The sequence below is a fragment of the Notothenia rossii genome (genome assembly GCF_949606895.1).
Source record: "Notothenia rossii genome assembly, chromosome: 6".
NCBI classification, from domain to species: Eukaryota; Metazoa; Chordata; class Actinopteri; order Perciformes; family Nototheniidae; genus Notothenia; species Notothenia rossii.
Genome location: NC_136909.1, coordinates 60,975,498 through 61,047,586, shown reverse-complemented (window position 1 = coordinate 61,047,586; position 72,089 = coordinate 60,975,498). Strand labels below are relative to the sequence as shown.

The 72,089-nt window shown below is 43.8% G+C and overlaps 3 protein-coding genes across 4 annotated transcripts; 1 reads left to right on the top strand and 2 right to left on the bottom strand.

Annotated features, from left to right (window-relative positions):
* Positions 1–3,619: 3,619 nt before the first annotated feature.
* LOC307045383 (uncharacterized protein) lies at positions 3,620–6,216 on the bottom strand. 2 transcript variants are annotated; one of them, XM_079691024.1, is made up of 4 exons: positions 6,158–6,216; positions 4,979–5,116; positions 4,739–4,831; positions 3,620–4,453 (listed from the first exon to the last, which is right to left on the bottom strand). In XM_079691024.1, the coding sequence occupies exons 1-4, from the start codon at positions 6,176–6,178 to the stop codon at positions 4,238–4,240; spliced, it is 468 nt and encodes a 155-aa protein (XP_079547150.1). In that variant the 5' UTR covers positions 6,179–6,216; the 3' UTR covers positions 3,620–4,237. The 2 variants fall into 2 exon arrangements, with proteins under 2 accessions (XP_079547150.1, XP_079547149.1); XM_079691023.1 differs by lacking the exon at positions 6,158–6,216 and adding an exon at positions 5,442–5,836.
* Positions 6,217–24,676: 18,460 nt separating this feature from the next.
* On the bottom strand, positions 24,677–65,095 carry LOC307045368 (uncharacterized protein). The gene is made up of 2 exons (XM_079690990.1): positions 60,878–65,095; positions 24,677–24,686 (listed from the first exon to the last, which is right to left on the bottom strand). Exon 1 carries the CDS (start codon positions 64,013–64,015, stop codon positions 61,085–61,087), a length of 2,931 nt encoding a protein of 976 aa, XP_079547116.1. The 5' UTR covers positions 64,016–65,095; the 3' UTR covers positions 24,677–24,686; positions 60,878–61,084.
* cdc42ep3 (CDC42 effector protein (Rho GTPase binding) 3) lies at positions 48,771–55,070 on the top strand. The gene is made up of 2 exons (XM_079686559.1): positions 48,771–49,085; positions 53,064–55,070. The coding sequence occupies exon 2, from the start codon at positions 53,290–53,292 to the stop codon at positions 54,352–54,354; it is 1,065 nt and encodes a 354-aa protein (XP_079542685.1). The 5' UTR covers positions 48,771–49,085; positions 53,064–53,289; the 3' UTR covers positions 54,355–55,070.
* Positions 65,096–72,089: the final 6,994 nt, after the last annotated feature.

Genomic DNA, 72,089 nt, shown 5'->3' with positions numbered 1-72,089 from the left:
ACGCTTTCTGCCTTTTCTCAGGGGACATCATGTCCTCGTGAGGACAGACAACACGACCACGATATCGTATATAAACCGCCAAGGGGGTTTGCGTTCTCTACAGTTACACATGCTGGCACGCAAACTGATCTTATGGAGCTGCGGACGTCTCCTCTCTCTGAGAGCGACACACGTACCGGGAGTGATGAACCTCGGGGCAGATCTGCTGTCCAGAGGTGCACCACTATACGCAGACTGGACTCTACATCCAACGATTGTGAGTCAGCTGTGGGTGCGTTACGGCCGGGCCGCGGTAGATCTGTTCGCATCAAAAGAAAATGCTCAATGTCAGCTGTTCTTTTCAATGCGCGATCTAAATGCACCGTTAGGCGTGGACGCGCTCGCGCACGTTTGGCCCCCGGCCCTTCTGTACGCGTTCCCACCCCTGGCTCTAATACCTCCAACTCTGGCCAGAGTGAGAGAACAACGCCACACACTGATCCTGATAGCTCCACACTGGCCTGCAATGTACTGGCTGGCGGAGATATATCAGCTGCTGTGCGGACAGCCGTGGCAGCTCCCGCTACACAGGGACATACTATCTCAGGCGGGGGGGATGATTTTTCACCCACACCCAGAGCACCTGGCGCTATGGGCCTGGCCCGTGAGTGGTATAACCTGAGTACAGTGGGGCTCCCTCAGGAAGTGATAAACACTATTCAGAGTGCAAGGGCTTCCTCCACCAGGTCTCTCTATGACTGTAAGTGGAGGGTGTTTGAGGAGTGGTGTCTTCAAAAGAAACACATCTCTTTTCAATGCCCTGTCGGTGTGATTCTATCATTTCTACAGGATCTGATTGATAAACACAGAGCTTTCTCCACGATCAAAGTGTACCTGGCTGCTATTGCCGCATGCCATGTGGGCTTTGGGGGAAAGACGGCTAGCCAACATCCCTTGGTCTGCCGTTTTATGAAAGGGGCTCGTCGGCTCCTCCCCGTTTCCAGGTCATTGGTGCCCCTGTGGGACTTGACAGTGGTTTTAGATGGGCTCGCTCGAGCTCCATTTGAACCCCTGGAAGACGCTGACATGAAGCACCTGTCACTGAAGACAGTGTTGTTACTGGCTCTGGCATCTGCCAAACGAGTCAGTGATATTCACGCGCTCTCTGTGCATCCTTCGTGTACTCAGTTTGCCCCGGGGCAAACGAGAGTATTGCTGAAGCCCAACCCGGCCTTTGTGCCTAAGGTGGTTGGCTCATGCACTCCCATTGACCTTGAGGCATTTCCTTCACCGCTAGGTTCCTCTGGGGAACAGCGGCCGAATTTGCTTTGCCCGGTTCGTGCTTTGCGCACTTATATGGACAGGTGGAAAGAGTTTCGGTGCAATGACCAACTCTTTGTATCTTGGGCTAACCCTCATAAGGGCAAGCCCGTTACCAGGCAACGGCTCTCCCACTGGATTGTGGAGACGATTGCTCTGGCTTATACGAGTCAGGGTTTGCAGGCACCAACGGGCCTGCGCGCTCATTCTACTCGTGGATTGGCTACATCCTGGGCTTTGTTCAAGGGTGTTTCCATTCAAGACATTTGTGCAGCAGCGAGCTGGTCCTCGCCGCTCACTTTTGTCCGCTTTTACAGGCTAGATGTTTCTGCTCCAAGTGTGGCCCGCGCAGTGCTGGGCCCCGTATTGGGACAGGGTTCTACCTGTTAAGTTCTGTTTTTGTGTTGGTGATTTTCGAGATAAGCATGTCTGGCAATGCGGGAGTCTCAATATCCCATAGTGAGACATCGAACGGAGTGTTATGAATGAGAACTATAGGTTACTTACGTAACCCCAGTTCTCAGAGTAACATGAAGTGAGATGTCTCACCTGACGGCCCTTCTTGCTGAGGCGAAGCGAGAAGAGGTGCTTATTTTGAATGACGCCTGCGTCGTGGCGCAAGCTACTTATAGGGTTGGTGGATTCCCTGACGTTGGCGTCAAGATCACCAGCCAATCAGGATTGGCGTAATGAGATTGATGCTTCTGGTGCATATGCGTTGAGGCGCATCCCATAGTGAGACATCTCACTTCATGTTACTCTGAGAACTGGGGTTACGTAAGTAACCTATAGTTTTTATTTCGTATTGCACTACAAGCGCACTACTTAGAACTTGATTGTTGAGGCTACAATAAAGATGCCTGTCAAAATGTCTAAACATATCTTTTGTGTTTTATTGTTCCACCACATTTCATAATGATAATTGCTACAATGATGGGGAGTTGTCTTTTCTCTTACTGTGCCACAGAACAACAACAAAATTGTATTTTTAAAGTAAAGTAAAGTAACTTGTTACTAGTTACTTTTAATAATAAAGTAACCAGTTACTTTTTTGAGAGCAGTAACTATATAACTTGCCCAACACTGGTGAGCAGGCTCGGATTGGCCATCGGGAGATTCTGGACTTTTCTTGGTGGGCTCCTGCCTTCGGTGGGCGTTTTTTCGCACCAATTTACGGCCCCTAAGTTGGTGCGAAACTACGGACGAACATACGGGGAGGCCCGTAAATTGGTGCGAAAAAACGGGCAAACATACGGGAGTATTTTCGCGCGGTTTTTCATATGATAATGAGCCCCACCTTCTGTTTTGCATAGCCAGTACATTTAAAGTGTGTGCAACCAATCAGTGAAGAGTTAAGCCAGACTAAAGCAATCTGTTGATGAAAAGTTCCTGTAACATAACTGTTCATTGTGAGATTTATATAGATAGATAGATAGATAGAAAGAATAAAGAATAATCACAATAATTAAATCTAAATTAAACATTTACTGTAAATAATATAAAGTATAAACATATCTACAGTAACAACTTCATTATTGTTAATCATACTTTCTGTTATGTAGTTTGTTAATGTTCCCGTGCTTTCAGTTTCCATCCAGTAATATAATCACAATGCTATTTTGAAGGTGTGTTCAAAACAATCTATGTAATGCAACTTGCTGTACGTACTGCTATTGGGGAATCTGATGTATGTTGTAATGTAATGGAGCCACTTCATCCAAAACAGTACTCCGGTTAGAGAGATGACACCTGATGGGAAATAGTCTCAATTGGTACACACTGTGAATATGAGTGGGAAAAATGTGTAATAAATGCTTTTTAGACAAGAAATATAAAGTTAACTCAACTAAAGTTGCTGAGTATTATTGTATTGTCAATACTATTACTGCATAACTAATATCTCACATCTGAAGGTTTAAAGAAAAGGCACCTTAAAATAAAGATTCGTCTTTCAATACATTAGCTGATTGATTTTGTCTTTTCAATTGTTTATCTAAAATCAAGTAGCTATAACTGGTACTTATCGTTTGAAGATACAGTCTGGTTATAATGCTGTTTGAAGGAGGCACAGAGATAAGAGCACTAACTAGCTAACGTATAATGAAGTGACTACAAATAAATGTATCACAAACTTTATAAAAACTTTTATTTCAGTGCACAAATACACAGAATATATTCAGGTCAATGTAGAAAAATAAGAAATACTTTAGTCCCCTCGGTCTTCCTCTCTTTGACGTTTCCTCATATCAGTAGAGGAAAAGTGTGTGTGTACAAGATAGATATTAATTTTACTCCACAATTTCTTACCGTATTCTTAAATAAGTCTGCAATGTAACGGAAAGGTACACTAATAAAAGTAAAACGTTATATCAACAAAAAAAAATTAGAGTAGAGAAATATTTTACATTGACTCAATGAAAGTCAATTTCTTCAGATCAATCTGTATATTTTAACTCAATTTATTTGAATGAAAAACAAGTTGTTCACACAACCAGCTTTGGCCTCTGAGGCAGCCATTACCTGATCTTAGACATGTTAATAAGTACCACAGTTAAAATGCAGTAATATGTGCTGCTTCCAAACATCAAACTCTTAGAAAAAAGACTTGTCCTTATTATCCACAGCACACTTTTTTAAAGCAACACTGAAAACTTACGCCTGTGAGACATGTAATCTCTGAAAATGATTAGACATGCTTCGACAGTGAAAATCGGTCATACTGTAAGTGCAACTTCTGAACACAACACTTTTTTGCAAATGTTTTATAATGCATAATTATTATAAAACCTTGGTTTTATAAACCTTATCATGTAACAATGGTAACTGTGAGTGAGTGCAACAAAGTGTCTACTCTGGGATGAACAGCTGGGTTCTCAGTTTATTCACTTTTGGGCTCATCTTTTTCCCCTCAAGCTCCATCAGGACTTTTTGCACAACTTCAAAAGTGGATTGCAGTTATTTCGGATATCTTAAGTTCAGTGCGTATATGAGCCCGAAGAGCATGGCAAAAGCTGTCGCAAACCGAGGGCAAGCCGCTGAGGACCTCTGTTCCTTCGATGAGAACCTTGACGTCTTTGGGTCGATGAAACTGATCCTCTTTCTCAATGACAAAGATTGCCATTGTTGCCTGCTCCAGTTCTCCAGCCTCAGCTTCCTGCAGATCATGCAAACAAAAGGGAAATGGATGAGGACCACAGAGTGTAGTTCAACAGGCCTGAGGCGCAAAAGTTTCCCCAAGTTTGCAGCTACCTTTTAAAAATACAAGATTATAGTGGATAGATGAAAGAAGGAAAGTTTTCAGTTTAGTCGGCCCAAGAGGAAAGCTCAGGAGGTCATCAAAAATGACTAGCTTTCTAACCAAGCAGTTATTTGCATGTAGTACAAATATGTTATTTTTCTTTTATGAACAAACATCTTGTGAGTGAGTGGGAGGTCTTACCTGGAATTCTTTGATGAGATGGTCAACAGGTTCACCCAGGTAGATCATTAGAGATTTGAGGATGCATTCTCTTCTGATGGTGATGTCCACAGTCTGAGTAAGAACAGTTATATATATATATATATATATATATATATATATATATATATATATATATTATAAATCAAATGCAAAAAAAAGGACGATTCAGCCACTGATCCCACAGATAAAAAAACTCATTCATGGATATCTCATCCAAACCTGCAGGATCCCGGTGGTCTTCTGTTTCACAACTCCTTCCATGCTCCTGATGACCTGCAGCAGTTTGGTGGAGTGTTTGTCCAACTGCGCCAAGAACTTTGTCTCCAATGGAATTGTTGTTATGAACTCAGCATTTACCTTGAAAATATAAGCAGCATAGAAAACAAAAAACACTGATAATTTATAATACAAATATTAGTTATAAAGAGCCAATGGTTTGATTAAAAGTACTCCAAGTCAGCTTGTATGAATGTAACATTTAAATGAATTAATCCACATATTTATTGAAAACCACCACCAAATAAAGACACTAAGAGTAATAGATGTAAAACTTATATTGTGATATATATTAAAAATAAAACATCAACATATTTGCCTTGGCTGTCTATAGTTGTTAGTTAGTTGGGCCCTCATTTCTTCTCCACTACAGGCTTACAATCAAGGGTTTCATCAAAATAATGACCTCTTCCATGTGAAAAAGTGCAGGCCACCGCTCCAAGAGGCCTTCAATGCTTGGCCTCTGATGCACTATTTCTTGTCTTCGGTATCCAAACGCCTTCGCCATCTTTTCTTTTATTGATTGCCGGTTGTTTCTTTTCTGTTGTTCTGCCAAAAGGGAAATTGTCTCTTGCTCCATGCTTTCTGGAGTCTCACCAATCGGCAAGGACGGAAAATGGTCGGCCTCAGCTCGCCCGGCCCTCTTTAAATTCTTCGCAGGGTAGGACTCTTCCTGAGACTTGGTCTTCAACGAGTTCACAGCAAGCTCTGCAGATGATTTGAGCTTGGTGTCAGTCTAGATTGGTTCTTTGTGTACTCTGCATTTCCTCTCTGTAATTGACATTCTGTGTCATATGAGAAGACCGGGATTGGAAACACTTTAGGCCACTGCTGTTTTCTTAATGATTCCGAGGAAGAGCCGCTAAGTTGTACTGTGTTATCTGTATTCACAGATCCAGAGGAGGAGTCTTTACTGTACAGTCCACTTGTAGGGGTACTATTTAATGGTATCTCAACTGGGTACAAGATCACAGTTGTAGAATCGGGGTCTAATTCGACAACTTTGATCACTGTTAAATCTTTAATCGCATGTGTAGATGTAAGATTAACAAATGTGTTCCCAAAATCAGTGTCTTTGTACTGTAGCCTTATGTAACCTTCTAATCCACATGAATTCTTGACCTCCTCAATGAGCTCTTCCATTGAGTTGGGAATCCCATTTTGAAGCTCTAGTCTGACGCTGTTGTAAGTTGGTCGAACGAATGCCTCCTCATCCGGAAGCTGACCGAGCAGACCCGAGCAGCAGTCGAGAGGAGCCGAGCGCATCCGCGAAGCACACAAAATGGCGACGTCAGAGTTCCCGTTAGCCGCAAATCTAAATCTCTCCGGTCAAAATAATTTCCCTTTAGCGCAATACCGCTTCAGTTGCGCCACTTATGTGACAGACAAGAAGAGTATGTGACAGACAAGAATAGTCAATTCTAATGTCTAACACTTAATGTGGAGAAAGAGATGTCCTGTATGGGTTGATTGTGCGTTGATCTGTTGGTAATGCCTCGGGGTTCCGGTGGGCATGTACACAAATGCATAATGCTGCGTTATATTTTGTGGCCTCACCCAGTTGCATAGCGACATATTATTGTTTTGGGCATGTACACAAATGCATAATGCTGCGTTATATTTTGTGGCCTCACCCAGTTGCATAGCGACATATTATTGTTTAGGTGTCTTTTAATAAGCAGGTGGTCATATCATTAGCTAGAACTAGCTGGATCTGATCAATATGGACATAAACGCGAGTGAAGTCTAATCTGACGGGAGAGAGAGATCAGCTGCTGCTGACGAGACGACACGCAGCTCTGCATGATCACGTGCAGTGGTTAGCGGAACAAAACACACACTTCAGGTTAGAATATCACACATAGCTATTTTAATTACCTCTCAAACTACCTAAACTAGTTATAGATATGTTTGTTTTACTGTCGGGTCACTCATTACTGGATCCACGAGCTGCATGATACTGGCATAATAGATTGCCCGATCGGGCAACCAGCAGGTGAGGCTTCATTGCCCGAGCTAAATACTAGATGGCCCCGGGCCATCGGGCAGTCCTTAATGTCGAGCCTTGATATACACTGAACAAAAATATAAACGCAACACTTTTGTTTTTGCTCCAATTTTTCATGAGATGAACTCAAAGATCTAAAAAAAATTCTATATACACAAAATAACAATTTCTCTCAAACATAGTTCACAAATCTGAAAAAATCTGTGATAGTGAGCACTTCTCCTTTGCCGAGATAATCCATCCCACCTCACAGGTGTGGCATATCAAGATGCTGATTAGACAGCATGATTATTGCACAGGTGTGCCTTAGGCTGGCCACAATAAAAGGCCACTCTGAAACGTGCAGTTTTTCTTTATTGGGGGGGTCTGGGGGGGTCCGAAAACCAGTCAGTATCTGGTGTGAGGGGTAGGGTTAGGGTTAGGGGTAGGGGTAGGGTTCCCCCATACTTCCCTTCTGTGAGCCGTCCCTGCTATTGTTTGTCAAGTGTCAATGTGAAGATTTTTACACGGGTTATAGAAATTGACAAGCTTTATGCTTCCTTCTTTCATTGGGCTGCACTTTTCTACTATGACACATGCCTTGTCTTCAGGGGATGGAACTGGGGGCTGAAAAGAAGAACCGGTTCCGAACCAAAAAAGCACCAGCACGGAGCTAGAACAGGAACCGCGTTGGTGTGAAAGGGGCACTGTGTTCTTTGTTCCGTTTTAGAAAGGAAGTGTGAATACACAGATTCTGATTGTGAAGAAAACGGATATAATTTCTAAGTGAATCAGAGCTGGTCAGATAATAAGCCTGTTGAACAGGAGAAAAGAATGAAGCAGAGGGAAAGTTGCTGCCGTTTGTGTGGTTGTCCTAGCCAGAATTTATTAAAAACATTAATAAATTAATAAGTGTGATTGTCATTCATGGGGGTGTTGATGGGTATAGCTGCCTGGTCGTCTTCCTCCGGGCCTCAGACAACAACAGGAGCACTACCGTGATGGTGAGCTTCATGGACGCGGTGGCCAAGTATGGTGTGCCCTCGAGGGTCAGAACCGACCATGGGGGCGAAAACAACGCTGTCTGCCTAATGATGAACATTTTCAGAGGCTCTCACAGAGGCAGTGCTCTCCGTGGAAGAAGCACTCACAACCAGAGAATAGAACGGCTCTGGGGTGACCTGTGGCGAGGTGTGAGCAATGTCTATTATGACCTCTTCAACAAGTGAAGGCATAATAGACGTAGACAATGAAATGCACATGTGGGCCCTGCATTATGTCTATCTCCCACGCATAAACCATGACCTACAGTGTTTTTTGGACCAGTGGAACAATCATGGGTTGAGGACCGAAAGGCACCAGAGTCACATACAACTTTTTGTCCAAGGTTGCCTGGAACGGCAGGGCCAGACCACTTCTGCCATGCAGAGCCTCTTTGGTGGAGGACAAGGAGATGCTCAGGAGGAGCCAGAAAGAGAGGGTGGAGCTGATGCAGGGGATATTGCATTGGACTGGCCAGAGAGGGTCACCGTACCTCGAAACCAGCACCTGCTAAGCGATGAGGACATGGAGCAACTCACCGCACAGTTTGATCCTCTTGCTGGTCGTAGAGGAGATCTTGGACTGGACGTCATCCAAAATATACTGTCATTCATGGCAACATTGAATGTTGTCTGATTTTGTCACGGACATGACACATATTTCACAGCGGCTCCCCTGCAGGCTGTTCTTTGCCCTTTGAACTCACACTAATTGCCTTTTTTTAAAACTACTAATTTGCACATTTTTCTAGTGTGCAGTGTATATATGTGTGTACCTATGTTTTTATGTTGTAGTATTCGAGTGAATTTTCCTTAAATAAATTACTTAGTTTAAACAATGGTCTCTCTCATTGATGTTGTGACAGTTACTAGCCCGCTTGTGGCCTGCACTTTGCTACGGTGACTGGGCTTTATATAGTCATCCATTGGGATGTGTTTTCGACAAATAACAGTCCAGAACTCATGGGGAAATTCAATAATAGCCACTAAATGTTTTTTTAAAGAAAACATAATGTGTTGACATTGATATTACAAAACATATCCCTGAGTTTAACATTGTTCATTCGTGCCACGGTACATAAGCACATACTGTAGGAAAGCTACAAAAAAAAGCTATAGATAAATGCACTATGCATTGCTGCCTGAGAACATGCACAGCTTGAAATGCTGTTAATATCTGCATGAAGTTTCAAAAATGCTCTTGTTTCTTTTACTAATTACAATGCTTTTCAACATGTATCTATCCATTTTCATTCAGTCTTCATACGCGATGCTGTTTCTTGGTGAGCTTGACAGTAATTCTTGATTCCAATGAGGTGAAGAGGCTAAAATTAAGTTTATATTGTAATCTCTAGATGTTCTCAGACATCTAGGATATGTTCTTGTGAGTAACTGGGCATAATGTAATAAAATATTCCGACTGACTAACTGTGATACCACTTTTACCTACTGATAATCTAAAACCTATCAACAGATAATGTAAAATTCTCGTGAAAATGAATAATTGGGAATTGATCACGTTTTCAGGTTTGTTTATTTATTTTTAAACTGATAAAGTTATACATTTGGTGTTCTAAGACCTGGGATGTATGTCATACATGTGTGCCATGACATTCAGCTAAACTGAAAATATCTCCATCACAGCAACACACTGTGTTGTGTGTCCACTTGCACTTCATCTCCTCGTCACCCTGTTAGTATATAAGTCCTGGTTTTCTGTCCTGTTCTTGTCGGTTCCTTGTTTGTCTATGTCATGAAGTTCTGTTTTTTCCCGTGTTGATTGTTGTTACTTGAGTTCCTGTTCTGCCTGTTAAATATACATTTTTGTTAAGTTTTCTGCTGTCTCCGCATTTGGGTCCAACCACTCCTTGCTTCACATGACAATGATTGATTTGTACTATATATCGAATTGTTATTTTTGCCATTATTGTATTGTAATTAGTGCTTTTGCAGGGGGCATGTTGCGCAGGTGAAAGCCCGGTGATGCTGACGAACATAGAACTTAACCTCGCTGTGTGGGAGATGCAGTAATAATTTGTTGTGCCGGTCGCCTCGATGGCGGGACTCCCTTCTTGTTTATGCTGGAAGTGATTGATGCGGCGTTGATAAAGCCTCAGATTTATAGTAGCTCGGTGGTTAAAGCGTTATCCAGCTCTGTGTTGCTGTGCTAATGTGCTAATAAGAAGCCTTGTAGTGTAATTTGCTGTTGCTGATAAGACCATTACTACGTTCGGGGTGATAATACGTGACTGTGAAAGCTTAACAACGAATAGAAATGTCCCCCCTAATACAGTATATAAATGTATTTATTTTTCTTCTCATGATTTCTCATGCCTGACCGGTGGTGTTTTCTTCAGGCTTTGACACATCGTATTGGACTACTACCTAAGGTACGTGAAGCTACACTACTGTGAGTGATATAGAGAGTACTTTAATGTTGCTGTGTGTTCTGAAAGTAATTTCAACGTAAACGCAAAGTGCAGGAGGTGATTATAGGACAAAATCCACTGTTTTGTTTTCTGTGGAGTTATTCAATTTAGAGTTCAGCCAAAGCTAATATACAAATTATTTTTTACCTACAAAGATAGGCTACTCCCAGTAAAGTGTGGGATGATCTTGATCTATGGGGACTCCCAGAGTTTTGTGAAATCCTCCAAATGGTGATACTGCAGGACAAGTTGATCTTCATTGTGAAAAAGCTCAGTGGATGGTACATTGAACATTATAGAGTTTATGATCTCAAAACGTCACCAGGCAAGGAAGTGGAACTTCTTGAGCCACAAGATGATTACCCAATGGCAGACTTCAAAATCCGAGGGATGCGTCTTGTCACATTGAAAAGATATGTCCATGTTTAAAGGGTGAGGAAGTGAAAAGTGATATTTCATTTGGTGGAAAAAGAAATAATTCATAACTATTGTGTTCTCAAAACAGATTTATTTCATACCAGTGTTTGTTTGTTTTTTCAAAGGTTTTATTTATCATTTCACCAACAAATAATTACACTAGGTAAATATCAGAAAATAATTTGTGAGAACACTCAAACAGTGTGTGGGCTTTTTTTTGAGTGGTCAGAGTTTTAATGCTTCACCTGCAGAACAACAATATATTTGTTTTTTTATGACTTCCTATACATATTTGTTATTGGTGCAAGACTAACTATCAACCCTTTGGAGATTTCAAATGATAACATTCAACTTTTTTGCACATACAAGTTGTCAACTGCAGATTTCATTTATTTAAAAGGAACCTAACATTGAGGGTAAGGGTGGGCATTATGTAGTTTTTTAAATATGTGCTGATGGAGTCCAGTCAGCAAATGCCGCCAGTGGAAAAGGGATTAACACGAAGTTGTAGTCCTTTTACTGAAAACTGATAACACATCTATAAGATGATACATTAACAGTGTGAATAATAAGGAATTATGTTTAATATGCCTTTCTTAAAACGTATTGTGCTTGTGTTGTCTTCTCAGACTGCCATGGCTGATTCGACGCCTGCAAGACTGAAAGTGATTTTTGGGGAGAACAACATTGAAAAACTGTCACTTCCAAATGGCATACCGGAATCATTGGATGACCTTCTCAGCAAGTTAAATACTTTCTTTGGGTTAAAGGGCGACGTCAGACTGCAGTACATGGACCAAGACTTTGGCAACGACTTCTTCAATCTGAATTCCACCACTCAACTTCAGGATTTGGGAACAATCAGTGATCCACCAGCAAACAAATACACCTTTGAACATTGCCACTGATACCACATCCTCGTCTTCACTTGAGTGTGATGGCAATGTTTTGTTGGCATCAGATGACACAATAATCCTCTCATTCCCCGAATCTGTGTCCTCTCGAGCCAAACAGTGGCCAGCGGACTTTCCGATTCCTCAATTTTCATATGACACGGAGCTGCTGCTAGTAAAAGGAAATGCTCTGTGTGGTGGGGTGTGGGGGGGGGGACGACGACGACGACGACGACGACGACGACGACTAAACGACTACGGTAACGGGTCCCAAGGTGGGTAGACCGGCATACGCAACGCTCTGGGGGTCTAACGGCTCCGTGTGTGCCCTATATGATCATTTTCTGATAACGATGAAATAGCCCGCCTCCCTCTCCCCACGTCTCCTGCTGCTGCTGGGCTGTCAGAAGAGGGGGAGGAAAAGAGAGGCAGTCACCGTTTATTAAATATTCTTATATTATTTTACAGAGAACAGAGTCGTTATCAATTTGTTTTAAAGCTCAATAAATAACAAAGAAGACCTCTGACCGGCACTTTTCTAATTTTGTACGGAAGATTTAAACTTTAACGGACATGTTGACCGGCGGAACTTTTTTTTTACGGAAACTGCCGCACGGTCCCCTCGTTCCTTGGAAGAGGCGGAGAGGTGGGTGTTTTTCATCTGCTGTTGGCTGAGAGATACAGCAGGAGAACACGCCGTCCACCGCGGAGAATAAACAGAAGGGCAACCATGGCAACAATGCTCCGGGGTCTTCTTTGCTGCTTTTGGTGTATTTCGGGCGGCAGCAGCGCCACTTACAGGCCTGACATATGTACTACATCGTTTCCAGCATTTCCAGCGGTCTAGTGTGAACGGACACGTTAATGAATCGAATGCGTGTGAATGGAAGCCTTTTTTGCGCTTGCGTATGCGTTTTACCGTATGCATCCTTGTGGGGTCGGGGTCTAAGCCAAACTATATCCGGTCACAGAGATCTGCTATTTTAAAGTAAAATCAACACATATAGACCCTAAATATAGTCTATATTAAGAACGAGAAAAGTCTTAACATATATATCCTTTTTTGGAAACATATGACAAATGTGTGAGGGTGATGACGTCAGAGCATCGTCCTATGTGCCAGGGCTTAGCCCCGGACAGCCCCAGCCCAATTTAACCCCTGGGTATTTGTGAGGGAGCTCCTATATGGCATTACCCCGCTGTAGCTCACCAAAGTTTAACATATTTCATAGTTCAAAGTTTTGTCAATTGTTTTGTTATTGGTCAAATACTGGTTTCTAATGGTTTCTGAGGAGTTTTACTGGAATGAACGAGCACAGAGTCTACAGAAGCAACAAAGCAGCATACTGCATTAAACCTGACCTTCACAGAGAGGTTGAAGTTCATGTGGAAAGGAGGCTTCAGTAGTCTGTCTGCACTCTGTTTAGTTTTGCTATCTTACAATCAATATAGTAAAGTGTGTTGCCAATGTAACTGGTTAGAACTCAAAGTTGCGATGAGGTCTTAAAATGTATGGAAAGGGTCTTTAAAAAAGTTCTTAAAAGGTATTCAATTTGACTTCAGGATTCCTGCATATACCCTGGTGAAAGTAGAGGGATGGAAATATTTTACTCTAAATTATAATTTACACATTTTCATTTTAGACATGAACAACACATTTATATAGGCCTATAGTGTAATTCATATATTTCACTACTTTGGTGAACCAAATCTGAAAAACCCAAAAAAATGGATGACATGAGTACATCTGTGTTTGACAACAGTTTTGAAGTTTTCCAAAAATCGGATTTCTTAGCTTAGTATCTCATAAGGTGAGTGACTTTGCATTTCTAGCAAGACCAGAGACTGGACTGAACATTTTGACATGTAACACCATGCCATGTTATAAGAAGTACATTTAAAAGTTGATTTAAGGAGACATTTAAAAATTGAGAAAATACCCTTCGCTTCACACTCCAGAGGGTTAAGGAAAAGGGTAAGGCAATTGTATTTTTTATATATATATATATTTTATATTGTTTGATTTATTGATTATATTCAAAGGAAAATTAATACTTGGTCCCTTTGGAACTTTTCATCTACATCATAGTACATCTGTGTTTTCACAAGAGTTTTTAAGTTTTCCAAAAATCTGATTTCTAAGCTAAGTATCTTATAAGACAGTGCTCTAAGGTGAGGAGTGACTTTGCATTTCTAGCAAGACCAGAGACTGAACATTTTGATATGCAACACCATGTTATAAGAAGTACATTTAAAAGGTGATTTAAGGAGACATAAATACCCTTCACTTCAGTAAGATAAGGTAAGGTAAGGCGATTTTATTTTAAAAGACAATGAAGGCAGGATATATTGATTGATATATTTATTATATTGAAAGGCAAATTAATACATAGTCCCATGCATCTGGAATAACGTACAATTTACAGCCTCACAATTTCAGGAACTTTTCATCTACAGATTGCTTTGGTCTGGCTTTACTCTTCACTGATTGGTTACAGAAACTTTGAACTCATTGGCTATGGAAATCAGAAGGAGGGGCTCATTATCATATGAAAAACCGCGCGAAAATACGCCCGTATGTTCGCACCAACTTACGGGCCTCCCCGTATGTTTGTCCGTAGTTTCGCACCAACTTACGGGCCTCCCCGTAAGTTGGTGAAACTACGGACGAACATACGGGCGTATTATGGTACCTTTGGCTTTCGATAGGCCGCTGGCTCTGGCATAGGTGGGCCGTGGACTTTCACTTTGCTGTGAAAGTCCATCGCCGTTGCGAGGACCCAGGTTCGATTCCGGCCTGAGGTCCAAAAAATGTATTTAAAAAAAATAAAATAATAATCTCCCGTTCATCGCGTCCATTCGCGACCCACCTATCACATCTCTGTGCCCCACACTTTGAGAAACGCTGGGCTAAACTATCAACTTCATTATGTCTGATTGTCTGACTGCTCATGTTGCATGCCGCGTTGGACTTTGCTGAATCAATGTCACCCTCTCTAACACTTACTTTAGTGGTTATAATGTTATCATAGCTGATAGCAGAAGCAGCACGAATATTTATCTAGATTTATCCTTTAAACATGGCTGTTGTGGTGCAATGGCCAGCGTATTGTAAACAGCAGCTCAATGTCTTTGTTTTCGCCGATGCCACAATCCAATAAATCAGCTCGGAAACCATATGATGGCAAGAGATAATGAAAATAAAGAAAAACCGTAAACAACGCGCCTCCTCCCCTCTACGCCTGAAGCTTCAATTTCTCATGTTTTTCTCTCTCAGGCTTTATTTGTGTGGTAGCTGAGTGAAAGCCGCCACAGTGGTAGAAGGGCCCAGAATAGCCGAGGGTGGGGAAGGCCAGCGGCCTTGCATGTGGGCTGCTGAGCTGTGTGCTCTGTAGTGTGTCTCAACCATCCGCTGGCCTATGGAATGAAGGCTGCTTCCTCATGCATGCCAGTGGTCAAAGCCCGGCCTACACAACCTCAACTATTTCTGTCCCGTTCCCTTACACTTCTTTCATTTTCTTTCCCTCCTCTCTCGTTTTCCCATACAGCTGGCTTTCAGTGTTCAACATTATTTGGAAATGCAGATGGTCAACACAGAACATTGAGTTGGAGATGGAACATATCTGCCATAATTTCTACTGTATCAGTCTGCACCATTAATGTAAATGTATATCTTATGCTACTTCTCGAGTAAGCACTGCCCTTGTTCCCTTTACAAAAATCCAATGGAATATTCACATTGGATTTGCATTAAAGGTTAGAAGGTATAATGCATAATTTACATTGGAAATACTAATGTATTTCTAGTATGTATTTCACATTATGTCTGTTTTGAACCACCTATCTTATTTTATAATATGTAACAGGAACATATGTATCTGTTTCTTCCCTTGTCGTAAACTGTTCTGTTGGAAGGAAAAATATAAAATGACACATGCAGTGAGTTAAATGCATCATGCTATTTCTAGATATAGAAGAAATCTAAGCAGTGTGTGTGAAAAAGGATAAACACACCCAGTGGGGTTGTTAATCGCAGCACCAGTCTTCAGAGTGAAATGCAACGATAACAGGGACATTCCTGGGGTGTTACTGTTACTGATCGCACAATTATGTCGAGCTGATTGAGTCTATTTGAATGACTAATGAATGATTAGCTACCAGTGTAATCTGAGAGAAATGTGACTCATTCCTTTTGTTTGGTTTCTGAATGTGTCGGGAAACTGCACCGCTGGGAAATATAAATTCGAAACAATGTAATGACGGGCTGTCGGGGAATTCTTCAGCCAGGCAGAGTGGTATTGTTTACTGAGGTTAACATTTTCTCCTCCTTTCTTTTCTGACTTAAATGTGGAGTACTCAGCAGCACAAAGGACCAAAAGAGTGAAATATTGCCTGTTTGTCCAGATGAATTCCAGGCACCTGGTGAAGCACAAACACACACACGCTCACTGTACAAGAATGCGTCCACTGAACACAAGCGCTGTTATATCTCCCACTCGAATACTCTCGCTCCCTCTTTCTTTCCCTAACTCACACTTACTGTACTTTAGTGGCCTGGAAGCATGCCAGCCAAGCCCACTGTATTTCTCTACTGTGCACATATTACATGTGGAGGCCCACTCTTTGTGGTTTACGGTACTGTGCTAAATTGCCCTCACTGTCAAAACCAACACATTTATATTCCCTTTTTTAAGGTTTTTTGCACACATACATGTTTAGCAAGTAAGACGTTAGGAATAGTTGAACATTGTGCATGAGTTAAAAGCAAAAAAACAACAAAGGTCAAATTAAAAGCAGAAAATGATTCCCAAAACCTTCCACTTGCTTTTCCAAGCAGTATTATCAAACTGTCAAAAAGAAAACAAGATCCCTTTCCATTTTCTGACTAGCTTGAAACAAATAAAATGTGCAATGGAGTTAATAAGAAACTTGATTGTCATAATTTTTTTAGGAACTAAAAGATCAATCTACTTGTTCATATATCATTAGCAGCATTGCAACGCTAGCACTGCTGTCCAAAGAAGGAAATTGCAAGTATATTGGTGCTACTGTATGATAAAGGTAGTTTTAATAAGTAGTATTTATGTTTCACTGAGCTAGCTTAGCCAAGCTTTTGCCTGCTTGTCAACAGAGCTCTTTTGACGGGTACATATTCCACAATTATTGTTCTGATGGCTGAATGTAGCTTATGTATCTGTTGTGTTAGGTTACAAAGCAATTTTGTTGGGTTTCCTGCTCTCTCTGGTAAGCAGTGTATATATCAAAAGAGTTTATTGTGTAATGGAGATTGTTGCCCAGTTGCAGACCAAAATTGCATAGTTAAATAATTGAGTGGTGCAAGGATGACATATTTTTGTAGCCCGACCTGGAAGTTAACAGCAAGAGTTCCCTCTACAAATACTGTATATTGCAGAAAAATAAACAATATGTTTATGGTACTTTGATACTCAACAACCACTGTTTTTAATTCACATAACTTCTTCAGATATTCACCAGTGGGGTATGAATAAGGATAGATTCCACTTATCAACACCACTTGTTTCATTGTTGCCCCGAACCTGTTTTTCAGGTCTCAGGCTCGAAAATGACATTCCCAGAACAAATGACCATATCTTCCCTTCTAAAAAGGGTTAAATTAATAATATTTTTTCTCAAAGCAAGGTAATACCTGTGAGTTGGATGTAGAAGAGTCAGAATCAATATAGATGTTTTTATTTTAAAGTAAATTCAGATTGAACACAGTAAAAAAATGTAAATTATTGTGTCCGTCCAAAAAGAAAATATTACTTATAGTGAAAACCCAGTGGCGAACCATCAGGGCCTTCAAGGTATTCAGAGAATACCCTGGAACACTCAGATAAAACAAACAAAAAATTGATTTAATTATATAAATAAAATGTAATAAAATGTATATAAAATGAATAAATGAGAATCGTATCTGTGTTGTTGATCTGTAATATTACAGTGTTACGTTGATTTGTTTGTCCCTCTCGGACCATGCACTACGCATTTCAGTGGTTTTGTGTTAGAAAAGAAAGCAACCAATCAGATCTTTTTCTGGGTCTCTGGGTAGAATATCCTTCAACCAAGGTATTCTACATCCTTGATAGAATGCCCTGGCCGTTGCACTGAATGAGAGCATACGTTTGGACTGACAGTTTGATCAACTAATCATATATTGATTTGTAGCCAATCGGCATATTCTTTCAGAGTTTCCCTCGGTTCCAGGGTACTCTAGATAGGCTCGGTAGTTAACTGGCTCGAGACAGAGGATCTAGATCAGGGGTGTCCAAACTTTTTTCACTGAGGGCCACATACAGAAAAATATGCGAAAGGTTGGGCCACTCACTAAAGTTAAGGTATATCGCCTCACCTCTAGTGTATTAACAGTAATAAAAATCAATCAATCAAATGTAGGTAAATCATTCTTGATAATTTATTATACTTAAAGAAAAAACTTTATACATCACATCTTTCTATGTATGGGTATTCATTTATCTATTTTCAAATAAAATCAATCAAATGTAGGTAAATTATTCTTGATAATTTATTATACTTAAAGAAAAAACTTTATACATCACATCTTTCTATGTATGGGTTTTAATTTTTTTTACAAAAAGGGTTGGCAGCTCATTCTCAAAACTGCAGCCTCAGATTGCTTCTTTGTCAGGATGGGGACCCCCTTCACAGCCCTGTATAAAGAGGGAAAAATAAAAGGACAAGGGAAAGGGTGGGCTTTATTTAACCTAGTTATGCAAATAATTTATTGCGGTTGTTAACAAATCAGCTAACGTTTTTTAGAAAAAGGTTATCAACTTTAATTGACTGAATTTATTAAGTAATTGGGCTTTTGAACACATGAATACTGTGCAATATATTTTAACTCACCTACAATGGGAACAGCGTTGCACTTAATGGGAGCAGTGATGCTGCGCTCTGGACTGAAGGATGGCTGGCAGGTCAGGAGTAAGTTTGGTGGTTGAGATGCGAAGGACATCACCGAGATGGCTGTCGGTCATTTTGGTTCTCAATCTGCTTTTGTTCAGAGTTAACAGAGAAAATGTTTGCTCGCATATGTATGTTGTGCCAAACAGACTCGTCATTCTTTTTGCGTGGCGTCGCATCAGAGGAAACTTGGCCTTTTCCAAGCTCTGGTAGAAGTCGGGTAGGGAGAGGAGCTGATGTTGATTCTTCAGAGAATCATCACACTGCATTTCGATGAGTTCTAATTGCAGACTCTCTTCCACTTCTTCTGCATCCATCAGGAAGGGAGTTGAGAACAGCTTGATTTCTTTCTCAATGACAGAAAAATCTTGGAAGCGCTGATTGAATTCTGTCATAAGAGTTGTGATCACAGACACATATTTCCCTTTTTTAGCAGAGAGGTCGGCCTTTGGATGAGCATATTTGATTTCGGACAGCGTAGGGAAGTGCGCAAGGTTGAAGTTGCGTAGTTGTGTCTCAAAAAGACGAAGCTTCGCACAGAATGCTTTCATGTGTGCATAAAGTTGTGGTACAAGCTGGTCTTTGCCTTGTAGGCTCTTGTTCAGTGAGTTAAGATGACCAGTAAGATCAACTAGAAAGGCCAGGTCTGCCAACCATAGAGGATCACTCAGTTCATGAAGAGGTCGGTCCTTCTCTTTCAAAAACTGGTCAATTTCTGATCTCAGGGAATAAAACCGCTTAAGCACGGAGCCGCGACTAAGCCAGCGCACATCACAATGATAGAGTACGTCCCCGTATTCAGCATCGACATCAGATAGGAAAGCTTGAAATTCTCTGTGGTAGAGCCCTCGTGCTCGAATTATGTTGACAGTTTTCACAACTGTGGTCATCACATCGCCAAGCTGGACTGTCTTGGCACAGAGAGCTTCTTGGTGGATGATAGGCCTACAGTGCAATTTTACAGCCTCGCCTCCACTCTCTCGCACCTTGGCGCACACCATAGATGCCATTCCTTTGCGCTCGCCTGTCATAGCGGGAGCCCCGTCCGTTGCAACTCCACACAGCTTGTCCCATTTAAGTTGCATCTTGTTAATTGCACCTGACACGGCTTCAAAAATGTCCTTACCCGTTGTTGTGCCCTTTAGACTCCGAAGATCAAGCAGCTCCTCCGTAATGCAAAAGTTATCGTCAACTCCCCGCAAAAAAATTAACAGTTGTGCGGTGTCTGTGGCATCTGTGCTTTCATCACATGCAATCGAGTAAAAATCAAAAGCACAAGCTTTATGTGACACTTGATTTTGTATGTTAGCTGACAAGTCTTCGATTCGCCGCACAATTGTGTTTCTGGACATGCTCACGTTGTTGAATTCCTGCATCTTTTCCGGGCACATTATTCCAGCGACTTTAATGAGGCACTGTTTAACGAAGTCACCGTCTGAGAAAGCTTTCCCGTGGCGCGCTATGAGTTGAGCTACCTCATAGCTAGCTATTGTAGCATTTTCTTGTGTTTTGTTAGCACGGTAAAAGTACTGTTGTTGAGCCTGCAGGTTAGCTATCATTTGCTTGACTTTCTCCTCTCGCTCAGCAGCAGTGTAGGACGTGAAGGTCGGATGCTTGGTTTCGTAGTGTCGTCGTACATTGTACTCTTTCATCACTGCAACCGTTTCATTGCAAATCAAACAGACACATTTCCCCCTGACTTCTTTGAAGAAATATTCATTTTCCCACTGTGTTTGACATTTTCTGCATTCACTTGCTATCTTGCGTTTCTTTGGTTCTGCCATTTTGTCGTCACGGATTTTTTTATTTGAAACTTTTTTTTGTGGAGAAGCTGCATTAGGACTGCAGCTAGTGAGTAGCTCCACCTACTGGTCAAACTAAGAACTACAATAAAGTCAAGTGCAAGTTTCATGTGTGGGCCACATTCTATTCTATTTTTATAATTTGCTGCGGGCCAATAACAAATGGATCCCGGGCCGCAGTTGGCCCGCGGGCCGTACTTTGGACACCCCTGATCTAGATGAATGCAACAAAGCAATTCATGCCGTTTTATTGTTTTTAACAAGGGGGGGGGGGGTCCAGTTGTGATAGACACGGTTCGCCACTGAACCACCCTTGAATGATGGGATAGTAGACTAAAAGCTTTAGGAATCCAAACTACAACATATAATAAGTACCCTGTATCAATATTGATGCAAAACAAGTGAAATTTGACCTTTTTAGAGAGATTTAGCAAAAGAAAACCACTTCTGGGGTCATTTGGGTGGATTTGACCTATCTCTGGCCCCCCTTGCTCGATTTTGCTGATTGACATCTCTTTCTAACCGTCAGAGCCAATGGAATCAAGGGGAACTCCCACATACTCCTTATTTGGTAATGTGTGTGTGGGAGACTGACGCATAGCCAAAACCGGAAGCGGCGATAACTCTTAGCCATTAGCGGCTAACTTTTACTCTTGGATTTTTACATAAAAATTGAATTATGGATTATAAATAAATTGTTCCAAATCCACAGAAACATTAACAACCTATGGATTAACCGATTCAGCCGCGTTTTTTCTCGTTTTAATGCCATTGAACAAGTCTTTTGATCAGATTGACAGCTACGGTGAGACGATCTCCCGTAAAAGCTCCGTAAACGTGTTGTGATGTCTGTGTTTGCTTCCCCTGTCAAGAGTTCGGATCACTCAGTGATATACCTAATTCATCTGTGGAACCTCACCTTTAATCGGATGTATGTGCAGCTACGATAAGCAATACGGGTATCTTTTATCTTGAGTTCTGTGCCAAAGTGCGTTAGCATTTTTCGCTCAGGGGTCATTTAGATGCTTCTTATGAGACTTGTGTTTTGTTTTGGTAAAAATGGTTGGTATCGTCAGTTAGCTGAGATTATTCCCGTTAATCTGGTATAACACATTCATAGGTTATTAACACTAGAACCGCCAACGGGGTCAATTTGACCCAGAGCTGTTTTTTATTGTATGTAACTTTTTTTCAATAACATATTAAAGTCTCCCAGTCCTTGACTTTTCCTGACAGTGTGTTATGTAGCACCCTATGTTGTTAAAAATTGTCAATATGAAGTCAGATTGAAGAAATCGCCCAAAAAATGGCCATTTATACCTATTTTTGCCAAACGGGTCATATTGACTCCACCCCTTTTCGCGCTATTGATTTTGCGTGTAAACAAATATGACGTGTTGGTATAGCAACGCCTTTTGTCTACTGCAGTTCCTTATAGATTGAGAGATAGATTGATAGCGACAGTCTGTTGTGAAGGAGTGCGCTCCCGCTCACGGGAGACTGCTCGCGCTGCGCTCCTCAGCAAACAGCTGTTTGCTTTTCACCCAACAACGACAACTGCCTCACGAAACCCTATGTTGTACCGTTAATAAACGAAACAATTTAACAAAATTGCTTGTCAAAATACAAATACCACAGGACAATTTTTCTTTTTAAAGCAATACTTTTACTTTGAAAATCAATGCATTCTAATGCTGGGGCAATTTGACCCCGGTGGCAGTTTTTAGGTATACAAAATCTCTGGCGGTTCTAGTGTTAAGATGCCCTGAGACACAGTGTCGTGAAAAAAAAGCCCCCGCCGAGGGGGGCTTTGGGGCTTAACAGGTTAAGGCGGACTTGTGTTTGTGTAATGACATTTAGTTGTCTGTCTCATTTAGTGGCCTATTAGCATCAGCTGTTTATAACACAGGAGTTTAGGAAATTCTCCATTGGGGTTATTTACTGACATATTTTATGTCGAATAACTAATCAGGAAAATATCTCTAGACTTTGTTAATCACAGACCTTATTCCGGGAAATCTAACACTTCTGTCTGTATCAGTGTCTGAAGGCTCTGATTGACGGCCAGCCTTGGCTCCGGAAAGGACAAGATAAGCAGGCCCAGATGGGGCCGGTATGATGTGTCTGCCCGCATGATTTAGACCTGAGCCCGGGACAGTGCAGGGGGACCAGCGCAGAGCTTCTGACCCCACCCCATGTCAAATACATACCACATGGGAGAGGTGTATCAGCATTTGATCTGCCCCGTTGGGGAATAAGAACATCCAGACGCTGAGTTGTGTTTGCCTGTCCTCAGCCTCTGTGGGACCCAGTGTGAGGTTGGGATTTTTACTGTGATGGACAAAATATATGGCAGCTCATTATGCGGCAGAGGAAACCCAATGTGTTGATCTTGGACTTCAGTCTTATCATTTTACAATTCTTTCTATGTATGACCCTGCTGACTGGTCGCACTAAGGAGGTTGCGTTACATTGTGCTGCAGAAAAATAGAGCAAGTGGAAAAATGGAGCAGCACAGAAGATGAATGATGGGCCAGTATAGTAGCAGATGTTATCATGTAAGAATAAGCATTTCTGTCTGACCCGGATGAATGGAAGGTTAGTCTAATAATAACCATTCACTATTATGCAATCAATTATAATGGATAATAAGTCAGTGACAATATTGATCGTGAGATAGAAGATTTGATCCATTACAGCTCCCATTGAAACATATTGGAGGGTATTAGCACAAAACAAAAGCTTTAAATAAAAACATAATAAAATAAGAGCGCATTTCACAAACTGCATCTCTCAAACTTTACTCCAGACTTATTAATGCACTCAGTAAACTACAGAGATACGCCACATTTCATATAAGTCGTTGCATAAAATAAATGCAAAAATGTAGCATGCTAAAATAGTCACAATTACAATGCAAAAACGCTGATGATGATTAGCAGGTATTTGCAGTAGTGTAAAGTAACTAAGTGCATTTACTGTGTGCAGTGATGATAAATTATTGTAGGCCGATCAGGAAGTAAGCGTAATCTCCATATATTAACACCACTTTGTGATTTTTGCAGCTTATATTGAATATGTTTACTTCATGAGATAATAACACCAGGTAATTTGTGGGTTAAGTAATCAGCGTCCTCTCTCTGATCTTCTCCACAAGCGCTTTGTGTCCGAGCTATCAAATGTCCTTCCTTCCAGATGATCAGCTCTTTTGTTGCCACTCAGCGCCTCTGCCTTTTGCACATGCTCAGTTTCACCGCGCACGCTCGGTGTCTCAGTGCTTCTGTACACGCTGGCTGGCTCTGAATACAATAAAGCCTGAGGTATTCGTCTAGCCCCCGCTCTGACACATAGAGTTTCTGAGGCCCTCATTACAGGCCCACGACACAATCCTTTCTGTGATCATTTCTATGTTTGAGCTGAGAAATGTGTCGTGTGTGCCGTGTATTGATGTTGCAAAAAGTGAAGGGTCATTTAGTGAAGCTGAGCAGAGGCTCAGAGGAATGCCAGGGTCAGTGGACGTCACTTAGACAGAGTAGCTGAGGGGGTGTCAAGTTAAATACCTGCAGAGTTCTCCCCTTCAGTGGACAGGTTTGGACAGGCCGCACTGTGTAACCACTGGCAGCTTTTAAACCACAGGGTCAGCTTACTAACGGCATATTAGAGTACTTGAGAAATTGCTTCAGGCAGCTTTTTTCCATTATACCTTCTAATCTTTAAGGGGATGTCAATTACTTGTTCTTTGTTTGTGTCTGTATATTTCTCCTGAATTCTCCAAAAGTTATTGTTTAATAATGACTCATTTAAACATAGAATTTCAGAAAGCACAAAGGATCATTTTAATGTAAATAATCAACTGGGAACATTTCATGGTCATTTCTATTATATGTATTCCCTATTCAAATGAAGTGTTTCGCAAAGTGTATGGAATTCTACAAAACATATCCTTAAAAGCCTATTGACCTTTTTTTTCTTTACAAACTCTTCGCCGGAAATCGCACCGTCAGTAGCACTTAGACATTCCACAAGTCTAATCAGCATTCTAAAAGGAGAAAGAATAGAGGATGTGTAAATAAATCAAAACAATCAAACAGTTTTAGTATATACTTTTATGTTCTAAAAAACCACGATTATTGATGCTCTATTTTATTTTAAAAATATTCTACTCTTTCTTCTTGTACTATTTTTATTTTATTTTTGTATTTGTTTTATTGTTTCATGTCGTATATAACTGTGTTGCAATGTTGGAGGAGCTTGGGACTCAATGAATTGCCATTTCTACACTGGAGCTACTGTGCATATGACAATAAAGCCTTTGAATCGTGAATGAATTCTGAATGTTGAAGCTAATGCGTATTAACGGCAAAACAGCATAAGAGAAAATACAGATTTAGTGTGAAACTGTTTAACGCAACTGGTCTAGTTTGCTCAAGGTGAATACCTCGTGAAGATTACTGGTGGAAAAGACAACAACTCCCATAATCCGATGCTATCCACGAGTCTCTCTGACTTAGAAGTTTCCCAAAAATCAAAATGTCCAATAAGGAATAGATATGTATGTAAAGAGTTGTTGGCACTTAACATGTCATTTTGTTACAGTTCCAGTATGTGGCATTGGTCAGCTGACAGAAGGCTTTAGCAAAACAAAAAAAGGGTAAAAAAAAGAAACGCCAAAGACAGATTAATGGGATCCATTTAGGAGTTCCTGCTGAGTTACTTTCACTGTTTAAGATAATTACATTCTCAAATTAAATCAGTTTGGATCAAAAGCGCAGCAGATGGTGTCACGGTTTGTGAAACAAGCAGGACCCAAGTGCAGATACAAACTGAAACTTCCTTTATTTCAAGGCTATGATATATATATATATATATAGACAAACAAAACAGAACACTCACCGCAGAACTAGTCAGGGAACAAGACAAACCGACCAAGACAGACAGACAACCCAGAACTTAAATACACACAAGACTCAATCACACAACAAGACACAGGTGAGGAGGGAGGAGAAAACACAGGGGCCCAGGTGAACATAATCAGACAATTAGACACACCAGGGAAACTAATGACAAGAGGAAAACACAGGGGAAAAGGACCCGACAATAACCCAATGGAAAACATGACATGGAAAATAGCAAAAACACCCAAACCTACAAAACTATAAACGTGACATAACATGAGAATCGTGACATAACCCCCCCCTCAAGGGACGGATTCCAGACGTCCCAAAAAAACAAAAATCCAGCAGGGTGGGTGGAGGGGGTCTGGAGGACGGGTCTCGGGCGAACGGCCCGGGGGCAAGGCAGAGTTCAAAAAAGGGGAATTCGGGCGGACGGCCCGGGGGCAAGGCAGAGTTCAAAAAGGGGAATTCGGGCGGACGGCCCGGGGGCAAGGCAGAATCCATTGAGGGAATCTCGGGCGGACGGCCAGGGGGCAAGGCAGAGTCCGAGGAGGGGTGAAGACCCGACAGCTCCGGAGGCCGGTCAGGAGCCGGTGTCGGCAAGATCCCCCATGGAAGAGGACACAGGACCGGCAGGACCCCCGGCAGGAGAGCAGTCGGCGGAATCCCAAACGCGACAGGACATGGAGTTGGCAGGACCCCCAGCGGAAAAGCAGTCGGCGGGACCTCCAACGTGGCAAGACATGGAGTTGGCAGGACCCCCGGCAGAAGAGCAGTCTGCGGGACCTTCAACGGCTCAGGACATGGGGTTGGCAGGACCCCCGGCAGAAGAGTAGTCTGCGGGACCTCCAACGGGACCAGACATGGAGTTGGCAGGACCCCCGGCAGAAGAGTAGTCTGCGGGACCTCCAACGGCACAGGACATGGGGTTGGCAGGACCCTCGGCAGAAGAGCAGTCTGCGGGACCTCCAACGGCTCAGGACATGGGGTTGGCAGGACCCCCGGCAGAAGAGTAGTCTGCGGGACCTCCAACGGCTCAGGACATGGGGTTGGCAGGACCCCCGGCAGAAGACTAGTCTGCGGGACCTCCAACGTGACAAGACATGGAGTTGGCGTCGGGCGGACAGCCATCAGGACACGGGGAGCTGGCGTCGGACGGACAGCCATCAGGACACGGGGAGCTGGAGTCGGACGAGCAGCCATCAGGACACGGGGAGCTGGCGTCGGACGGACAGCCATCAGGACACGGAGAGCTGGCGTCGGACGGACAGCCATCAGGACACGGGGAGCTGGCGTCGGACGGACAGCCAACCGGAGACGAGGTGCTGGAGTCGGCCGGTATGCTGACAGGACATGGGGAGCTGGCGTCGGACGGACAGCCAACAGGAGACGAGGTGCTGGAGTCGGCCGGTACGCCGACAGGACTCGAGGAGCTGGCGTCGGCCGATGAGTCAGCAGGTGACGAGGAGCCGGAGTCGGGACCATGGTTACTGGAGCCGGCACTGAAGCCGGGGCCATGGCTGTAAGGTCCGGTTCTGAAGCCGGAAACATTGCTGTAAGGTTCGGTTCTGGAGCTGGAAACATAGCTGTGTGGGCCGGCACTGGAGACAGAAACATGGCTGTAAGGTCCGGTTCTGGAGCCGGAAACATGGCTGTAAGGTCCGGTTCTGGAGCCGGAAACATGGCTGTAAGGTCCGGTTCTGGAGCCGGAAACATGGCTGTAAGGTCCGGTTCTGGAGCCGGAAACATGGCTGTAAGGTCCGGTTCTGGAGCCGGAACCATGGCTCTTGGGGCTTGAGCTGCCTGCTTGGCCTTGCGACTCCTCCTCTTAGCAGCCGCCTGAATACTCCGTGGACCTCCATAAGCCAGACGAGTTCCAGAATATGACTCCTGGACAGGAGCAGGAACTGGGGCAGAAGCACGGGCTGACTGCAGACGGAAACCACCGAGGCGTATGGTGCCAGGTTGGGAATTGGGAGGCCGGGAGCTAGCATGCCTGGGGCTAGCAGGCCGGGAATCACACACAGGGAGGATCTTTGAAATCCAGCCAGGTAAGAACTTCACCATACCTGGTTTCTCCCTAGCCATCTGGCGCGCCTCCGACAATACAGCCTCGCGCTGCTGAACTCCGGGTGCTCTCTTCCATCTATCCGAGCAGTTAGCCAAAAAAAAGGAAACATTTAATAATTCCGACTCGAACGGATCTGCTGGGCCCATTTTTTGGTCGGTTCGTACTGTCACGGTTTGTGAAACAAGCAGGACCCAAGTGCAGATACAAACTGAAACTTCCTTTATTTCAAGGCTATGATATATATATATATATAGACAAACAAAACAGAACACTCACCGCAGAACTAGTCAGGGAACAAGACAAACCGACCAAGACAGACAGACAACCCAGAACTTAAATACACACAAGACTCAATCACACAACAAGACACAGGTGAGGAGGGAGGAGAAAACACAGGGGCCCAGGTGAACATAATCAGACAATTAGACACACCAGGGAAACTAATGACAAGAGGAAAACACAGGGGAAAAGGACCCGACAATAACCCAATGGAAAACATGACATGGAAAATAGCAAAAACACCCAAACCTACAAAACTATAAACGTGACATAACATGAGAATCGTGACAGATGGTGTCTGCGTATCTTCGTAAGTCTTTGCTCAAATCTTCTCGGGCCTGCCCTTCATCCCGTGCACATGCGCTGTTTTGAAACCAATCATATGTTGTACTTTGAGATGCGTGCCATACATAAAGCTTCCACTAAAATGACCAATAATGCCCAACAATCCTCAGGAATGCGTTTCTTGTTTCAAATTACACAATTAAGTAATTTGATAAGAAGCATGAATACAATCAGCTTAATCAAAGTGTTTTAATTCAGCAGCTGGAACCCTCCAACGCTCCTAATGAACTGAGCGTTTGGAGATAATCTTACCAGATGTTACAAAAAAGGAAACCACACATTCTTGTATCAAAAGAAGAAAGCAGAGCAGCCAACACACTCATCCTGATAATGTACACTGCTGGAAAACACCCGTGAAGATCATACATATAGGCTTTAACACTAAACATGAAATCAAAGGCATTACTTTCTTTCAGTGATGAAGGACTCTTCTTCTTCTCTGGTAGCAGCAAACACAATTCAAAGTGTCAGCTACCAACGTTTTCATTTTCTTTGGAATGTTATTTACTGACCAAACAGATTAGACTTTCATAAACCAAACTGGACACGTGGATTCCCTGGAGGGACACCCAAGTACGCACAGAGAAAAACAGGAAGTAATCATTCGATCAGACTGGAGGTAAGCATGGGTTTCAGTTCAGAGTTCATTCCCCTCCCAAATGTGTCATGCAATATGTGATATATACTCCAGGCTCAAAAATAGAACTGAGGAGTCATTCACCCAGCAGTCACTTTTATCACGCGGAATGAATATTTTTCCTCCTCTTCATGTGACCTGTGGGATTAGCAGAGATCATTAGTCTGAGTTGTTGCTCCATAATTGCATCCAAACACTACAAATTATCTCCTCACTTACCACTGCTGGGTGCATTCTCCAAATTCCATCATGGTGGGGCATGTTCTCCAAGCCTGAAATGCATTACCGATAATAAAACACACGCTTCCAGGGGCTAAGAATAAATCAATGATCTGCTGAGGAAACAGTAAGTACAATACAGCGTGTCCCTGGAGTTATCTACTGTCAATATCTCCATCAGTGAGGCGTCCATGACTGGTCTCTTATCCTCCTCCCAGCCAATTCTGTGAACACAGCTCAGGTTCAGGCCTCCAGCTGGCCTCAGCTTGACTCTTGCTGGTATCCTGCTCTATTCCCCCCTCATGGTATGGGCGAAGGCATCCTGCCAATTCACACGAACATAAAAGCTCTTTTGGTGGTGAACGGAGCAGGATGTGAGCTGGTGGAAATGGACGACCACAAGTTGATTGCGAGAGGGTGGCCCGTGGCAAAGCTTCTGGAATACCAGTGGGAAGACCCACTCCTTACCAAGTGATGAGGCTCTGGATCTCTTTCCAAGGATGTAAGCCAGACATCGACACAATAGGATGTGGTAAGATGGTCTAGTTGTAGAAGAGAGAGTGAGTCTCTGCAAGGCCGAGGGAAAATCCCCCTCGGATAATCTGACATTATCGTCAATCTGAGATGCATTCCAGGAGTTGTTTTGGGATGAAGTTTTATGTAAGGTTTACATCTTTATAGGAACATGCTTCAATTTGCTGCAATCATTTGTGGTTTATGGTTTGAGGCACAGTAATGATAGCATGCAGTGATAGTAATGAGTGAGAGAAGTTTTCCATGTTAACAACATTAAAGAGTCGTGCCCCTACTCGAAATGCACCATGACTGTAACTGCACTGCACTCTGGTATTTTGATGCCGTCGTTGTCTATGCCTTATTTGTGATGATTTGTCCCAGTTTTTGACTGTTTAAAGCATGTTGTAACCGCAACATTGGTATTTTATAGATGGTATGGTGCATCTATTAGCAAGCAGATACCTATTTAGTGGTGCAGGGATGATGTATTTTTTAGGCCGACACAGATAACATCTCATCACAAATTGGAAGTACGACTTGGTTTGTTTTAGCCCCCTCGCGATTTAAGCTCTGTTTTGGTCTGCACCAATTCCTGAGTGAAATATCTGGCTCTTTAGCCTCGGTAATGAAGATCTATGTTTTCCAGCTACTCGTTAACTTATTCATTGTGCGGTTAGGGGAATGTTCCAGTTGTTTATAAGAGCTGCTTTTACCTGCTGCAGTTTGGCTGTGAGTTGAAGAGGGTGGTGGGACTAAACAAAACATTACTTTTGATTATTCATTAATAGCTATTAAGAACTTTCACATCGCATAATTTGCGTCAATTTCAATAAGAAAATCTTGATAAGTGCGCTCTTTAATTAGCTAAAAATGTCACAAGAGAAAAGCTCTTGTCCTTTGAAATGTAACAGTTGTAAATATGCAGTGGTGTTTAGTGTTAAATATTTCTTTATAAATAATCTCTAGTATAATCACACAAATTCTGTGTTTTGTATTCAATAATTCTGTGTTCTTTATTTATTAATTGTTCAATACCTGACTAGGTCTGAATCAGTGGGCGGAACCTCCAGAATGTATTCACTGTACTCAGGAGATTATATTTGTGGTGACTTCCCCCCTTCATATTGTGTCCCTCACGTTTCCTCTTCCCTTTTTGGTGAATGCTCCACTTGAGAGGAGTCAGTGTGAGGGATAACTCATTTAATAGCTACTGATGATTCGTTGTATTGTTGTCAGTGAATAAACGGAGATCGTCTCGATGGTATGCTGGCTCGGGTCTGAACCATCATCAACACAATACAACGCAGACACTGCTTAGCGACACCGGTTACAAAAATACAACAGTGAATTGGAGAATGAAACCCTTTTTATTTTGTCACACACGTACGTGCACACAGTACAGTGAAATGAGCCCTCAGCATTTAACCCATCCTAGCAGTAGGAGCATTGGGTAGCCATTGTACAGCAATGGTGGGGGGTTCGGTGCCTTGCTCAAGGGCACCTCGGCAGTGACCAAGAGGTGAACTGGCACCACTCCAGCCATCCACACTGGTCAGATCAGGACGTGAACCCTTCGGTTCAAAGACCAAGTATAGAGACTGAGCCACTGCTGCAAAAAACAGCTACATTTCATAGTTCTAATGATATTAAGAACTACTGAACAGAGTAAGTTGCATTGCTGATACATGCAAACATTTACAAATATTGACCTGTGCATACTCTTGAACTCCACCTTTCACCTCAAGCTGGGTTTGTTAAGAAAACAATTTTTTTTGGGGCAAAAGTAGGAACAGAAGCCGAGGTGCTACCCTCTGCCGTGTGTGGTCTACTGTAATTCACTATGGTGCACACACACAAAAAAACATTTTGGGATGTAGCCACAGAGCCAGACAGTGTTTATACTACCCACGATCCCCTCCTCCCACTCCGCTCTGCTCCTCGCCTGCACTCAGAACAGTGGACAGTGCCCTCAGGATCCGTCCCTCCCTGTGAGCTGCCTGTAGGGCTCAGAACATTGTGAAATGTTTACTGTCAGGGGTGAAATACATGTGCGCACGAGGACCTGCAGTGTAACCCTGAGAGGAAGCTTTGATAAGAACGTAAATGGAGCCATTATGAGGCTGTCAACATGCAGCAGCAGGTCTCCAACCGTTACAATGTATATTGAACTTGTGTGCTGAACATTTTGTTCATGACGATGTTGTTATGAAAATGTTCCAGAAATATCTCTGAAACCCCCCCTTAAAGTCTCGGAGACGAATGTTGTTACATACATCTTTATTATTTTTCGTATAAAAATCAGTCTAATCTAACCTTATATAATAGTAGCATATATTAAAAACACACTATCATTCGCCAAATAGAGTGGTCCAGTGAAGAGGTTTTTTGTTAGATACCGCGTTTTTATGACAAGTAGACGACTCGAACATTCACCAATGGTTCATTTACTGCCATATTCTATGTTCTAGAACACAACTTAAAAGATCTCTTAAGCTTGTGTCAATCACAGTCTTCATTTCAGGCATCTAACAAAAAATGCGTTTAAAAAAACCGCTGAGTTCCAGATGTTGTAAAATGCTAAGTCCTTTCTGGGTTTAGGACTCATTCCTGCACCACTCTATAGCTGCACTGAAAAGCCTTCCAGATGTTCTTCCATAGAGCATTGTTGATGAGTCATATTCACAAGAATCGATAGACGTCATTGAGTAATTTTACAAATCACATATTCCAGTGACTTATTGAAATCAGTAAACATCTACTCACATCTATTTTTTATCCAACTGACAAAATGACAAATGACAATGACAAAATGTAATTACAAGACATCAGGGCAAAACGTCTGTTCATTTTATGAATGAAAACAGTTAAGCCCCTGTCACACTGTCCCGGAATTGACACTCGATGGACACACGATAAAGTAAATGTTCTAATTCAGCTCTGATCGTAGCAACATCGGGCCATTCGTGAGGTCATCTTAAGCCATCGTATGACCGCCGGTGGAGTTTGTCAGGCTCCGGCAGCAACTTCGTGAGCGGCAACTTCGTAAGGCACTCGTGAGGGCATCTTGTCAAATCTTGTCATCTTTGTGTTATCATCGGTGCCATCGGGCATTCACCCTCACTCTGATCGGGGCCTTACGAAGGGCAAAATTGACAAACAAATTCAAATCGAAAATGAACCTTCGCAAGGTCCTTCGGCAATTTTTTGGCATGCCAAAGATTTTGCAACCGCTCACGAAGTTGCTGCCGGAGCCTGAAAAACTCCACCGGCGGTCATACGTAGGCTTAAGATGCCCTCACGAATGGCCCGATGTTGCTACGATCAGAGCCGAATTTGAACATTTTCTTTATCGTGTGTCCATCTGGTTGTTAATTGCACAACAAAATCATGTAAACATATTATGTAAATGACCTAATTTGTGTTCTGTGAAACTGAAAAGGATATAATATATTATTTTGAAGGCAAGTTGACAGGAAGTTGTTGTTGCTATGGAAACAACATGACGGTGAAAACGTAATATCTTCTACATATAAAGACGGAGAAAGTAAAGAACAAAGTCGGAAAATATCAGTACAGTATCATAGTACTTTAACATAATTGTTTGTGTTACTTTTGTTGCAGTTGTATGTCTTAAATGTAATGTAAATGTTGCCTTCGTGTGTGGTTCGGGGCCATCTTCGTGCGAAATTCACAATTTGATATTCGTGTGTCCATCGGGTGTACATTTCGGGACAGTGTGACAGGGGCTTTAGGGCTCAGACCCTTGAAATCCATTATTTTCAATGCAGGGAGAAAAAGGCGGAAGCTTCCCCAAGTCACATTAGTCAACATCATAGCCAACCCCAAGTCTGATTGGCTAAAAAAACATAAATGCCTAAACAGAGAAGTAGAATATATCTGGAAATTAATTAAAATAGACAGTGCAGGCTAAAACAGACGACTTATTATAAGCCTGATTTAGTATGCTCAAATTACCATAAAATTGTGGAGAAGTCAAAATGTTCACATAATGAATATAATCATAGCATGCAAAGTTGAGAAGCAGAAGGCTTTTTAAAAGAAAATGAACTGTATAGCGCTGATTTGTGTTTATGTTATATTCCTCACTCACTTCCCCCAGACAGCAAGTGATAATGATGTAGCTTACTCCATAATGGGTGTGAAAACCTGCATAGCAGAAGCCCCTCTCTGCATGTTACCTAATCAGTTTCAACATGGAACAAAGTGGTAAATGTGTCAGGAGCTGAGCATGCTTCTCTGAATTCAGTTTTTCTCAGATGACTTACTCTGGTAGACAAGGACAGGCTTGTTTACCTGACCTGGGATCAGTATATGGTGTGTCAGATGGACAGAAGTAACCTCAGTGGAACAGTTTAGACAGGACATCTAAGAAAGCTCTCCTTGTGTAAACGCCAAGGGCACAGGCCAAAGCAGACAGAGGAAAATACATGTAAGCCCTGAACTGGATACAAAAGCAACTAATTTCTGCAATAACACAACCCAATAGAAAATTGTGTTGGCAAAACAAAAATAAGATGACATGAATGTTCCTGGCAAATAATACTGTGCTCAACAGAAAACACCGTACAGTGGATGTTAATGCTGGCTTCTCAAGTTCGGTGAAGAAAGAAATGGGTGAAACGCTTCAAAACACTGTACAAGTCGGTTCAACAAGGAAGAGGACAAAACCACAAGGCAAATAACATAACATTGGCTGGGTGTGAAGTTTTGGAAAGCTAATGTTTTAACTTGTTGCCCAGCAATTGTCAGAAATAGCTATTTAGACTTATAAATGACTAATAATCCATTCATAATTATAATAATAATAATCATGACTTTTGTTTTTAAAGCTACCCACTGACTAGCTATCATGTGAAAACTCTCTGGCTTCTTAAAAATAGTAATGCATCAGACCAATTAATGATGATCAGCATGAAACTACCACAGACCGGAGTAAAAAGTAATCTTTGTAAAAGGTTGTCCACAAGGCTTAATTGATCTATAAAGCAAAGATGTTCTAACTTTTCCTGTTTTGCTCGTTAAGGCATTGACACTATTTGCACAGTGCATGTTATTGTAGCGACCCGGATAGGATGCTGAGGGTGTCACTCAGGCATCCCCCGTCTCTCTGCCAATCACGGAGCGACACAGTGATGCTGGTATACGTGTGGGTCCGTGATTGGGGGAGCAGACGGGGGAGGGCGGGGAAGTTGTGACGTAGTTGGGGTTATAAAGGTGTGTGTGGGAGAGCTAGGAGAGTGTGTAAGGTGTAAACCCCAAGCGATATCTGTATCTGTGAGCATCAAAGTGAAGATGAGTTATTAAAGCCTAATAACTGGAAGCCTGTTTCCGACTCCATCTGTGAACGTTACATTGGTGTCAGAAGTGACTTTTCGAACGGAGGACGTCTATCCGGGACGGGAGTTCGTAACTGCGTGACGGAGCTAGCCGGTAAGCTAGCGGAGATGGAAGAGTTCAGCAAGATGGGGGTGAAGCAGGAAAGTAGGGATGGAGAGGAAGACGGAGCATGCGGGTGGTTGAAGGACATGAGCGGGGAGTTCGTGAAGGTACGGGAGGCGAGAGAGAGCCTGAGGGAGGCGGCAGTGAGGATGGCTAGAGACGCGGGAATGTCGCCATCTTTAGCTGCGTTTCGCGCCAAAACGGAGCGGGATGTAAACAGCAATGGCGGCGCCCATCAACCGGTAGCAGCCGCCGCATCCGTGAAGACACCCAAGTACTCGGGTAAGGCTGACTGGGAGGCTGTCCATGCCTAATTTGAACTGCTTGCACATGCCGGAGGGTGGTCAGTAGAGACCAAAGCACTACAGCTAGCTTTGTGCCTCACAGATGAGGCTCTTTCATGTCTGCTGCTGCTTAGCCCGGAGGACAGACTCAGCTACGAGGCGTTAGCAGGGGCTCTGAAGAGGCGGTTTGGACAGTTTTTTCCGCCAGAGCTGCTCCGAAATGAACTGAGCAACCGCTGTAGGCAGTCTGGGGAGACGCTGCGGGAGCTGGCTAATGTAGTGGAGAGCCTGACGCGGCAGGCGTATGTGCACATGCCGCCCGGAGTGCAGAGTGAGCTGGCCTGGGATCAGTTCATCCGGACTCTCCTCCCTGTGGACTTGAGGGTCGAAGTGTAGCTGCAGCATCCACAGTCCTTGCAGGCAGCCTTGGAGATGGATGTGGAGAGAGAGGATGTGTGGAGGGGAGCTGCGAGGAGCAACGGAGGGCCGGTAACACAGGCTACGAGGAGCTGCAGAGAGGAGCTGCTTGGACCTATTTTGTTCACCCTATATATGCTTCCGTTAGGCAATATTATAAGGAATCATTCTGTAGACTTTCATTGTTATGCGGATGATACTCAACTATATTTATCAATCAAGCCTGATGAAATTAATCATCTAAATAAAATTCAAGACTGCCTCAAGGACTTAAAAACGTGGATGACCTTAAATTTTTTGATGTTAAACACGAGCAAAACTGAAGTTATTGTACTTGGCCCGAAGAATCTACGAAACAAATTATCTAAAGATATATTAACTATGGATGGCATTAATTTGGCCTCCAGTGAGACTGTAAGGAATCTTGGTGTTATATTTGATCAGGATTTATCCTTTAACGCCCACATAAAATCAATTTCAAGGACCGCCTACTTCCATCTACGTAACATTGCAAAAATCAGGCATATCTTGCCTCAAAACGATGCAGAGAAACTAGTCCATGCATTTGTTACTTCAAGGCTGGATTATTGTAACTCCTTATTATCAGGGTGTACCAAGAAGTCAGTCAAGTCGCTTCAGCTGATTCAAAATGCTGCAGCTCGTGTACTAACCAGAGTTAGGAAAAGGGACCACATTACTCCTGTTCTGGCTGCCTTACACTGGCTCCCTATAGAACACAGGATAGAATTTAAAATTCTTCTTCTCGCCTACAAAGCCCTTAATGGGCAGGCGCCATCTTACCTTAAAGAACTCATTATACCCTATTGTCCTACTAGGGCATTGCGTTCCAAGAATGCAGGGTTGTTGGTTGTTCCTAGAGTCTCTAAAAGTACAATGGGAGCCAGAGCCTTTTCTTATCAAGCTCCACTTTTGTGGAATCAGCTTCCAGTTTGTGTTCGGACGGCAGACACCCTATCCGTTTTTAAGAGTGCGCTTAAGACCTTCCTTTTTGATAAAGCTTATAGTTAGGGCTGATTAGATTCAGCCCCTTGTTTTGCTGATATAGGCTTAGTTTGTCGGGGGACATCTTACTTCTTCCTTCTCTCTGTCTATACCTGTGTACTCTCATGTTCCGATTAACCCAGCTTCCCCAAATTTCTTTCTTTTTGGTGTCTATATACGCCGGGATCCGGAGTCATGGATGATCCTGCGGTCCTGTGTCATGGATTGCGAGTCCTGGATCTTGAGTCGTGGCTGCGGTCCTGGATCATAAGTCCTGGATGGATATCCTCGTGGATTCATCTTCTTATTATACACACATGCATTTCAAAACATTTGGACTACCTATGTTGCAAATGTATTATCTTTTCAATTTACACACGGCATCTATTGCACGTCTGTCCGTCCTGGGAGAGGGATCCCTCCTCTGTTGCTCTCTCTGAGGTTTCTCCCATTTTTCCCTTTAAACTGTGGGGTTTTCTCTGGAAGTTTTTCCTTGTACGATGTGAGGGTCTAAGGACAGAGGGTGTCGTATTGTCATACTGATATTCTGTACAAACTGTGAAGTCCACTGAGACAAATGTAACATTTGTGATATTGGGCTATATAAATAAACATTGATTGATTGATTGATTGAGGAGGAGAAGGTGGACATGGGTTACCGAGATGACGGAAATGATAAGGGCTGTTTCTTTTTAGCCAGCACGCAGACCAAGTACCAGGGTCTGCTGGGGTTGTGGTCAGCCGGGACATTTGGCCAGAGACTGCCCCAAGGCACGCCGGACCCAGGGAAACGACGGGGGGTCCGCATAAAGGGGAAGATGCGGAGCCCAGCCTAAAAACTCCTCAACCAAACCACCGTTCTATTGTCATCAACACCGACATCAGAGGAAGAAGCCTGGCAGCTCAGCCGTGGGAACCAGACGCGACGCATTTCTGAAGAAGATGACAGCACCGGCTTGGAGCCTGTTGTTGCGGTGGGCCGCGCGGGTGGTGGAGAGTCCTGCTACGTCCCTGTCGCTGTGGAAGGGGTGCCCTGCGCTGCACTGGTGGACACAGGCTCTACAGTAACCCTAGTGAGACCGGATGTGTTGCCCAGTGGGACTATGTTGGAGCTGACAGCGGTGCGTCTCCGCAACGTCACGGGAGAGCTGGCGCCGATGAAAGGAAGAGGCACGCTGACTGTGTCGGTGGGGGGAGTTGAAGTGCAGCACCCCGTGTGGATAGCGGAGGTGCAGGACCCGCGTATTCTGGGTCTGGACTTTTTGAAGGCGTCTGGCTGCCATCTGGATTTTCTAGCCGGAACAGTGAGTTTCCATGGGGGGCCGGTGATCACTATGACCCGTATCCACGTCCCGGCTGAACCTGCGGGGAGACCCCTGACACCCACTGTGAGTACGAAGAAAATCCTTCCTCCTGTCCCGTATCCATGGCGACGCCCACTCAGGACAATGCTGCACCGGTCACCCCGGACGGTGCCAACCGATCACGGCCCCCCCTCAGTTACCCCAGACTGGGGTGGAAGAGGCTCTGCCTGCAGTATTGGAGGCTTGGCGGAAGAACTGTGGCGGCCTAAATCCAGAGCAGCAAGAGCAGTTGTGGCAGCTGCTGCTAGAATTCCAGGGCAGTTTCGCCATGAAAGAGGAGGAGGTGGGCCGAACGCACCTGGTAGAACACGAGATTGATACGGGGGACGCGCGTCCCATCAAGTGTCGCCCGCGCCGACTTCCCCTAGCTCGTCAGCAGGCTTGCGACGAGGCAGTGCAGAGCATGCTGCAGGCAGACATCATCGAGCCCTCCGACAGCCCGTGTCGTTCCGGGAGTCATGGTTCCGAAGAAGACCGGTGGCTGGCGGCTGTGCCCAGACTACAGACCGGTGAACGGGGTCACTAAGAAGGATTCATACCCCCTGCCTCGCATCGATGAGTCCCTGGACCTGGTTGCCGGGTCATTGTGTTTCTCTTCCTTGGACCTCCGCAGTGGGTATTACCAAGTTCCTCTGGCCCCAGAGGCTAGGCCAAAAACGGCTTTCTGTACCGGTCGGGGACTATGGCAGTTCAAGGTCCTCAGTTTTGGGCTTTGCAATGCCCCGGCCACGTTTGAGCGGTTGATGGACAGGGTGCTGTCACAGATTCCCCGTCAGCAGTGCGTGGTTTACCTGGACGACATCCTGGCGCATGGCAGCTCGTTTAAGGCCGCCCTGGGAGCTCTGCGAGTGGTGCTGGAAAGGATCAGAGCCGCTGGGTTGAAGCTACATCCAGATAAGTGCCATTTCCTGCAGAGAAAGGTCACTTTCCTGGGCCACAAAGTGGGGGGTGAGGGCATCGGCACCCTGCCTGAGAAAGTGCAGGCGGTCACGGGCTGGCCAAACCCTCGCAACCAGAAACAGCTGAAGAGTTTCCTGGGCCTGGCTTCGTACTACAGGAAGTTTGTACAGGGTTTTGCTTGCACGGCTGCACCCCTGTTCCAGCTGCTGCAGAAGGACAGGGATTTCCTGTGGTCGGAGCAATGTCAAACAGCGTTTGACAGCCTGAGGCGGGCCTTGAGTGAGTCCCCGGTTCTCGCCCCAGCCAACCCCCGTCTGCCGTTCACCCTGGACACAGATGCTAGCGAGGTGGTGGTAGGTGGAGTGCTCTCCCAGACTACATCAGAGGGGGAGCGGGTGGTGGCATACTTCAGCCGGGCGTTCAACAAAGCAGAGCGACGTTACTGTGTCACTCGCAGGGAACTTTTGGCAGTGGTGCTGTCCATCAGGCACTTTAAATACTACCTGTGTGGCCAGGCGTTCACGGTGAGGACGGATCACTCTGCATTAGAGTGGCTCATGACGTTCAAAGAGCCCGAAGGGCAGGTCGCCAGGTGGATAGAAGAGCTCCAAGAGTTCGACTTCAGGGTCGAGCACCGGGCTGGGGTGCGTCACACTAATGCGGAAGCCCTCTCCCGCCGCCCGTGTGCCGCCGGCGGCTGCCACTACTGCGAGAGGAGAGAGACTCAGGAAAAGGAACTGCTGGAGGAGGGTGTCGCCTGTGCGGCCGCGAGGCCAGTGGAAGAGGTTGTCTGCCAGGAGCTCCGGACAGTGGACGGGGCAGAGTGGAAGCAACAGCAGGAGCTGGACGCCATGCTACAGCCTGTTCTGCAGTGGGTCGAGTCGCAGCAGCGGCCACCGTGGGAAGAAGTGGCCGGGCTCTCTAAAGCGACCAAGGGACTGTGGTCTCAGTTTGAGGCTCTACGCTTGTGTCAGGGCGTACTACAGCAGGCGTGGAAGGAGCCAGCAACAGGGGAAAAGAGGTGGCAAGTGGTGGTCCGAAGGGGTCTGCAAGAGGCCGTACTCAAGGCCATGCATGGAACCGCAGGTTCTGGGCACTTTGGCGTCACCAAGACGCTCCGGCGCCTTCGTCAGGGCTGCTACTGGGGGAAGTGTCGGAGGGATGTAGAGGACTTCTGTCACCGCTGTGACCCGTGTACGGCTAGGAAGGGCCATCCTGGTCGTTCCCATGCTCCACTACAACAGTTTCCCGTTGGGGCCCCGATGGAGAGAGTAGCGGTGGATGTGGTGGGTCCTCTACCCTTGTCAAGCCGGGGTAACCGCTACGTGCTAACGGCCATAGACTATTTCACAAAATGGCCAGAAGCGTATGCCCTCCCTGATCAAGAAGCAGAGACAGTCACCGATGCCTTGCTGGCCGGCATGTTCAGCCGGTTTGGAGTACCGGAGACCCTGCACAGCGACCAGGGGAGACATTTCGAGTCCTGGGTGTTTGCCTCCATGTGCACACAACTGGGCATGCACAAAACTCGCACCTCCCCCTTGCGACCTCAGAGCGACGGACTAGTTGAGAGGTTCCATCGCACCATGGTACAACAGCTGGCCATTCTCACGTCTCAGCATCAGCGCGACTGGGACAAGCATCTGCCCCTGGTGCTCATGGCATGTCGCTCGGCAGTACAGGAGTCCTCAGCCTGTTCTCCGGCCCTCCTCATGTTGGGGAGAGCGCTTCGCACCCCGGCTGTTTTGGCATTCGGTCTGCCACCAGACTCCCTGGACACGCCTCCAGGGCCAGAGTACGCCAGGAGACTTCAGGACCGCCTGGATTCCGCTCACGCCTTTGCCCGCGATCAGCAGAAAAGTGCTGGGGTGAGACAGAAGCGGAACTATGACATCCGGACAAGAGGGCAGCATTTCCGGGCTGGGGAGCTGGCTTGGGTCTACAGCCCACAGCGCAAGAAAGGCCGGTGCCCAAAACTGGAAAGCCAGTGGGTTGGCCCGTGCAGAGTACTGGAGAGGGTGGGGGAAGTGGTCTACAGGGTGCAGCTGCCAGCCAAGGGGAGAAAGGTGGTTCTCCACAGAGACAGGTTGGCTCCGTACAGAGGAGTCACTTCCCCACAGGGAAACCCCACAGCTGGCCCTTCGACATCCTCACTCAGGTCCCCCGGCGAGAGGAGCAGCAGTGCCTCAGCAGGAACTGAGTGCAACCCCATTTTCTTTCCCCTTTCCCCGCCTGGGCCGGAACCGGCCATCCCCGGCCTCCTGCCGAGAAGGCAGTCAAGACCCCCGGGTCATTTCAGAGACTTTGTGTGAGTAAAGTATTTTTGGTAAGACCCCTTGTTTATCGTAGAGGGCAAGAATGCGCCCTGAGCTCACTGGAAGGGATAGTAGTCCACCCAGACCTTCCTAGCCAAAGTTCAGTGTGTTGTAGTGTTTGTGCTGAGTGTTGTTTGTTCCTCGTGGGCGAGGAACTTAGTAGTTGGGGGGGGTAGTGTAGCGACCCGGATAGGATGCTGAGGGTGTCACTCAAGCATCCCCCGTCTCTCTGCCAATCACGGAGCGACACAGTGATGCTGGTATACGTGTGGGTCCGTGATTGGGGGAGCAGACGGGGGAGGGCGGGGAAGTTGTGACGTAGTTGGGGTTATAAAGGTGTGTGTGGGAGAGCTAGGAGAGTGTGTAAGGTGTAAACCTCAAGCGATATCTGTATCTGTGAGCATCAAAGTAAAGATGAGTTATTAAAGCCTAATAACTGGAAGCCTGTTTCTGACTCCATCTATGAACGTTACATTATACTTATGTACTTTTTCCCATTGCCCATTTTGGCACTGAAGCTGCATTTACACCAAACCGGTGATGTTGTGTTTCTATGAAGAGAGCGATCCTGTCTGACTAGGCCAGGGGTCTGCAACCTTTTTGACCAAAAGAGCCATTTTGCTCCTTTTTCCCCAAAATGTTTTTGTCTGGAGCCGCAAAGCATATTTCATAGCTTGATAGCGAAGTTGTATTTATTGTTATATCAGACAAAAACTACATTTTTTTTGCATTTATTAGGCTATTTATTAGATTATATAAAACTGTTAACCTCTAATAAGAAACAAAGAACTCCTATAAGGAGAATTAAAAATAATACAGAGGCCTACTTTAAAATAAATTAAACACAGCACTTGGGGAGTCCTCTGCACATTTGAAGGAAAAAAATATATTATTAAAATGGGCCCACTTTGAAATAAATAAAACATATAGCTGCACCCTAAAACGAGTTAAAGGTAGGGTAGGTAAGAATGGAGAAACCAGCTCGTGTGCGCTAGAATTTGAAAATACACAACCGGAAAAAATAGGCCTCTTCCTTCAGACTTTCTTACAGATTCCCTCCTCCAACACACACGAACGTGCATCATCAATGAGGCCACGAGATAAATTTGTGCACAGATGGAAGGCTGACAGGCAGGTAGGCCATCCAGTTATTTTAGCCGGGTCGGCTAAAATGATTGCTCGTGCTTTTTACAGCGCTACGGCTTCCAGAGATTAATTTTTGTATGTATTTATTGTCAAAGCTTTTAATATATTCATTGCTATCGGGACGTTAAAAGCATTCCATGGAATATAACAAAAAGTGTTTTCTGAAATAAATTACATACCCCATTGAATTATGACTGAAGATTGTCAGCCGTCTTCCTCTCCCTTGTTGTTCCTCAATACGTAAAGGCTGCAGCACCGTTGACAACTTCTCTCTACATATCAAACATACCGGTAAACCAGCATCGTTTTCTGGGAAAGCATATAACTGTCCACACAGAATTAAATCCTGTGTTCCTCCGGTACTTTTCTTTGATTTATCCATAGTTCGCTCATCGAGCCGGGGGTCCCCGCGCAAGCGCCTCCAAGAAAAGGCGCTCGCGCGGGACCGTAGCAGGATGTGACGCATATTTTAGTTGACCTAATTAAAACCGTTTTGTTTTTTATTTATGTGTCACAGTATCACCTCAAAATACAAGAAACGAAACATTTTCAACCGTGCAACAAAATATAAATAGTCCTACAAATACTTTTATTTTATTTCCTTCTTATTTTTGTCTAAGCTCAAGGGAGCCAGAGCAGAGGGCTTAAAGGGCCGCATGCGGCCCATGGGCCGCGGGTTGCCGACCCCTGGACTAGGCGGTAGCGCCACTCTAGCGTTGTGCACCGCTCGAGGCTGTGCACAAGGTTCCAGTTATTTCATATTTGACCACTCAGACATTTCGACACGCAACTGATCAAATGACAGCTGTATGAAGCAGTGCAAACTAGTAAGGGAGCTAGGCTAGCAATAGAAACAAAACTTAACTGCAGACTCTGCACCCAACCCTGTGTTGAGGAAATAGCAAATCGCGTAACATTTGAATGCAGCTTTACTCTGTCCTTTTTTTGTATTTCTGGACTACTTCCTCAAAAACACGTATTAATCAATGATAATTTGGTTTAACAGTGAGAGCACAGATGTAAATAATCACATTCATTAAGAATGAATTTAGTTTTAGGGTCCTTGAGGTGAGTATTGCTGGCTTACAATGTTGTAGCTAACTGGGATACTGATAAAGACAGTAGTGTTAGTACTGTTATTAGTTTAAACTATAAAAAGTCTTGATATGTGCTATGAAAAATAGGGATTTCATTTCAGAACAACCTGCAAAAGGACTGCAGTTCGAAATGTTTCAGCAGGCACGCATTGGAAAATATACAGGTATAAATAAAGTGCATAAAAAGCTAAATAAATAAAAAGCTAAATAAATAACATATTGACCATTGGCAAGCATATGGCTGACCTGTGCTGCAAGCTGTATGTTTTTAGTAGTTATGTTTTTAAACTGTGTTTTGCTTTTAACTATGTTTGTAAAAATTGTTTTTAACCTTGTTGTACGGCGACCTTGAGTGCCTTGAAAGGCGCCTTATAAAATAAATGCATTATTATTATTATTATTATTATTATAGAGTAAATATCCATGACTTATAAACCCTTTACACTGATTAACAAGAAATCAGTGAATAGATTTGTCATCTCTGTAATATTGAGCAATATATATATTAGGGGAATTTACATAGTTTCCTTATCGAGCTCTGGAGTTTCCGAGGTTTAATGGTCTTCCTAAATGAGAAGACAGTGTTATGTGTTCTACTTACAGATCTTGTGCCGGCCACATGTACGCTGGATGACATCACCCTGAGGCGACTCAACAGCACTATGCTAAAAGGACTTCTTTCACAACTGCTGTTTAACGGGTGCTAAATAACGCCTGTGTGAGTTAAATAGAGGGTGGCTCAGCAACGTGGGCTGTCCACAAACAAACCCGCATTCATTTCAGCACAAGACTTTGCAAGTTTTTACAGTGGTTCATCCATCACATGAAATAATAAAGTAAGTGAAAAGCAGATTAACAAGCAAATGCCTTGTTATTGTTATGTCTCAATTCTGATAATTCTGATACTTCCCTTAATTCAATGTCATGTACAACACTGTAAACACTTGTGAACTGTGTGAATTCAGGCCCCGTTTACATGGAGACGGTTCGGGTTGTATAGATCTGCTACTTTTTCTATCGAATGGACGGTTTGTTCACACGAGACCGTAACGGAACAACGGAAACGGACCCCTCAAAAGATAACGGGGCCCAAGGTGGGTAGATCTGCGGACGGAACGCTCTGGGGGGTCAAACGGCTTCGTGTGTACGCCCTATACGCCATAGCCCCGCCTCTTCTGCTCACCCCCGTGTCACCCGCGTCATTGCTGATGTGTTTTCGCCAACAACCACAACCGAGTGTATCGAGCCAGGTCCCGGTATCTCGCAGGGCTGTGCACCCAGCACGAGCCTCCAGCTAGATTTGATCGATATGGACATAAACGCGAGTGAAGTTTAATCGGACAAGAGAGAGAGATCAGAGACCAGCTGCTGCTGACGGAGACACGCAGCTCTGCTGCATGATCACCTGCAGCTCCGCCCGCTGTGATGGAGCGATGAGCAGTGTTGGGCAAGTTACTTCCAAAATCTAATATATTACATATTACTTATTACTCTCTTTTGAAAGTAATAAGTTACATTACAATATTACTGTCTCTGAAATGTAATGAGTTACACTAGTTTAGTTACTTTTTAGTTACTTTCACCAAAATAACCGCAAAAGAATGGCTAGGTGTTTTAAATACTAAAATGTAGTTTAGTGCAGCTCATTATACATCCAGTGAACCGCGATGTGGTATAGCATAACAACTGTGTAGGCCCTTAAGGCTACTAACAACTTGTATTACAAGGCTTAGTTGAATACTCGATTCTGATTGTAAATTCTTAACATGTGACACGTTGTTAATACAGTACAGACCACTGTCAAGGACTATAATGAAGGTTGCTAAGGAGGATCAAGAAAGAGAAAGGAAAAGAGGTTAAAAGACGGAGCGCTGGACGTCAGATAAATCACCAGAAGAAGGCAGAGAGGAAGTAAACAATAACAGGGCTCTGTAGTTTGATTAGTATATGGCCATGTACAGGCCCGGTTCCAGAACAAAATGACTCAGGGTGCATCTGAGATTACAGGGATAGCAGTAGTAGGTTTGCATGAGCAATAATGGCCGGCAACAGCGATGGAAAATAGCATTGATGGTCCCCAATGAACAGATTATGGCATTTGTTATGTTTTGAAACCAAGCAAGTTCAAGTGAGTTAAAAGCGCAATACTGAAATATTTCATAAAGTCCGAAGTGGACTATGGCAAAGAAAATCACAAAAGCTTCAAAACTGTACTGATAAAACAAATGAGAACATATTGTAAATCAAGGCAAATATTATTTAAACCAGCTCATGGTTTGAAATGGCAAACATTGAAAAGCAAAAGTATTATTAAAACCATGTACTAAATCATCACTTTGATCCCATCATATACGCTGGGAAGGGAACATTTACTGTCCTTGAAAACTGGTATCACATCATCATGTGAGGTTGACTTTGTGACCTGGAGAACATTTCATCTGGCTGCAACATTAGCTTGTTGATAAGCTTGGGATATGAGATATTTTTGTAGCCATTCGTGGTGAAGGCATCTGTGCTATTGTATGCATTATCTTTGACCCAACATTTCTACAGGCATGGCAGAATATGGCACTATTTTCACATGAATATTCTAGCCCTTGTCTATTTGTATACCACGAGCTGCAAAATGACCGCCTAACCCCACTGTAGGCGGGTACTTGTTTAGATATACCTGGGGAGGCTCTGTTTTGCCGTGGTATCCTGGCACCTGCGGGCCGCAGAGGGGCTGCGTAGTTTCGGGCGACGAAGACTGCTGCTCCGGGGCCGGGGAGTCAGGCGGGAGTAAGCTAGTGTCCACAACGGAGGGTAACGTGATGTCTCCATCTGACCTGTTGCTACTGTCTGCAGTAGATGCAGTGTTGCTGGCGTTTAGTGATGGTTGCTTTAACCATTTTCGTAAAAATAATTATCCACAGATGTGTATCACTGCTGTGGTAGCACTTTGGAAATGGAGCTGGGGGGTATACTACGAAGCAGGATTTTAGCTTAGCCGGCTAACTTCAAGGAAAACTCGGGGTTTCCGGTCCTACGAAGCTGGTTCTCTTTTTAGCAGGCTAGATCTCCATGGTAACTTATGCTGTGCGGCTAACCTGACCTGGAGCAGGTTAGGTTGCAGGCTAAGAGCTCAACTCAACTCACTTATGCAAATCCCGCCAGTACAAGCGCTAGCCAATCAAACTGCGTGCAAGCTGAGAGAGCCAGACCGCAGTTCATTTCCTCATATTCCAAACGAGAAATTACGGTAGCAAATCACCCGGTTCTTTACGACCAGAACTATTTACCGGGATACAAACCGGAGGAACCAGGCATGGAGGGAGGTGGCAGAGACAGTGGTTGAAACTGGTAGGTTTTCGCCTGTTTGGGGAGTTCATATCCAGTTTACTTCGTTTTAACATTGCTATTGCTTTGTATGTCGGGGGCGGGAGATTCATGTGATTGGTTGTTGGTCGCATTGCTCGCAAAAAATCGGCAAGCTTCAAACACGCCCAGCATCAAGATTTTTCAAGATTTTTTTCATGCCTGTGTGTGGACGGGCCGTTACAGGCCCGGCATATGTACTACAGCGTCTCCAGCGGCTCGAGCGGTCTCGTGTGGACGGACACGTTTATTGGGCCGATTGCGTGTGAACCATAGACTGTATATATAAAGGTGTGAACGGAATACTTTTTTGATATCAAATTTGGTTCATTTTCGTTTCCGTCTCCGTGTAAATGGGGCCTCGAATCACAAACAGCTGCTGTGCCCACCTATGGTGCCCACAGGACGTGAAGATCGGTGCAGTTAGCTTGATAGCTAGCTAGCAAGGATAGTTTGCGTTTACCAAATCATTACACACTGTCCCTTTTAAAGTTACCACTGCTGGTTCTTTTCGACACTTGGTGGTATATACTGAAATTGTGAAAAAAGCAGGTTTTATTTGTATCTTGTTGTGTTTACCGGAGCAACCACAACAACGGCAGGTTACGTTACTGTTGCGTATCCAAGATGGCAGTCGGTGTGTGTGAACGGTGTCCTTTTAAGCACAAAAAAATGCAAAGGTAGTAAAGAAGTACGTGATTAGAGACACAGCAAATGTGGGATTTTCTGCCACTATGGGTCTTTGCAGTCAGCTGCTGCTTGTGTGATTCCTGCATTGTTCATTGTCAAGAGGGTTTCTACTGGGTGCTGAATTATAAGCAGTCTTCCTCTTTAAAACAAATGGACATGGAGAGTAAAACCCACAAAACCCCCACACACACACACACACACACACACACACACACACACACACACACACACACACACACACACACACACACACACACACACACACACACACACACACACACACACACACACACACACACACACACACACACACACACACACACACACACACACACACACACACACACACACAATGATTGAGATACAACATACAAGCACCCCTCCCCCCACATGTATCTTCTTTGCCCTTCTGGACTGTACCATCAGAAACACACACACCTCTCCCCCTGTTTCCCCAGCCTCTTTGTGGGGAAACTGCAAAGTGTGACAACTCTGAGCTGCAACGGTTACTAAGGTGATGGGATTTTGTTAAACAAAAATAGAGCTCAAAAACGTGATGCGGAACTATGATTTGCCATGTCCTTGACTTGAGGGTATCAGGTTAGAACCTTTACACACTGTCTTGTGTCTCTGTCTGCATTTATAATCATTATAGAGAAAATTTGATTTCAGCTGAGGAAGTCTATTTTTACTGCAGCATGTGCTCTCCATTAGCCTACTGTATCCGACCGTAATACCCTGCTGCAGTGCTGCAGTACACTGCAGTTATTGGTCCATTTGAACAGTGAACAGTGCTACTCAGCCTGTTGCACCTAAAAAAAGAAAACTATGCACAAAATATATAGAATTGTATGGAATATGAAATGGTTATCGGGATTTATAGTTTAGGAAGTAAATACTAGACATGTGCGATGAATAAGAATAAAAAGAAGATATTCAAGTGTCAGCTCTCATCAAATGTGCACAGAGAGAAAGGCACAGTGCATATCATGAAAGACTGCGTTAGAGAGGAGAGACAGCCAGACATCCCATGAGGCATGTGCCTTCCTCCCCGAGACTGAAGCTTGTGATCACTCATCACTGCAGCTCCATCAAGACACAGGAAGCAAGAAGGATCCTCAAACACCACAGAGCGGCTTATAAAATCTGAGCTCTGGGTACGAGAGAGGACAGACACGCACAGGTGCTGCTGGAGAGAGAGAGAGAGAGAGAGAGAGAGAGAGAGAGAGAGAGAGAGAGAGAGAGAGAGAGAGAGAGAGAAGGGGGGAGTGAGGGGAGGCGTAGGAGGAGACTCGTCTTGCTTCAGAAGGGAATAGGAGCCGGAGAGCAATTCCAAAACAGCTGTCCGGCAGACGTCCCAGTCGACAGAAGTGCAGCCCCGAGGCACAGATAGGAGGCAGGGCAGTGTCAACAAGCCACAGGAGCCCAAAAGCAGCCCCTGAACGCACCATACAGACACACACATCAACCTGGAGCTGCTGTGTTCAGGAGCACACCAGAATACCTGCAGAGGATCAAGATCTCCCACATCAGAATATCTAAGGTGAGTCAGAGCGCTTTTGTTCATCTGGAAATAGGATAATGTTGCTGCAGTATGCAATGATGTACCTTTTTTTTTTTTTAACGTCTGGACTTAAACTGCTGAGTGACAGTGTGAAAGCATTCATGGTGAGTCAAGCTTGTACTAGAGCGTTCATCCAGCAGACATTCTCACACTTGTAACATAAGAGCAGAACTGTTGGGAGCAACATGATATCCTGTCTGCTTTCCAAGAGACATATTTAAGGCATGTTCCCCTGAAATGAAGAGCTGCCTTTATCTCCAGAGGGGAGCAGATTTGGTTTTTCATGGGGTACGCAGGGAGGAAAGAGCTTTTTATTTTTCAAGCCAGTATATGTTGACATTTCCTTCATGTTTCATGCGCTTTGATTAAGCTCCATGCTCATCCCTGCCAATGATAACTCTGGCATCTGCTTGCGTGTGGCATAAGGGGAGCGAGGAAGTAAGACAGAACGAACACTCCACCCTGCCATTCGCCCTATTCTGCGGAACCACAACCAGGCCCCCGAAAGAAAGAGAATTTGCCTATGATTGAGGGTTTTTATGTATAAACAGCTCAATCTTTTCTGTTAGGCTACCATTACCCTCTGTAGTGTGTTTATAACAGCCCCAAAGAGAGGGTCTTTCTGCTTCGAAGGCACGACAAAAGTCAACGCCATGGTTAGATGTCAGTATTTTGAGGCAAATCTCACAGTAGGACAAATACAAGTTTGTCCCTATGCTGATGGTACACTGTTCACAACTACTACACAAGTGCAGAATAGCATGCTATTTTTCAACAGCATTGATGTGAAATGTCAGCACACTAATCCCATCATGGGAGGAATATTTAGGCTTGTCTATTTTAAAGAAATCATATACAGGTCATATTTTGGACAGCTGCTCTCCTGAGCCTCTTTCTGTACGTTCGTCATCACCAGCTGTGTCTTAGTTCAGCAAATTGTAAAACATAATCAGCATTTATTTAGGCTACAGTACCCAGAAATATCTTGCATGACTTTAAGGTGTCCAGAAATACCCAGGCAAATCCTGAACCATTTAATTACCAGATACCAAACCTACATTTATCTGCCCACACGCTCAAACTTTCATCACCTCACTCCCTCTGGTACCCCCCTCACTAACAACTGATGAGGCAAAGCTCCATTTTTAAAGAGGTTGGAGTGGCTCCAGACCCCTTCATGCCCAGACAGATAGCTGCTGCTGACCCAATGACACAGTGGCTCTTGTCCTGCAGCTCGCATGATGACTGGATGGCTGCTCAGGCAAGCAGTTCTGAAAAGGAAGGTGCCATCGGATCCCCACTTCCCCAGGAGGTGTAAATGAAACCCGTGACCGCATTATGTGGTGGCGCCTGGCCTAAAACAGTTGACACGTGTCAAGCTGCAGCTTTTTTGGATCAGTTCCAAAAGGAAGGTGCAAATCCGGCTTTGGCTTTGACATATACCAGAATGCACCTGCTCAAATATTAACATCCTGCAGAGACAGGGGTGGATTTATGGGGTCCATCCTGGGATGTCCTGAGTTGTTGTAATTGATTAATTTCCTCTTGGGCCAACACAGGCTTGACATACATTGCTAAGGCTCTTGAAATTCCCTACTTACACTCAAATCAATGTGCCCAAGCTCTCATTCGTTTAACTCTCACACTGGTTGTTCTCCTTAAGACTGACATGAGGGTATTGTTTTCTTCATCATTTGCTCTGGAATTCCAGTCATGTTTGCCATATAAGCCAAACTGGGCCACCAGCAGGATGTCTGGCGTTGAGGTCAGACTTCCAGGCTTTCATCGCAGCAGCTGACTTCTCATGGGTCTCAAGTGTTGACCTTGAATGCACAGCAGATGTCCCCCTGTGAGAGTCTGCTAGAGGATTTCCTATAAGTTCTGTCCATACTATTGATTCCACCAACATAATTACCTTTAATAATGCATGAGCTGCATGTTTTCCCATGCAAGTGAAGAAAGGGTCCCCACAGACAGGGCAGATGTTATAAACTCAGACCAATAATCAGTCAGATATCTTTGATAGGAAGTGTTTCTACCAGCAGTGACCTTCCATTCTTGGGTATAGCATTAAAAAAGTGAATACAGGTGTGCATTCAGCTCATAGGGAGCAACTTTTGTCTTGGAGGTGCATTTGATCCACTTCGTATCCAAGCCCAATTTCCCACTGCAGTAAGCATCAGCTGTTAAGGTCAGAAAGGATGAACGTGCAGCAGTAAGGGGATAGAGCCTAGAAAGAAGTGGGAGGAAGAGAACTGGAAGAGAGACAAAGCTTGAACTAAACAAGTGAGGGAATTTGCCGCCCCCCCCCCCCCCTTCATCAAACACTGCAGCACTCTTCTTCGCCTTCACTTTCTCTCACTCAGTGTTAGCAATCAAATCCACTCTCCTTCCCACACATGGTGCGCATTCGAGGCTACTATCTCTCACTGGCGCAGTCTGGCATCTCGCGCAAACACTCACACCGGCACTCAAACACACAAGGAGAATCGGTGTTGCCATTCAACACACTCACACATGTTCGGCATCACTCAGTGTTTGTCATGGCTATATATAGCCGTACAGTTCTTGTTGGGTGACAGGTTTATTTGTGTTGTAATGGCGTCTCCTTAAGAATTCACCTTGTACTTCACATACCACACAGTTAATTGCAGATATTGGTACTTGTGCCCTCCATCAAACAAGTTGGAAACACAAACATCTATGATGGAAGTTAGTTTCAAGCCGGTTACTTGGAGTCAAATACGCAGAAAGTGTCTGCCTCCCCGGCTCCAAGCTAAATTTGCCTGCTGAATAAACATAGCCAGCTTAAAGTGTCTCTGATAAGGCTGATGCAGTGTGTCTACAGGCTTGGTTCGACAGGAATGTGGATGTTGTCTCAGAGGAACTTTTTTTTGAGGGGGGGTGGACCTGACCGCCCAAGAACTTTTGTGCAGCGGTGCACTCCTTCAGACGGTCACTGCTGACAAATCTCTCATAAGTAAATATGTCTATAAATGGGCAAGCTCTCTTCTCACTGGTGCTCTCTTCCACCCCCCATTACACACACACACACACACACACACACACACACACACACACACACACACACACACACACACACACACACACACACACACACACACACACACACACACACACACACACACACACACACACACACACACACACACACACACACACACACACACACACACACACACACACACACACACACACACACACACACACACACACACACACAGTCAACTCCCTTCCTACAAAGTGTTTTTTCCCCTTCTCCTTGCTGTGTCATTTCAAACGGTCAAACTCATTCACTCCTCTTTTTACGGACATCATCTTACACAACCAATATGGTGACATTCTCATTGGATTTGTAATGGAAAGGCAGCTGTAGGCACCATGCCAAAAGGCACTTTTTATCCAATCCAATTCCCCATTAATAATGTTTACCCATCCTCAGGTTTTCTACAACCAATTTTCCTGTAATCCCCCACTCTATCTCTCTCACACAATCCCCCTAACCCCTTCCCCCCCTCTAGTCCATCTCTCTCTATCTCTGTGCGTGTCTGAGCAGTAGCTTGTCGCTCAAACAGGCCGCCCCGCTCTGATCTTACTAAAGGCCTGCTTCGCTTCCCCTCTCCCAATCTGCGGTCCAGCTGTTCCACATTAGCACATCCAGAGCTGCGGAGGCCCAAGTGTGGAAATGTGAATAGTGAACAAAAAGCCTAACATCCAGGCTTCATCCTCTTCTACTCTGGCTTCCAAGCTTGCCAGATGCAAATGAGGATAACATTGTTTTTACTTGCAGGATCCAGAGATTGTTTGTGGGACTTGCTGAGTTCCTGACCAGATTTGTTCCCCCCCAAATGTTCCTGTCCTAGAACCTTCAGGAAATGTGCTGAGCTCATGTTTGGATAAAATGCTGACGTATTTTTTATTTGTCTCTGATTTCAGAAAAGCGGCCATTTGACCTTTCTACACTGGAGGACATCACCAGAACTGCTTGGAATCCTGTATCGATGCCGCTATTGCTTAAAGTATTTTTGGAGTCCTGCCTGGCCGATGTGCTACTGAGAATGTAACTGGAGCTTCTGCAAGGGGAACTGTAACGTCCAGAACTGGGAGAGCATATCCGACTTTTCTATCCTACATACCCGAGATCTCTTCCGCAGTTGCAGACATGCCTGCGAAAGCACCCATATACCTGAAACCCACCAATAGTAAGAAGGGAAAGAAATGTCGCCTCAGAGATATTTTGTCCCCAGACATGATCAGTCCACCACTTGGGGACTTTCGCCACACAATCCACATTGGCAAGGGAGGGGAGAGAGATGCCTTTGGGGACATGTCCTTCCTCCAGGGGAAGTATGAACTCCTACCTGGGAAAAGGAGCATCCACCCTCAGTATGGCATCCAAAGTGAGTTTCTGAGAGCTCACAGCACTGGTGACGCTTCCTTTGCAGAGACGCCTTCTCCGGTTCTCAAGAACGCTATCTCCCTCCCAACTATTGGTGGCTGCCAGGCGCTCACACTTCCCATGATCTCCTCCCCTGTGTTCGCTATCCCCGCGGAGCCATCTGACGACATCATGGGGTCTACAGCTGCCATGAAACCTGACAGCGCAGAGGAAGTAGAGATGCTCCAGATGGATGCCCTGTTGCGCTCCCTGGAAGTCTTCAGCAGTGGGCCTTCGTCTCCCTGCGCAGACATCCAGTCGAAACCAGACGTCCTCCTGGATCTGCTGGAGAATAAAGATAAGTCCTCCTCCAAGGCAGTTTCCAAAGCTAACAAAATAAACAAAAGCAAACCCAGGTTTGACAAGCCGCCATCCTTTTATATCAATGGCAACAGCACCTTCAAAGCTAACGGAAGCCTGAACAGTAACAAGAGCAGTGACAGCTTTGACAGCTTTAACGGTAAAGGGGACTTCCAGAACATGACCTGCAATGGCAGCCGGAGTATCAGCAGCAACTGCATTGGTTATGGACACTTTAACAATGACATTACCCTGGGCTTAAAGCAGGAGCTCTCAAAGTGCAAAGGAGAGTGGGTGGACAGGGACAGTGGGGTGGAGGAGGGCCGCATCTGTGATTTCGACTTTGGGTTTTCCAAGGAGAAGAGTACGTCACAGGATTCCCTCACCCAATTCACAGGGTCATTCCTCTCCCTTGAACTTGATCTGGGCCCGTCCATCCTGGATGACGTGCTCAACATAATGGATAAACCCGCAAAGAGCAGGCCTTGAGCTGTGCTGAGGCCCTTGGGACGAGAAAGGGAATAATTCAACTAATAGCCATGAGGACAGAACGAGTCATTCAAAATGGTGTCTGGATATATCATTGAGATGAAAATGAGCTACAATAGACAGAGCTGTTTATGTTTTTATTGTTAAAACATATTACTATTCTAGCTTCTATGGAGTGTTGGTTCTTCTTCTTTTTTTATTTGCTATGCCAGCCGCATGTTTAAGATGCATGTGCGATTGAGTTACTGCTTAAACACAGCCATTGTGCCTTTTGTTTCGCATTACTGTAAAAGTGCTAGATAATAGATTTGTGTTCTGTTGACTTCCACCGTATAATTACACAATAACTTTGAGGTCCTTACCCTTTTTTATACAGGCTTGAACATTTTGCATTTTGTGACTGGGAGGTGTGTGGCTCAGTGGATTAGTGCATTGGTGTTTGGATCAGGGGAGCATAGGTTCAAACCCCACTGCAGTCAGCATGTCGTTGTGTCCCTGAGACACTTCACCCCAAATTGCTCCTGTGGGGATTGTCCACTGTATTGAGTATGTAAGTCGCTTTGGATAAAAGCGTCTAACAAATAACATGTAATGTAATGTGACTTCAAGTGTGTTTAAGAAGCATAATTCATTTGCCACGTTTCAAACAACAGAACACTATGCATATTTGTGTTGTTAAAACTGTAACACAAATAAATAAATGTTGTGCTATTCTGGCTAATTTCAGGTTCTTTTTAGAATCAATCATCAACAATCAGAATGCTCCTCCCAGGGGGGGGATAGGGTTCTGCGACAGTTGTTCCATTTTAGAATAAATTAAATAGATTGGTTGAATAAAAAGAATACAGCAACAATTTTATATAAAATGTTTTAAAGTAACAACTTGCAACAAAGAAATAAATTAAACTTAAATCAAGACTTTGAAATACAAATATAAATACAATAAAATATTTAAATACACATAAGAATTTCTTTTTTTAAATACACATAAGAACATTTTTAAATCCACATAAGAAAAAATTTCATCTGTGGAAGTCGTAGCGCTGTAAAAAGCACGACCAATGATCTGGGCCGGCCCGGCTAAAATAACTGGATGGCCTACCTGCCTGCCAGCCTTCCATCTGTGCACAAACTTATCCCGTGCCCTCATTGGTCATGTGCGCGTTTGTGTGTGTTGGAGGAGGGGCCTTGTTAGGAAGTCTGAAGGAAGAGGCAGATTTTTTACGGCTGCGTAGTTTCAAATTCTAGCGCACTCAAGCTGGTTTTTCCAAAATTACATACCCCACCTTTAACTGACTGAATTATGACTGAAGATCGTCGGCTGTCTTCCTCTTCCGTTTTTTTCCTCGATACGTAAAGGCTGCAGCACCTTTGACAACTCGAATCGTTTGCTGTGAAAGCATATAACTCTAACCATGCAGAATTAAACCCTCTATGTTCCTCCCATACTTTTATTTTCTTTGATTTATCCATAGTTCGCTCATCGAGCCGTGGGTCAGGTTATTCCAACACATCCTCACTCCCAGGTTGGCCTATGTTGACGTTATGTCAAGGTCCCCTGTGTCGGCTTTTTCCGACGCAAGAGGGGGGGCGGCCATGTCGGCTTTTTCCAACGCAAGGGGGGCGGCCCTTAGCGTATATTTTCAACTTTCCGGGATGTCCATAGGCTTCTATATAGCCCTAAACGTATGTTGTAGACCAGTGGTTCTCAACCTGTGGTACGCGTACCACTGGTGGTACGCCAGCTCCCGCTAGTGGTACGTGGAGGAATCTGACATATAACAAATATTTTTTTTTAAATTATTTTAAAAAATAATATATATATTTTTATTTTTTATTTAAAAGTGGGGTAGATAATTTTGGAGAAACCAACTCGAGTGCGCTAGAATTGGAAAATACACAACCGGAAAAAATCTGCCACTTCCTTACAGAGCCCCTCCTCCAACACACATGAACGCGCACATGACCAATGAGGGCACGAGATAAGTTTGTGCACAGATGGAAGGCTGACAGGTAGGCCATCCAGTTATTTTAGCCGGGAAGCTAAAATGATTGGTCGTGCTTTTTACAGCGCCACGGCTTCCACAGATGACATTTTTTTATGGATTTTTTTTCAAAGCACTTTCATTGCTATCGGGATGTTAAGAGCATTCCATGGAATATAACAACAAGTTTATCTCGAGCCGGTTTCTCAAACTTACCTACCCCACCTTTAACCTTTACACATAACACAGACATATAAAATACAGGAAACAGTCAATACCAAAAGCAGTCACTACATTGTGCACATTTGGGACATAAGGTACACTACTTATTACTGCAACAGCAGCTGATGGTTGGACAATATGTTAACAGTAGGCACTAACCTCAGACAACTTCAATTTAAAACAGGCTATAGGGACAAGTGCCATCAGTTTGAGGCTTGATTGAATAACATTAATTAAAAAATAAATCATACTATCAAAATACTACAACGAATGAAAATAAGCTTGAGATAATTGAAACTGTGGTTCAAATTAGTTCTAATAGGCTATTGTTGTTTTTAGATATAGAAACGAAAATATATTTTTTAATTTATTTCTGACGTTGCTAATTACGACCTTACTACCCGCGAACGATTAGCGAACGTTGCAAGCAAGCTAAAGTATGAAGAAAGCTGAGTGATGTTAAAAACGTGGCTCAAAACGGGACGTATTCGGGAGAGGTATAGAGGAGAATATTACCAGCGAAAGTGAACAAGTGAATGAGGAGGAGGACAGTCATCAACCGAGCATAAGCGCAGGCTCCGCCAGCAACGCAAAAGTGATATGCACAGTCACAACGCTGTGATGGAGGAGAGAAGTGACTCAGGAAGAAGGCATTCGCTCAAAGGATGGAGAGAAGGCTGTTACCGAGGTCAAAAGCTGAAAAAGCACACACTTGTCCTTAATTGTTATTTATTTTTTAATCTTTTTTTTTTTTTTTTTTACTTTGCCACCACAGAAATGGCAATAGCAAACATCAGCAGACTGAAGATGAGCTATTAGCCCTTAGGCTCATCTGCTCCTGGAGGCTTCATTATTATTGTGGAACTGAATTCCCAATAGGACATTTTCTGTTTCGATGTGGGTTGTTGCAGGAGGCCTACATTTACACTTTGATATAGGTCCAGGAAATGACATGTGTGTACATTTGACATTTGTTGTGTGAGAATAAGTTATTATTTTGTTCTTTATCACTTGTGGTGTGTGAGTGAGTGTGAGAGAGAGAGAGCACAATAAATAATGTTATTATGAATACATGAACTGTGCAGACTGTATTTTAACATTGGTCATATGGTGTTAATTGGAGAGCCAACTATTTTCTCAGGTGGTACTTGGTGTAAAAAGGTTGAGAACCACTGTTGTAGACGAATTGAGATCGCGAGCGAATGCTACTCGCAGATCCATTCTCACAGCGTTTATCAACCTTTTTTTTACTCAATATCAAGCCACACTTATTGTTTTTACTTCTTTATTTTAATTGAATAATGTAGGACTTTTGTTGCCGTCAGTTATGGGGAGAGTAGGGGCTCAGAATACTGAAATCTGTATTGTTTCATCATGTTCTCCTTCTAATTTTGTATTATTTTCTAAACCACACAATGTTATTTACTCAACAATAACACATAATTATCCTTGTGTTTATTTATTTGTTTGATTAATAAACACAAGTTGGAGTCCGTCAGGACCGAGGGTCGGAGCAGCTAGTAGCCTAGTTGCTTTAGATAATTTTACACCCGGAAGTAAGTATTCTCTCCGCTTGGCTTGACAAACCCTGTGATAGTCCTCAAGCTCTGTAATTGGATGTTTGAGTGTGTGCCGAGGGTTACGCCGAGCGTCGAAAAGCACTTTGAAATGGGATAGAACCACGGCAGACTGTCCAAAACTGGATTTGAATGGGTCCAGATATACTTTATTGATCCCAAGTTGGAAACATTTGCATTACATGAGCATGTGTAACAGTTGTAAATATGCAGTGGTGTTTATTTGTAAATTATTTAGCATAATCACACAAATTCTGTGTTTTATTTAATAATTATGTGTTCTTTATTTATTGAATGTTCAATACCTGACAAGGTCGGAGATGAAAAACTTGGTTTGCAGGTTCCTCAACAGTGCATTACAAGACATCTATCAATATGTGTCTATACCTCCACCATTAAACTGTCATATTCTGCACATTTCTTATACTATCTCCATACATCTTATAAGAGTATACTACATATGTATAATATCAGTTAAAATAAGTGCTTAAACATACAGTAGTTAACATTGCAGGAAAGCAATATATTAGTACTTTGTCAGGCTTAATATTTATACCCCCAAAGCTTTTTTCTTATTCAAAATAAGACCTTAACCTAAAGTATTATTTAATGTTTAAATAAAGCCTTATTAGTGTGTCTGTCTGTGTCTCCTATTAATATCCAATAATACAAATAATACATTTCAATAACATGCTTTAACCACCAGGTGTCCCTTTCTATCAGCTGTGCGCCGTTATGGTGTAAATATACCAATATACCGATTGGATCAAATATAAAAGTCAGCCGAATTAGTATTGATACTGCAAGGAGACTTATATTGTGAAGAGAAATTGAAGATTTTGTTTAATTGCTGATATATTTATGATCCACGTCACATATTCAGTTTCGACGGCAGTTGTTCCTGTTTGTCTAGAAGTCTTCTCAGCAGGGCTCTGTAAATAGCGAACTACAGCAGATATGTAATATGTAATGCAACCGAACCGTGTATTACAATGCCGTTATGTCATGGACTCCCAAGAGAAAAGCAAGCAAACATGGAAAAAAGTATTATTTTACTTTTTAAAAATGTTTTCGTATTTCACATCAACAGGAAGTCCGGTTAACTAAAATGTCCGTGCGGAACAATACCCCATCCCAACCCATAGATCCGTGGGTGGATAATGTCAATTACCACATTACACACATCCCTTCACATTTAAATTTAAATTTACATTAAAGGTGGGGTAGGTAAGTTTGAGAAACCGGCTCGAGATACACTTTTTGTTATATTCCATGGAATGCTCTTAACACCCCGATAGCAATGAATATCTTAAGTGCTTTGACAAAAAATTCATAAAAAAATGTCATCTGTGGAAGCCGTGGTACTGTAAAAAGCACGACCAATCATTTTAGCCGGCCCAGCTAAACTAACTGGATGGCCTACCTGCCTGTCAGCCTTCCATCTGAGCACAAACTTATCTCGTGCCCTCATTGATCATGTGCACGTTCGTGTGTGTTGGAGGAGGGGCTCTGTAAGGAAGTGGCAGATTTTTTCAGGCTGTGTATTTTCAAATTCTAGCGCACTTGAGCTGGTTTCTCCAAAATTACCTACCCCACCTTTAATGTATTTTGTGAGGCCTTCTAAAATGTTTTTAAATATAATTCGGGTTGTAGTTGAAGAGTTTGTAAATTATTGCGTTGCCTGGCAATAATAAGTGTGGCTTGATATTGAGTAAGAAAAAGGTTGATAAACGCTGTGAGAATGGATCTGCGGGAAGCATTCGCTCGCGATCTCAAGTCGTCTACAACATACGTTTAGGGAGCTATATAGAAGCCTATGGACATCCCGGAAAGTTGAAAATGTACGCTAATGGCCACCCCCATTGCGTTGGAAAAAGCTGACACGGCCGCCCCCCCCTTGCGTTGGAAAAAGCCGACACGGTCGCCCCCCCTCTTGCGTTGGACTTAATAGTTGAATAGTTGACTTAATTAAAAGTGTTTTGTTTTTTATGTACTGTATGTGTCACAGTATCACCTCAAAATACAAGATAAAAAACATTTTCAACCATGCAACAACATTTAAATAGTCCAACAAATACTTTTATTTTATTTCCTTCTTATTTTTGTCTAAACTCAAGGGAGCCAGAGCAGAGGGCTGAAAGAGCCGTATGCGGCTCGAGAGCCGCGGGTTGCCGACCCCTGTGGCAGTCTATTGAGAAACAGATTGACAGAAAGAAGGATAGAATGGGTTTATTTTCTCGCCTTTGACATTCCCCACATTCTGCGTCCCTGCCCTGCAGTGGGAGCACCGGTGGGCCTTCCTCTGCCCAACCAGGCGCCTGCCCCATTTGTTTCCGTGTGTACGGGACAGGCGGTGGAGGGGGCTTTGAGATTCCCTGCATTCCAGCCACAGAGCACAAGTGTCGAGGAACAGACATAAATCAGCTGTTTCAAGTAAAGAGGGCGGCTCAGGCACAGGCATAAGACCCAGCTATACTCAACCAGAATGTATTGCGAGATGAGGTTGTAAAACACGTGCTTACAACCCACAGGCAATCTTTGTTCAGTGCTGAACGATAGGAGTCCTCTCACTCTGTATAGTTGCAATAAAGATATGTTGACCCAGCATTGTTGAAGCAACAGCCTGAAAGAGCAGGACGGCAGTGATGACTGTACACACAGATTCTCGAACTCAACCGCCCCTCATCAATGGCCTCTGCGACCTGATCCTCTTTTTCCTATGGTCGCTTCATTGTACACACATTACATTACATTACATTGCATTTAGCTGACGCTTTTATCCAAAGCGACTTACAATAAGTGCATTCGACCAGGAAGATACAACCTTTAAGAAAACAGAATCATATAAGTACATCAGGTTTCATAGAGCCAAACATTTCAAGTGCTACTCAACTGGCATTTAGAAAGCCAGCCCTTTATTAGTATATAAGTGCTTTGTTAGTAATTCTATCGCTCGAAGTGGAGTCTAAAGAGATGAGTTTTCAGTTTGCGTCGGAAGATGTGTAAGCTATCTGCTGTCCTGATTTCAATGGGGAGCTCATTCCACCATTTTGGAGCCAGGATAGCAAACCCACGTGTTTTTGCTGACGGGAACTTGGGTCCCCCTCGCAGTGCGGGTGCAGCGAGCTGTTTGGCTGACGCAGAGCGGAGTGCACGTGCTGGGGTGTACGGTTTAACCATGTCCTGGATGTAGGAAGGGCCAGATCCATTCACAGCATGGTACGCAAGTACCAGTGTCTTGAAGTGGATTCTAGCAGTTACTGGAAGCCAGTGAAGGGAGCGGAGGAGCGGTGTGGTGTGGGAGAATTTGGGAAGGTTGAAGACCAGACGAGCCGCTGCATTCTGGATGAGCTGCAGAGGTCGGATGGCACATGCAGGTAGACCAGCCAGGAGGGAGTTGCAGTAGTCTAGGCGTGAGATGACGAGAGCCTGGACCAGAATCTGCGCTGATGTCTGGGTCAGCTGGGGACGTATCCTCCTGATGTTGTAAAGCGTGTATCTGCAGCAGCGGGTTGTAGCAGCGATGTTTGCAGTGAAGGACAATTTGTTATCTAGGACCACACCCAGATTCCTTGCAGTCTGAGTCGGGGAAACAACAGAGGTGCCGATGTTGATTGTTAGGTCAAGAGTGGGACAATCTTTTCCCGGAAGGAAGAGCAGTTCAGTCTTGTCAAGGTTGAGCTTGAGGTGATGAGCAGACATCCACCGAGAGATGTCTGCTAGGCAAGCAGAGATGCGTGCGACGACCTGGGTCTCTGAGCGGGGAAAGGACAGAATTAGTTGGGTGTCGTCAGCGTAGCAGTGGTATGAAAAACCATGCGGGCTAATGACAGACCCGAGCGAGTTTGTGTACAGGGAGAAGAGGAGGGGACCAAGAACCGAGCCCTGAGGGACCCCTGTAGTTAATTGACAAGGGTCGGACTCGGACCCTCTCCAAGTAACCCTGTAGGTGCGGTCGTTGAGGTATGAGGTGAGGAGGAAAAGTGCAGTGCCTGAAACTCCAAGTTCTTGGAGAGTGCGAAGGAGGATCCGATGGTTCACTGTGTCGAATGCAGCAGACAGGTCCAGAAGGATGATGACAGAGGAGAGGGAGGCTGCTTTAGCAGTGTGCAGTTCATCAGAGACAGCAAGGAGAGCAGTTTCTGTTGAGTGACCTGCCTTGAAACCAGACTGGTGCGGATCCAGAAGGTTGTTCTGATGGAGATAACAGGAGAGTTGTTTAAAGACAGCGCGTTCAAGTGTTTTAGACAGGAACGGGAGGAGAGAGACGGGCCTGTAGTTAATAACATCAGACGGATTGAGAGTGGGTTTCTTAAGGAGAGGGTTTACTCTTGCCTCCTTGAGACTGTTTGGAAAGTGACCAGAAGTTAGAGAAGTGTTGATGAAATGGGTGAGAAATGGTAGAATATCAGGAGCGATAGTCTGAAGGAGGTTTGAGGGGATAGGGTCCAGAGAACAGGTGGTAGGACGGGCAGAGGTAACGAGGGTAAGAACCTCACTTGGAGAGAGAGGGGAGAAGGAGGTCAGTGTGTGGGTGAAGGGAGGGTCTGGTGACCCAGCGGTGAGTAAAGGTGAGTCAGAAAAGGAAGAGCGAATATCATCAACCTTTTTTTCAAAGTGGTTAACAAAGTCGCTTGACAGAAGGGAGGAGGGGGGAGGTGCTTTGGGAGGGTCCAAGAGGGTGGAGAAGATAGAAAATAGTTTTTTGGGATTGGAATAGGAAGATTGGATCTTATCTTGAAAGAAAGTGCTTTTTGCCTGAGAGATGGAAGCAGAGAAAGAGGAGAGGAGAGCCTGATAGGTTAGGAGGTCGTCATGGTGTTTGGATTTCCACCATTTCCGCTCTGCTGCCCGAAGGATGGTTCTATTAGCACGCAGTGCGTCATTTAGCCAGGGAGCAGGAGGGGACTGACGAGCCGGCCGCGATGTGAGAGGACAGAGAGAGTCCAGAGAGGATGAGAGAGTAGAGAGGAGAGTTTTTGCAGCAGCGTTTGGAGGCAGGAGTTGGAACGAGTCAGAGGAAGGGAGGGCTGAGAGCACCGATGAGGCAAAGGTAGAGGGGGAGAGGGAACGGAGGTTACGGCGGACAGGAGCAGAGTTAGAAGAGATGAGGTTGTTATGTTTGGAAAGGGGTAGAGAGAATGAAATGAAGAAGTGATCGGATGTGTGGAGCGGGTTTACAGAGAGGTTAGAAGTAGAGCAGTTCCTTGAGAATATGAGATCAAGGACATTGCCAGCTTTATGAGTTGGTGGGGATGGAGACAGTGAGAAAGCAAAGGTGGTTAACAGAGATGTTAGTTCAGATATCTTCCCTGTCTGGAGGTTGAAATCTCCGAGAAGTACAGCGGGAGGGCCAGTTTCAGGGATGTGTGAGAGGAGATTATCTAACTCCTCCAAGAAGTCCCCCAAGGCGCCTGGTGGACGGTAGAGAACAACAATGGTTAATTGTATAGGATGGGTTACTGTGACGGCATGGAATTCAAAGGTGGAAGGAGTGAAATTAGGTAGCTTGAAGAGGGAAAAGCTCCATTTGGGAGAGAGCAGGAGACCAGTGCCACCTCCTCTGCCAGAGGGTCTGGGTGTATGGGAGAAGGAATATGCTGTGGAGAGAGCTGCTGGGGTGGATGTGTTGGATGGAGTGATCCAGGTCTCCGTGAGAGCAAGGAAATCCAGAGACTGCAGGGAAGCGTAGCCAGAGATGAAGTCAGCCTTAGGGACAGCTGACTGGCAGTTCCACAGGCCCCCTGAAACGAGATGTTGGATCTCAGTGGAGCATGTGGGATAGACGAGAGCAGGCCGGTGAGATCGATTAGGAGAAACACGGGGCCAGTGATAATTGCGAGAAGACACATGAACAGGAATGCAGAAAATACACATGATTATAGCATGAGGGGCTAGAGAACCCAAGAGAATTGAATAAAACTAAATAACACCAGCGATACTTGGCGCAATCAGAGTAGGATTTGCCTCCTCTTTGCCTCCCACGTGACTCCCACAGGACTCTTAATGTCTTTGTCAGTCTTACTCCCACAGGACTCTTAATGTCTTTGTCAGTCTTCGTCTGGCTGACGCTGAAGCTGACGCTGCAGGAAAACGCAACCTAAGATGGATACCTGATTGCTCAGTTCTCACAGCATTGGGGGCACGCCCCTGTAATTAGTTAACTATTTTCTGCTGATGGGCGACAGCAGAGTCTTCCTGCCTATTGAAATGCACACTTGAGGGGCGTGACTCACTGAGACCTGAGTTACAGCTGCTGGACTAGAGCAGATCTGAGATTTTAAAATCTCTCAGAAATCGCCGTTTTAGCTACAATAACTACAGAACAATTATACAGAGTAGAATAAATGAAACAGAGAAGTCTATTTAAACAAGAATATAACTTACAGTGATTGCTGAGTCAGTATCGATAGTATCCTCACCGAGTCTGGATGCACACTCAGTTATTCTGATTTGAAATGCGCTATTTAAAATGTTTTTCGGCTGGGAGGCGTTATGCACTTCACGCAATCAGCAGAGTCTTCCTGCCTATTGAAATGCACACTTGAGGGGCGTGACTCACTGAGACCTGAGTTACAGCTGCTGGACTAGAGCAGATCTGAGATTTTAAAATCTCTCAGAAATCGCCGTTTTAGCTACAATAACTACAGAACAATTATACAGAGTAGAATAAATGAAACAGAGAAGTCTATTTAAACAAGAATATAACTTACAGTGATTGCTGAGTCAGTATCGATAGTATCCTCACCGAGTCTGGATGCACACTCAGTTATTCTGATTTGAAATGCGCTATTTAAAATGTTTTTCGGCTGGGAGGCGTTATGCACTTCACGCAATCAGCAGAGTCTTCCTGCCTATTGAAATGCACACTTGAGGGGCGTGACTCACTGAGACCTGAGTTACAGCTGCTGGACTAGAGCAGATCTGAGATTTTAAAATCTCTCAGAAATCGCCGTTTTAGCTACAATAGCTACAGAACAATTATACAGAGTAGAATAAATGAAACAGAGAAGTCTATTTAAACAAGAATATAACTTACAGTGATTGCTGAGTCAGTATCGATAGTATCCTCACCGAGTCTGGATGCACACTCAGTTATTCTGATTTGAAATGCGCTATTTAAAATGTTTTTCGGCTGGGAGGCGTTATGCACTTCACGCAATCAGCAGAGTCTTCCTGCCTATTGAAATGCACACTTGAGGGGCGTGACTCACTGAGACCTGAGTTACAGCTGCTGGACTAGAGCAGATCTGAGATTTTAAAATCTCTCAGAAATCGCCGTTTTAGCTACAATAACTACAGAACAATTATACAGAGTAGAATAAATGAAACAGAGAAGTCTATTTAAACAAGAATATAACTTACAGTGATTGCTGAGTCAGTATCGATAGTATCCTCACCGAGTCTGGATGCACACTCAGTTATTCTGATTTGAAATGCGCTATTTAAAATGTTTTTCGGCTGGGAGGCGTTATGCACTTCACGCAATCAGCAGAGTCTTCCTGCCTATTGAAATGCACACTTGAGGGGCGTGACTCACTGAGACCTGAGTTACAGCTGCTGGACTAGAGCAGATCTGAGATTTTAAAATCTCTCAGAAATCGCCGTTTTAGCTACAATAACTACAGAACAATTATACAGAGTAGAATAAATGAAACAGAGAAGTCTATTTAAACAAGAATATAACTTACAGTGATTGCTGAGTCAGTATCGATAGTATCCTCACCGAGTCTGGATGCACACTCAGTTATTCTGATTTGAAATGCGCTATTTAAAATGTTTTTCGGCTGGGAGGCGTTATGCACTTCACGCAATCAGCAGAGTCTTCCTGCCTATTGAAATGCACACTTGAGGGGCGTGACTCACTGAGACCTGAGTTACAGCTGCTGGACTAGAGCAGATCTGAGATTTTAAAATCTCTCAGAAATCGCCGTTTTAGCTACAATAACTACAGAACAATTATACAGAGTAGAATAAATGAAACAGAGAAGTCTATTTAAACAAGAATATAACTTACAGTGATTGCTGAGTCAGTATCGATAGTATCCTCACCGAGTCTGGATGCACACTCAGTTATTCTGATTTGAAATGCGCTATTTAAAATGTTTTTCGGCTGGGAGGCGTTATGCACTTCACGCAATCAGCAGAGTCTTCCTGCCTATTGAAATGCACACTTGAGGGGCGTGACTCACTGAGACCTGAGTTACAGCTGCTGGACTAGAGCAGATCTGAGATTTTAAAATCTCTCAGAAATCGCCGTTTTAGCTACAATAACTACAGAACAATTATACAGAGTAGAATAAATGAAACAGAGAAGTCTATTTAAACAAGAATATAACTTACAGTGATTGCTGAGTCAGTATCGATAGTATCCTCACCGAGTCTGGATGCACACTCAGTTATTCTGATTTGAAATGCGCTATTTAAAATGTTTTTCGGCTGGGAGGCGTTATGCACTTCACGCAATCAGCAGAGTCTTCCTGCCTATTGAAATGCACACTTGAGGGGCGTGACTCACTGAGACCTGAGTTACAGCTGCTGGACTAGAGCAGATCTGAGATTTTAAAATCTCTCAGAAATCGCCGTTTTAGCTACAATAACTACAGAACAATTATACAGAGTAGAATAAATGAAACAGAGAAGTCTATTTAAACAAGAATATAACTTACAGTGATTGCTGAGTCAGTATCGATAGTATCCTCACCGAGTCTGGATGCACACTCAGTTATTCTGATTTGAAATGCGCTATTTAAAATGTTTTTCGGCTGGGAGGCGTTATGCACTTCACGCAATCAGCAGAGTCTTCCTGCCTATTGAAATGCACACTTGAGGGGCGTGACTCACTGAGACCTGAGTTACAGCTGCTGGACTAGAGCAGATCTGAGATTTTAAAATCTCTCAGAAATCGCCGTTTTAGCTACAATAACTACAGAACAATTATACAGAGTAGAATAAATGAAACAGAGAAGTCTATTTAAACAAGAATATAACTTACAGTGATTGCTGAGTCAGTATCGATAGTATCCTCACCGAGTCTGGATGCACACTCAGTTATTCTGATTTGAAATGCGCTATTTAAAATGTTTTTCGGCTGGGAGGCGTTATGCACTTCACGCAATCAGCAGAGTCTTCCTGCCTATTGAAATGCACACTTGAGGGGCGTGACTCACTGAGACCTGAGTTACAGCTGCTGGACTAGAGCAGATCTGAGATTTTAAAATCTCTCAGAAATCGCCGTTTTAGCTACAATAACTACAGAACAATTATACAGAGTAGAATAAATGAAACAGAGAAGTCTATTTAAACAAGAATATAACTTACAGTGATTGCTGAGTCAGTATCGATAGTATCCTCACCGAGTCTGGATGCACACTCAGTTATTCTGATTTGAAATGCGCTATTTAAAATGTTTTTCGGCTGGGAGGCGTTATGCACTTCACGCAATCAGCAGAGTCTTCCTGCCTATTGAAATGCACACTTGAGGGGCGTGACTCACTGAGACCTGAGTTACAGCTGCTGGACTAGAGCAGATCTGAGATTTTAAAATCTCTCAGAAATCGCCGTTTTAGCTACAATAACTACAGAACAATTATACAGAGTAGAATAAATGAAACAGAGAAGTCTATTTAAACAAGAATATAACTTACAGTGATTGCTGAGTCAGTATCGATAGTATCCTCACCGAGTCTGGATGCACACTCAGTTATTCTGATTTGAAATGCGCTATTTAAAATGTTTTTCGGCTGGGAGGCGTTATGCACTTCACGCAATCAGCAGAGTCTTCCTGCCTATTGAAATGCACACTTGAGGGGCGTGACTCACTGAGACCTGAGTTACAGCTGCTGGACTAGAGCAGATCTGAGATTTTAAAATCTCTCAGAAATCGCCGTTTTAGCTACAATAACTACAGAACAATTATACAGAGTAGAATAAATGAAAGAGAGAAGTCTATTTAAACAAGAATATAACTTACAGTGATTGCTGAGTCAGTATCGATAGTATCCTCACCGAGTCTGGATGCACACTCAGTTATTCTGATTTGAAATGCGCTATTTAAAATGTTTTTCGGCTGGGAGGCGTTATGCACTTCACGCAATCAGCAGAGTCTTCCTGCCTATTGAAATGCACACTTGAGGGGCGTGACTCACTGAGACCTGAGTTACAGCTGCTGGACTAGAGCAGATCTGAGATTTTAAAATCTCTCAGAAATCGCCGTTTTAGCTACAATAACTACAGAACAATTATACAGAGTAGAATAAATGAAACAGAGAAGTCTATTTAAACAAGAATATAACTTACAGTGATTGCTGAGTCAGTATCGATAGTATCCTCACCGAGTCTGGATGCACACTCAGTTATTCTGATTTGAAATGCGCTATTTAAAATGTTTTTCGGCTGGGAGGCGTTATGCACTTCACGCAATCAGCAGAGTCTTCCTGCCTATTGAAATGCACACTTGAGGGGCGTGACTCACTGAGACCTGAGTTACAGCTGCTGGACTAGAGCAGATCTGAGATTTTAAAATCTCTCAGAAATCGCCGTTTTAGCTACAATAACTACAGAACAATTATACAGAGTAGAATAAATGAAACAGAGAAGTCTATTTAAACAAGAATATAACTTACAGTGATTGCTGAGTCAGTATCGATAGTATCCTCACCGAGTCTGGATGCACACTCAGTTATTCTGATTTGAAATGCGCTATTTAAAATGTTTTTCGGCTGGGAGGCGTTATGCACTTCACGCAATCAGCAGAGTCTTCCTGCCTATTGAAATGCACACTTGAGGGGCGTGACTCACTGAGACCTGAGTTACAGCTGCTGGACTAGAGCAGATCTGAGATTTTAAAATCTCTCAGAAATCGCCGTTTTAGCTACAATAACTACAGAACAATTATACAGAGTAGAATAAATGAAACAGAGAAGTCTATTTAAACAAGAATATAACTTACAGTGATTGCTGAGTCAGTATCGATAGTATCCTCACCGAGTCTGGATGCACACTCAGTTATTCTGATTTGAAATGCGCTATTTAAAATGTTTTTCGGCTGGGAGGCGTTATGCACTTCACGCAATCAGCAGAGTCTTCCTGCCTATTGAAATGCACACTTGAGGGGCGTGACTCACTGAGACCTGAGTTACAGCTGCTGGACTAGAGCAGATCTGAGATTTTAAAATCTCTCAGAAATCGCCGTTTTAGCTACAATAACTACAGAACAATTATACAGAGTAGAATAAATGAAACAGAGAAGTCTATTTAAACAAGAATATAACTTACAGTGATTGCTGAGTCAGTATCGATAGTATCCTCACCGAGTCTGGATGCACACTCAGTTATTCTGATTTGAAATGCGCTATTTAAAATGTTTTTCGGCTGGGAGGCGTTATGCACTTCACGCAATCAGCAGAGTCTTCCTGCCTATTGAAATGCACACTTGAGGGGCGTGACTCACTGAGACCTGAGTTACAGCTGCTGGACTAGAGCAGATCTGAGATTTTAAAATCTCTCAGAAATCGCCGTTTTAGCTACAATAACTACAGAACAATTATACAGAGTAGAATAAATGAAACAGAGAAGTCTATTTAAACAAGAATATAACTTACAGTGATTGCTGAGTCAGTATCGATAGTATCCTCACCGAGTCTGGATGCACACTCAGTTATTCTGATTTGAAATGCGCTATTTAAAATGTTTTTCGGCTGGGAGGCGTTATGCACTTCACGCAATCAGCAGAGTCTTCCTGCCTATTGAAATGCACACTTGAGGGGCGTGACTCACTGAGACCTGAGTTACAGCTGCTGGACTAGAGCAGATCTGAGATTTTAAAATCTCTCAGAAATCGCCGTTTTAGCTACAATAACTACAGAACAATTATACAGAGTAGAATAAATGAAACAGAGAAGTCTATTTAAACAAGAATATAACTTACAGTGATTGCTGAGTCAGTATCGATAGTATCCTCACCGAGTCTGGATGCACACTCAGTTATTCTGATTTGAAATGCGCTATTTAAAATGTTTTTCGGCTGGGAGGCGTTATGCACTTCACGCAATCAGCAGAGTCTTCCTGCCTATTGAAATGCACACTTGAGGGGCGTGACTCACTGAGACCTGAGTTACAGCTGCTGGACTAGAGCAGATCTGAGATTTTAAAATCTCTCAGAAATCGCCGTTTTAGCTACAATAACTACAGAACAATTATACAGAGTAGAATAAATGAAACAGAGAAGTCTATTTAAACAAGAATATAACTTACAGTGATTGCTGAGTCAGTATCGATAGTATCCTCACCGAGTCTGGATGCACACTCAGTTATTCTGATTTGAAATGCGCTATTTAAAATGTTTTTCGGCTGGGAGGCGTTATGCACTTCACGCAATCAGCAGAGTCTTCCTGCCTATTGAAATGCACACTTGAGGGGCGTGACTCACTGAGACCTGAGTTACAGCTGCTGGACTAGAGCAGATCTGAGATTTTAAAATCTCTCAGAAATCGCCGTTTTAGCTACAATAACTACAGAACAATTATACAGAGTAGAATAAATGAAAGAGAGAAGTCTATTTAAACAAGAATATAACTTACAGTGATTGCTGAGTCAGTATCGATAGTATCCTCACCGAGTCTGGATGCACACTCAGTTATTCTGATTTGAAATGCGCTATTTAAAATGTTTTTCGGCTGGGAGGCGTTATGCACTTCACGCAATCAGCAGAGTCTTCCTGCCTATTGAAATGCACACTTGAGGGGCGTGACTCACTGAGACCTGAGTTACAGCTGCTGGACTAGAGCAGATCTGAGATTTTAAAATCTCTCAGAAATCGCCGTTTTAGCTACAATAACTACAGAACAATTATACAGAGTAGAATAAATGAAACAGAGAAGTCTATTTAAACAAGAATATAACTTACAGTGATTGCTGAGTCAGTATCGATAGTATCCTCACCGAGTCTGGATGCACACTCAGTTATTCTGATTTGAAATGCGCTATTTAAAATGTTTTTCGGCTGGGAGGCGTTATGCACTTCACGCAATCAGCAGAGTCTTCCTGCCTATTGAAATGCACACTTGAGGGGCGTGACTCACTGAGACCTGAGTTACAGCTGCTGGACTAGAGCAGATCTGAGATTTTAAAATCTCTCAGAAATCGCCGTTTTAGCTACAATAACTACAGAACAATTATACAGAGTAGAATAAATGAAACAGAGAAGTCTATTTAAACAAGAATATAACTTACAGTGATTGCTGAGTCAGTATCGATAGTATCCTCACCGAGTCTGGATGCACACTCAGTTATTCTGATTTGAAATGCGCTATTTAAAATGTTTTTCGGCTGGGAGGCGTTATGCACTTCACGCAATCAGCAGAGTCTTCCTGCCTATTGAAATGCACACTTGAGGGGCGTGACTCACTGAGACCTGAGTTACAGCTGCTGGACTAGAGCAGATCTGAGATTTTAAAATCTCTCAGAAATCGCCGTTTTAGCTACAATAACTACAGAACAATTATACAGAGTAGAATAAATGAAACAGAGAAGTCTATTTAAACAAGAATATAACTTACAGTGATTGCTGAGTCAGTATCGATAGTATCCTCACCGAGTCTGGATGCACACTCAGTTATTCTGATTTGAAATGCGCTATTTAAAATGTTTTTCGGCTGGGAGGCGTTATGCACTTCACGCAATCAGCAGAGTCTTCCTGCCTATTGAAATGCACACTTGAGGGGCGTGACTCACTGAGACCTGAGTTACAGCTGCTGGACTAGAGCAGATCTGAGATTTTAAAATCTCTCAGAAATCGCCGTTTTAGCTACAATAACTACAGAACAATTATACAGAGTAGAATAAATGAAACAGAGAAGTCTATTTAAACAAGAATATAACTTACAGTGATTGCTGAGTCAGTATCGATAGTATCCTCACCGAGTCTGGATGCACACTCAGTTATTCTGAT

Bases quoted from the DNA above. Each gene is read 5' to 3' on its own strand.
- cdc42ep3 (XM_079686559.1), top strand. From the start codon at position 53,290: ATGCCTGCGAAAGCACCCATATACCTGAAACCCACCAATAGTAAGAAG.
- LOC307045368 (XM_079690990.1), bottom strand. From the start codon at position 64,015: ATGTGTATTTTCTGCATTCCTGTTCATGTGTCTTCTCGCAATTATCAC.
- LOC307045383 (XM_079691023.1), bottom strand. From the start codon at position 5,615: ATGGAGCAAGAGACAATTTCCCTTTTGGCAGAACAACAGAAAAGAAAC. The intron at 5,117-5,441 runs GTCATTATTTTG...TATATTTTCAAG, and splicing joins CACTTTTTCACATGGAAGAG to GTAAATGCTGAGTTCATAAC. The intron at 4,454-4,738 runs GTAAGACCTCCC...CATGATCTGCAG, and splicing joins ATCTCATCAAAGAATTCCAG to GAAGCTGAGGCTGGAGAACT.